This window comes from Varroa destructor, unplaced genomic scaffold (genome assembly GCF_002443255.2).
Source record: "Varroa destructor unplaced genomic scaffold, Vdes_3.0 BEIS01000002.1, whole genome shotgun sequence".
NCBI lineage: Eukaryota > Metazoa > Arthropoda > Arachnida > Mesostigmata > Varroidae > Varroa > Varroa destructor.
The window spans coordinates 25,768,156-25,839,454 of NW_019211455.1; the positions used below are offsets into that span (position 1 = coordinate 25,768,156).

The window sequence follows — 71,299 nt, forward strand, 5'->3', positions numbered from 1 at the left end:
TTGTCTACTATGAAGCAAACAAATAGCGAAATGCCCCTTATTACTCGCAATGACTACGACCAGTTTCTATTCCAGCTTTTCACCTTCCGCGACTCGTTCGTAGGCAGTTAGGCGGGCGTTTAGCCCCAGGCAATCGTGGAGTGATTTTACCAATTAAACTGGCTCGTAGGGGAATAGTCCTCGCATGGTGATAGGCGCCTGCTCTCTGGAGCCACTCGGGGACAAGGGCAGGCCAGGGTAACACTGCAGACAAGTGATCGCGTGCAGCTTCCCCCGAATCTTGTCTGCGTGACGGTCGAACTAATTGGCCGGAGCTTCCATTGCTAAGCGTGGAAAGGCAAAGGCTGCCAATACGGCCTGTCTGCTCAGAGCAAGGCAAAGCTTATAAGAAAAAAGAAGATATTCCAAACCAAAAGACTTGTCTCAATGAATTGCAACAACGTGTTCCGCTTGACCTAGGAAGCTTACCAATTACCTTGGCACTTTGCAGAAGATGGTATACACACAGTGTACACAATTCACTGATTGTTAGGTATCATAATCGACTCATACAGGTTTTAGCTTACAAACAATTGTCCGTGTGCCCTGTCCATGCATATATTTACAGTCGCAACAGCGTATTGTGCAGCTCAGTAAGCCAAGAGTTGAGCCACCACCGTTAGGTGTTCTGTATTATTATTTTTTTCCGTTATTACGGACGCTATTTCTCATGTGCTCAGATATGATGTTTGACGCTGTGCAAACAAATATTCATGCATGTCAATCTGGAAATTTACATTGCACTTAAAGTTTCTTATCGACTTTCTGCCTGCGTTTACTTGCGATTGTCAGACTGGAGAGCTGACTAAGATCCGGAAGGGTAAGAGAAGAAAATGCCACACACGTTTATAAATACATGTGACAACATGGCTGCCGGATAGATATACTTTATTCAATTACTATTTTTACATTATTCGATGATATCCACTGGTGTCGCTGCTGCGATCCGCGTATATACCCCCCCCCCCCCCCGTAATCTGCTCTGATCACAAAATTTGCCCAGTCATTGACTGATCTTAAGTAGCACTCAATGTTGTATAAGCCCGAATCTATATGCACTTAGCTCTCCTAAGCATTCATTTTTGGACTATTACTTCTACATGCTATAAAGGATGTGAGCCATTTTGCTAATGCTACAAAGGTTTTATATTTTTTTTCGTCTCGAGAATGCCCCTCATATCTGTGTTGGTTCTTCAGGCCTATGTTTATGCTGAGGTTCTATCTTCTATTTGACAGTGTGCTATGAACTGACCTAGCTTCCACGGGACTGCTCTTCGAACCGGTACGGATCGCACTGGTCGTGCGGCGTCCAACGTATGTTGACCTTCATATCGGGTACTTATGATCGTCAGCATCGACGGCAATGTGACAGGCCGTTGGTTGATTCAAGCAAGTAAAGCCGTCAGAGAAGAACGAGGGATGAGAAGGTGGACTGGCGAGGAAAGTATCTTCAGTGCCTTCACACCATCATCAACATCATCAAGCGTCAAGCTGGCTTCGATGATCTGACTAGAGAGCGAGAGCCAGAGAGAGAGAGAGAGGGATGCGAATAAGCGTTTGCTCGCGTGTGTGTCTGTGTGCGTATATCAGACTGTGTGTCTTTATGTGTGTATTTAGTGAAGGCGTGATCTTCAACTGGTCTGGTCTGGCCTGGCCTGGCCTGGCCTGCCTGCCTGCAGAGTTCGTCAATAGCATCAAAAGTTGCAGCCACAGCTCGACAAAGGTCTATCCGAATGTCGACGAGCGGCATAGATGAGCCCCATGAGTAGCCAAGTGCATCGCAAACATTAGAAAGATATCTTCATTCATACACCGCATCATCTCCAATCGGTGGGTCTTTCTTCAGCATATCCTCGTTCTTTTTCTGCTTCTATTCATACTGCCAGAATTTCGTTGTATACTGCGGCATAAAATGGGAGACGCTTACATGAGAAGATTCGCCTACACTACTGGCACCTGCGAGCGAAGAGATTGGTCCCATTATTTTCGTTGGAACAGCAGCACCCAAATCAACAACGATATCTTCACCACCGTAGGCATGCTCATCATCATCATCGGTGGGCGCGGGGCCTGTTGACAGACAGGTAGCTCACTAACACCTGGGCCTAAACGAGGATGGGCGGACGGAGGGGGAAAGGTGAAGCCAGAGAGAAACAGACCGAGATAGAGGGCAAGGTACAAGTAAGTGCCGACGTACTACGCGAACGCCAATCGAAGAGAACAGCCATGATCGAAAAGGCACATTGTCCTGCTGCGACTGGACAGACTTACTGGCCCTTGCACGCGTGCTACACGATATACTCATGCTTGGCCACTTCACTGCTACTCAGACTTCACCGAGTTGAGAAGTTGAGCATTGAACTGTGTTGAACTGAGCTATTCGAACTTAAGTGCACGGTCACTTAAGATCTAATGTATGGCTGTTACACTTAAACACGATATAATGTTTGGCCATGTACTCGAAAAGTACTTCAGTACATAATGTCAGAGGCGTCTAGAAGCGATTTACGAAAGATGATCAAGTGATTGTGCCACTTTAATTGTTACGCTTACCGTCTTAAACAATTTTAGTCGGTAACGATTTGTAAAGACTTTTTAAGGTATCTACAAGTGATTAGTGAACTATTACAGACGAATGAGGTGAGCAGTAGGCAATCGGACATTTAAAGAACTATTTTGCCGGCACTAGATAGAACTTTCTAGGGCGTCGTTAGGTGTTGCCTTTACATTTTACTACTTTTTTAATACTGTAACGCCAGCTATAAATCAATTTCCTCTAAGAAACCAACAGCTTACTGTGCACTCTCACGGGCAACGTGATCGCCGTTTCTGAACTTGTCCATCAAAGACATAGCTATCGCAGTAATTGTGTCCAGGTCTCCTATATGCATTTAAGGATACGCGAACGTGTCGCACACCCTCTTTACAGTGTCCTCAATTAGGAGAGGTTAACAGGTCAGGTGGTTCAGCGATAATCCGACTGAGGAATGTACGCAATGCAAAGGTGTTCCCGGTGTGAAGGCTCAAGTCCCTCTGCCTGTCCTACGGGAGAGAGAGTAGCAGGCTTTGCTACTGGTTTAAGGTCGGACCGCATTGTAGTCTGGTCCTGACGACGAATAGCTCAGGTCAGGTTAAGGTGGGCGAAAACCACTTGGTGTACTGACACCACTGTTATGGCTATTGCTGCTAAGATCCATCGCTAAAGAGGAGGAGGAGGAGGAGGAGGAGGAGGAACGCATTCTTAGCTGGATGGTTGGTAGGCAAATGCTCATACAATCGGTGTTACGCCTACTTGTGTGACAAAACAAGCCCTGACTCGATGCAAAACGTTGCCTTCTCAGTGCAGAGGTACTATAGAGAACGTGTCACCAAATACATACTTGAATTATGACGCGAATCGCTGATGTTGTCGTGACAACAAACAGTCTGAACGTTTTCAGTTGACTGATCAAAGAATCTGCGCGCAACTATGATAGCTTTTCACTTGATGACAGTGACAATGATCGATGAAGATAACGTAGCGATAAACGATACGTGATAGCAAAGGGGCAAATGCACTCTAGAGTGTTTTTGAATGCCTGAACAGTTCTGAACAACGCGAAGATGGCCAGGTACGATAATTAATTAATCGGCTCTAAATACGTACGCATTACGGTAAAGGTAAAGAATGGAAGAAACGTTTGCACGAACCTAACATCCAACTCACGATCAAGTGTTCATGTCAATGTCGCCACCGTGGTGCCTCATGGCTCCGTTATTTTGCTACATATTATTGATGTGAAAGTATGGGCACTATTTACTTTTTCGGAAACGGCCATAGTAATAAATTACATCTACACGGCATATCCGCCAGGCGCTTGGACCCATTCAGTGTCGCAGGAATAGCGAATCGGGTGGTTGTCGGAGTAGTTCCTTAAAGAAATCGAGGGAACGAGGACGTCCGAGAGACTATTAGCTATTGCCAAACTGTACCGCTTTCATATGAACCAACTCATCGACGAGAGCAGTGAGACACTTGAGGCCTGACCGAAATGCTGATAGAGGAACACGTGCGCTGCTAAGATTTCTCCCAGTGTCTACAAAACGTGAGGGCTTCAAACAACGTAATGGACAATTCTTGCATCAGCAATCCGAAGACGACATAAAAAATGGAGTGTATAACTCTCATAAAAATATGAATATGATCCAAATCCACTAATATCGATAATTTGCCTTAAACCTATCATTGCTACATTATATTTAAATAATTTGAAGTACCCTAAAAAGCCTATAAGTGAATGATAGTTATTGTTGTTAGCTACGGAACTTTGAGCACAGCTTAGATCGAAAGTACGTGATTCTACCAGAAGTTATTAAAAACTAGAGTAGAGAAAAAGAGAGTTCAACAGCTTGTGATTACTGACTGAAACTAGGTGGGGATCAAATGCGGTGGAAGTAGCGTAGCTGCTGCTCCCACGCTTTGGTAATGTCCCATGACGCTCTTCGGTTTTACCGATAAACGTTTTTGAAAATAGGTAAATATTACGTATTCATACATATCTTAGACGCTATTCTGCTGCCCCCAGCTTTGACCCAAGTTTTTAACAAGGTATTTTCTTAGGATTCTTCTGTATTAGTAATGACACGACGAGCACGTATACTTCGTTTGTTTGTTTGTTTTTTTAAAAGATAATACTCTTAATAGCAATTTTTACTAAAAACAAAGGGTGTCATATCTTTTCTACAGTCTTTACGGCTTAGTCGTTACAGGACGGCGTCTACCGGGATGCGTAATTTCTGTTGATGTGTTTGTGGTGTCGTTATTCGAAAGTTTGCTACACAGCAATTTCAGCAACGGTAAACAGTGGAACGTAACATATTTATAATAGTTACCTAAATTAAGTTCAGACTATCGTTTAATTTAGCCGAAGGTCCTCATCCGGACACCAACCTAAGCCCAGGTGTGGCATTTTAGTTTGTCAAAGGGATCGTTTGAGCTTCGAGGGAGAAATTTGGTTGTTTCCCAGGGCCCGCTGGGTGCAACCGAGCGAAATCCCCTCTCTTTCGTTTGTATTCAAGTGCGATTTACACCACTCAGTCAGCAGACCACTACGAGCGACCAATTTGTAGGCTCAATAGGGCGCTTTCCCTTGCCTATATCTACAGGTCGCCTCGCCATAACCGCAATCTCTGTTCGCCTATCTGAAATCAGACAGTGGCTGTAGAGGAGCTTCAGCGACAACGTTGTTTGGGGAAACCCCACTGGGCACGATCCGCCAGGAGCAGCAGGGAGAACTCGATGACTGTTTAAACACGACGTCTTTTTAATTGTAACTTCAAATCGTCCATTATTGCTAACTGATTTCGCAGACAAAATACATAGAGAGGGAATGAGACAAACGCCTGTGAGAGATTAATTGAACAGTGAATTTGTTTATAATAATATGATGATCAGCTGGAACAGTAAATATGAAATCAAAAGAGAAAGGGCTGAAGACACCGGCAAAGTCCTATTTACTACTATATGGTATTCAATCCATTCCAGGAATGCCCTGTTCCATTTGTTCGACCACCTAAATATGCGCAATTTTTTTTTCAAATTTACCGCATTACCAAATTTCAAAAACCTAAAAATGCAAAATTTTTAGTCGTGCATGTCTTTCGACGGGTGCGAAGACGTCAGTGACCTATTTTGTGGCTGCTTAATGAGCGGTGGGTTGATTCATATGTTTACATTGGGGTTATGACCCGTTCAAGTACTGCGTTGAACAGGTAGCTATGTAGATCTAACATTTAAGGGAAACCAATTGCTAAGTACAGGCGGGTAAATGCCTAGAGTTGCAAAATAACGGAAAGAAACGAGATGAAGCAATAGTGACTGGATATCAGTAAAATGTATTTGAGCCACCACCTGATAAAGTTTCTCTTTTCTCAGATGTGAAAGAATTCTTCAGACACATAAGGAATGGAGCAGAAATTATGAAGCTACTAGCGACGACCAAAATGAAAGATAGAATACATTCCGTAATATCTATCTCGTATATATGTCGTTTTTTTTCTGACTATCGTCTGATGTTCTATCATAGCTGCTTAGAAAGTCTTCCTCCATTTAATCCAGCTTGTATATTTTGACCAGAAGCTAAAATAAGTCATGCTGTATTGTTACTGTTCCTTTTCACTTAATTGCCCTTTACTGCCTATTGGATATGATGAGGGGTCGTCATTTCTTTAATTACCATTGACAGAAGAGGCACCAAAATGCCGACCCTGCAACGATTTCACAGGCCTGTCACCATCAAAGTCGAACAATGAGCTCAATTGGATTTGTTAGGATTTGAGGCGGCGATCTGTTTGGGATTGATTACAAGATTACGTTGATATAAGCAATCATCTATCGCCATAAGATCTAGGCACCCAACTTGTGAGTACCTACAGGATTCTCCGACTATACCAGTGGACGCATAGTTCCCATATCAATCGACACTGATCGGGAATAACTAACCAAGAGACATTAAGATAAAAATAATGTGGGATAATTTTTTGTTACGCTCATACAAATCTCCAGAACGATAAAAGGTTGCATTAATTGTATTCGAATTTATGCAAAATACTGTTTATCTAGAGTTAGATATAGCACCAGGTACCAACAAATTCATTATCAATAGTTGAGTAACTTATGATTTCACATTTTTCGGAAACATGGGTGGGCTTGTCTACTTGTTCGTTGGAACGTTACCAGTTGTTGAAGAACATTCGGATCGATTTCAGGGGGTAGACTGCAAATGAGAAACATGGACCCAAACTTCTACCTAATCGGCGCGATAAAACAGTCCATAGGGTTATCTGTAGGACCGGTCGTGACTCGCCACGCGATCGACGGCTTTCGTTATGGTCTCTGGCTACTTTGATCTCCTATGCCGACGATATAAAGGTCCATGCCCCCGATACCTTGCTTAACTGTTGGTCCAGCAGTGTTTTGGCTCAATGACCTAACACGTTTATGGTATGGAGCGTGGTGTTATGAACGAGTCATATATTATGTTTTATAACATATTATTTTAAATAAACGACTGTTGAATTATTATATATTAAACGTGTATATGTAATTCGCAAGGGTTAAACAAGCGATAACGATGATAATTAAGTATTCAGTTCACGAAATTCAAATAGAAAATCCCCGAGTATCCTATGTAGTGCCACTATATATGCGCCGTATGCAGATATGTAGATATGCAATGTCTTTCACGGCCCCAATCAAACCTTCAAAGCACGAGCAAAACTCGAACTTCATTTCAATCACGTGAACTTGCTTTGGCCCCTCACTCGAAAGCTCTTCAGAAATCGACCGTTAGGAGTCAGTATCATTACCCAAGAAAAGCTTCAGAGGACGGAGCGGAATCATCCCCCCGTACTCAGGAATAACTTCGCGGCTGCAGACCCGGTAAAAAGGAGGAAAGATCAGTGAGCACGGATATCGTTACCGTTGTAAAGTGAGAAAAGAAGTGACGTCTTATTTCGACTTTGAATAAAAAGGAAGAAGGCTAACAGGCCGTGTCCTGCTCCTTGAAGAAGTTCCTGATCGTCTGTTACTGCTCAATCTGGGTTGTGGCCGGAGGAAATCGCACTGCATATGCACACTAGATATGAGCAATCTCCATTTTAATGCTAGGTAGGTTTGTTTTTTCGCAGTGTAGGGGAAAGTGGGCCATTTGGGTTACACCTTTGGTCTATGGTTGGCGTCTATAGACTGCTAGAATACTAAGATGCTACGGACTACTAAAAATATTAAGCTTAAGTTCACAAACAGTTTGCTATCCAACAAAAATGAAGCTTCTATATATGTACGTAGGGTAATATGCGGATTCAACCCCATTGTAGTTAACGTTGTATCCTGGTGATGTGCATATTAGCAAAAAAAAAGTGACTGAAAAGCGTACTTATGAGGCAGACTCGGCGAATTCGCGACGAGCTATCAATATTTGCTAGGAAATCGATCCTGTGAAGTGCCAGCATTTTTGACTATGTATAGAGTGCATCGGAGAACTTGACTTGGCAGCCGAATTGGTGCAAATGTGTAAGATACAGCATATAATTTTTTTTATTATCCGCATAATGTTAATAACCGTTAAAATAAACAGCACCTAGAAGTTGCGTACTATTTAATTCAAATACATACACAAAAAGTTTATGTCTCTAATGTCGTACCGTATTATATTACAACATGACATACATTCTTCAATGTCAAACGATTTGTAATACATATATGATACTATGCGACAGCTTGTAAGGTTCACCTTGGCAGTTGGCGTGTTAGATTTGAGCTGTCTATTTATATGGCTGCAAGCAGCTAACATCCAAATATTTTTAGTTTTTGCTACCTAACTTCAAATGTTAACCCAATATAATATCTCTTCCTTGTTTTCGAGTACTTCCCGCTACCGCAGGTCGACGTTTCGCAAGCTTCCACGTCGTGGAACACCCACTCGCTATACAAGCTGAGTTCACCAAGAGGTCAACGATGTGTACTGCACCCCAGATCTTCAACAAAAGGAGAGTTGGGGTGTTCATGCCTCTCATGCAAACGAAAACAAGTTCATTGTCCATAAAACGAACCGAACCTGTTGAGTTTATAAAGAAGAAAGTGAGTTTGGCTACTCCTTAAGCTTTGATCGAAGGGAAGGCCTCTCATGGCCTGCCGCTTGATACGAGAAATGAGGCAACCAGGAAGTGGAAATAGACAAAAATTAGTGAAAACCGCCTGGGCCGAACTGAGTAATTTATGCACATATATAGTTTGTCGGTCCACCATTTCAAGGGGTGGCGGGAGTACGGATGAGAACAACAACAAGCTGTTTTCTCGTTTCAACGACGCGATCGCCTCAGGGGACATATCTGTCGCTTCTTCAGAAATCTCGAAAAGAATGGTGATGATGATGTTGATTCTGAAGAAAATCCTTCACGGTGTTGCGCGCGCACACGAACATGGGCTTAGACAAGCACTTTCGCAATTACTGCAGGACCCAACGCTACCTAGCCGCGACAATACAGGGTGGGGTTTCCGTGCTTGGCAAACACCGCTGATTCGTTTGACCTTTCCAAATTGGCCAGGTTAGGTAGATGGGTTTGGGTACTTTTTAAGAGGAGCTAACCGACGGCGCGGCAAAGTTGCGGGTGTATGTGTGGATTGTTCCAGATGTTTGTAAATGTTAGATGTTTAAGGACTGCGTACCCACAAAGATATATATGTGTATCTATATGAAATATGCGTGTACTCATAAACACTAGTGCCTAATTTTAATGTCAGTTATGACTGAAACTGCCAAATAAGCAAATTGTTTCTTCCCTCTAATAAAAGCTGTATTTCGCTGTATGTAAGTCTATTGTATAGTGCGCACCACGTCCGTTCTTTGCCCTGTGTAACTTGTTATATACATAATCGGTAAACGATTTAAATAATTTTGACGAAAATCGGCCTGATCCGCAATTGCGAGGACTTGCAGCTGCTTAAATTCAAAAACGTATCAAATAAGTTATACGATCCGTAATGTGCAACGTGCTTTCATAGCAAAACAATTGCGGCGACAGATCTGCTAAACATTAGAAAGCCTTACGTTTAGGCAATGGTTGCACAGTCAGCTACAAATGAAGAAGTTGTTGGATCGATAGCTTAAAGAGTTTGGGCAATGAATAAGTACGCGGCCTTTTTTTGGTGGACTCGGAATTATTTCTACAACCTTCCCTTTTACCAGGTCGCAGCGTGACATCTATATCTTAATTTGCATCGATACCCGATATGGGGCGATTCGAACTTGACCTAATTTATCATTAGAATCTCCGTTTCGGCTTGATTTTTTCAGTTCCTTCTTCCGCAGGTCGACCTTGAGATCCGGCACACTTTTGCGCGGAACAGCTTTCTCAATCGTGATATTTATAAGTCACCCCCAGCGGGATTCTTTAAATTGCTAAATTTCTCGCTCGTTCTTTCCAAGGGTTTTCGTTCTCTATGATTAGAAAGGCTTACAGCCTAACTGGGACGGCCTCGAACTTCGTCGTCGAGTGTTTTTCACGGCAAGCAGCGAGCAACGGACAAATCATTTACGTACACCTTCGGTATTTTTTGTCTTCTATTCATTTTTTATTCATTACTTGATCAATGGATTCAAGGCATATAGCGTAGACCAGGACATACTCGTCTAAAAACTATAGCATAAACTCATCTAGAACCAAAATTGACGGACCCTTTTCCTCTATTAAGTACCCTTCGCAAGTCCCATTACGCGCAGTATTCCAGTCGATATATACAGAGTTTATCTTTGCGTACACCGACACCACGGCGCGTCATTGGATTGAGTTGAACGGAGAAACTGGCGCGGGATTGGTCTCTTGATAATCAGAGCGCATCTTTACACGCGGAAAAAATCAATCTTCCTTCACATACTAATCGCCAAAAGCATTGAACGAACTTCGCTGATGTGATTCGCTTCCTGTGGGCCTCTAAAGCGATGAACTCTAGCTTACACCTGCTCGCTCTTCAAGAAGAAATTTGTTTGAACAAATTTGTCAGAGGATGTTGCGTGTACTCGAGTTTGTGCCTATGTGTAAATACCCATCTCTGGTCATCCCCGTGAATGCTAAAGCTAACACACAAATGCAGTTTGTTAAGCCTGACTGTATCGATCTTTTCCTCTCACTATGGCGACAAAAGCCAAAGCGAACCAGCAGCATACGGAAGATGAGCACAATATTATTGTATATGCCTGAACGTTAACCGACAAATTTGATGAATTTACAAGTATCTTTCCATAGACGACCTCTCTCTCTCTCTCTCCTTTTCTGTCTGCTACCGTCGTTGGCGGGCAGTTTTGAAATACGAAGAAGGCGAAAGAAGAGGAGACAAATAAAGACAGAACGAATCAGTGCAGGGATCCTCACCATGAGTGACTCTAGCCTATGTGCTCGCGGCTGCATGTGTGTCTTGATGTAAATGCAAGTGAGACGACAATAATAACTGGAGTCCTGCTGCGAGGGTTCCGTTAGGGCTGTGACGGGCCTGCCGAAGATGCAGACAAGTGCCGCGCTATCCGTTAATAGAAACGATCTTGTTAGCGAAAAGAAAGAAAGAAAGACTAGGAAGCCCCTTTCAATAAAGTGGGCAAATTGAAAAGAAGAGAGTGATTGCAACTGCTTGCTCATTGACTTCGGGCCTATGTTTTTTGTTTGCTACAGGGTCGCCTGTAACGTATACGATGATAGATTACAAATTTATTTTAAATGCTTTACCAAATGCTCATATTCAAGAAGAAAAAGATACTTGGAAGAGGTGAACTGAAATGTTTGTTAAAAAAATGATTTTTGGATCATGAGTTATATGTGTCGGTGCTGGTAAGGGTTCGGGAAATTAATTTATTTCTACCCTATAGGTAAGTTGTGTGCGTCTAATATTAAATTAACTGAAGTTGCGTAATTAACGTATATATATTCTAATATTTACCCACACTTTAAAGATTTTTGCCATTTGAAGATTTGAAACCCCTTGCTAAGCTTCCACTTAAGGTAGATACATTTCCATGTGCATCTTTACCTTATATTTACTTATAAGAATTTACCTTATATATAGAGTCATCGCGTTGCTGTGCAACTGGTTTAGGGGTAGTAAATAAAAAATTTATGTTCGCTTTTACTTCTGTTATCTCTATCGTATGCTTCTGTGGCCCTCAGGTCTCTTTCAAAGAAAGTTATTGGGGTGCACGCGCTGAAGCAATGGCCAACTAAAGAATGTGTGAAATAAGTTTAAGATTCAAAGCTGTATGTAAGGCTTTAGCTCATACGTTGGAGAAGATACTGCACAGTTTTTATCTGATTACCCTATATGTAATTTTTTTTTACCTGAAAATACATGACACCCCTTAACAATAATTAGTATCACTCGGCAATGCGTTGCAGAAACGCCGAACGCATATACATTCTTAGAAGAATAAAAGATAGATAATCTTTTGTGTTTGAGTGTTGAGATAATCAGTTTTCTGTGAATGGAACACTCAGATGTTTTTTACACAAATCCATATTTTTGTAAGCAGCTACTACGAACGCAATGCTCAATGTTGATATTACGCACGTAAAATTGGGAAGAATCCTTCTAGCGCTATGCTCTGTGCTAGCTAAGCAGCAGTTGACTGAAAAACAGGTATTGGACATTTTGAAACCAATTCGGCGTTCAATCGTTATCTATATATAGACATTTTTCGTTTGTTCGTTTCGACATAATGACGTTTTTCATTCCCATCGTCCATTTGCGCGTCAACATTCCCACCGGGAGCGACCCGAAATTTGGGGACTCGTTGCGCTAGCTGGATGCACCGCAGGGCTTATTTTTTACATTACATATGTATATATATAATTATTTTTTTATAGGGTTTTGAAATTATATTTTATAAGGTTTTAAAATAATAACAATAGAAGTTAGCTAGAAGGTAATAGCGCAAGGCGTGTAATGGAATATTTTGCAGGGAATTTACAAGGAAAAAACTGGGTTTTAGTATGGACAGATTCACTAACAGCGAAAAAACTGGCATAAAAATTGAAAATAACAAACAATACATATAAAATATATTGAACACTTAATGAACGACATTTTGATCGTGACACTCGGCGTCCAGTTTACTTCATTGTTCTCTTGGTCCTTGACGCCGGTAAAATATCGTAGCCCAGTATTCCTATATTTATATATATCTCCTGACCGCTTACAATTGTATAACTTAAACTCGGACGTGAGTTAGTTGACTTCCCGAATAAGTTTCCATGCACTGACAAAATATAAAAAAATGGTTTAATCATCATTTTCGAATTGCAAAGTTGGTAGCCAGGACAGTGACCTATAGAGAGGTGCGTAGATGTTATTTGTTCCATGTTGCGCAGTCGTGTCTTCATCATTATATCAACATAACGTATAGGCACCGACATGAGATGATGCCTCTTAGGTCTAAAATCGATCCCAAATTAAATCGGTACTCTTTGCAGCAGTGTTTTCATACCAATCACTAACTACTTCCGCAGTTGCCATATCATCCTGTCACATATCGATGCGTCGCTTACTTTTCAACGAAGACATCGCTCGTGTTCGCCACCCAACATAAAAGTGCGTCATTCTGCACTAAACCATCATTAAATTGTCGTTCGACTATTTTTATATATGTTACACTCGTTCTCTTCCATCACTTTTCGAATTTAATCGTGTTATACAGTCTACAAGGTAAACCTCTTTTGACGTTTTTCATTCCCATCGTCCATTTGCGCGTCAACATTCCCACCGGGAGGGACCCGAAATTTGAGGACTCGTTGCGCTAGCTGGCTGCGCCGCAGGGCTCCCGTACCGAAACATCCGAGACATGCCGAGATTCAAGCGAGCCGTGCGAATACAAGTGAGATGAATCTCGCATATTGGTAGCAATTGAGGTTAGACTCCTTCTGAGCACCACACAAGCAGCAGAGATCGAATCACAAAGAGCTGGTGTCGATTTAGCACTAGGGAGATTTGAAGGCGATGTCTTCATACTCCCTTTTGTGCTATTACCATTCATTAACTAATAAACGCTGTTCCTTATATCGGGCCGATTCTGCATCATTTCAACTACAAGGCCAAATCAGATTCGGACGTGAAACTTACTAAAAAAACTTTACAAAATTTAAAAATTTGTAACTTTGAACCTTTGTTCAATTCGAACGTTGATTTGTCTGAACCTTTGCGAAGAGGTGCCGAATAGCAATTTACCTATGTATGTGATATATTAACCATAACTTCCCCCCCACACTAACCGCATAACTAAATGACATTGCTGTTTTTAATAGTAAACGAGGCTCAGTTTGACTGACACCGTCTCGTACAGATCAGAACCATTTTTACGTTCCTTTCTGAAAAAGGAAGCGATATGCATGAAAGTGTGCCTCTAGCGGACCGAAATCAATAAGAAGTTTCCTTCATGACGATACCCAAACTCATGTCGCTGCGCCGGCTGCTGCCTGCTATAGCAACCGCTCATATCTAGTGGTTTGTTAACCTCGGTACCATTGAGCTACGGGTTTCCCTCAGGGGCTTATATGTACATATATATATATATATATATCTCACACTGCGAATGGAACTAGTACGAGGCCTAGTTGGCCTGGCTAGGCGCTCTGTTGTGCACGCTGTCCTCGGATGATTCGAGGTACTTTTGAAATGTTGTCGAACGAAACGAAATTGAATAAGAATAGAACTAGCCAGATTTGCTGGTCTGTTGATGATGACATACGAGGCTAAGCTAGTCCTAGCTGTTAAGAGGCGCATGCGTCCATCGATACAGCCGCTTCATAGCAGGCCGCAAAGTTGAGGGATTCCCCTACCATACCTGTGAATTATCGCAGTGTCTAATAGCATTTGCAAAAGGGACAAAAAAAGTCCCTGTTAACGGTATCACAACCGCGGCCGAAAAGGTGAGTGACGTTCTGAAATAATCGCTGCCCTGCTGAGACCTGCTCGCCTTCGTTAAAGCCATATCGATACTGACTTAGAAGAGTCGTAGACAATGAACGCCTTAAAAAGTCACGTAAACTAACATCCTCTTGGGTTGGTACTGAAGAGCATACAATAACCATCAATAACTTCCCGAACTTGTATTTCGTTACTACGAAGCGAAGACCGATTTAAACGTATCTCTAGCCGTTGTCCAAATAAAAAAAAAAAAAAAAAACGCTTGACTCTTTGTTATTATAAACATTGATGATTCGCATTTATTGTTACTTTCGATTTTTTCAGTTACTGGTGTTCGATTATAGGGTTTTTAGCTAGCTGTCCAAAGCTCAGTCTATCTATTTCTATAGTTTATGACAACTTTTTTTATCATCATTATCATCTACGGCATTCCGCATTATTCTGTTCCAGTGGGCACCTCGAATTGCCATTTCGTGTATAGGGTTCACAGGGTTTAACGAGTCTTTGTTTGATTATAATTGGTAATCACTGTAATTACGATGTCGTTTATGGTAGCATTAGTGAGCTATTTTTTTGGTGTTAGTAGTATGCCGTTGATTATATTTGTTGTTGTCGCTGCTGCTGTTTGTGTTGTTGGCATTGTCATTGTTGGCGCGTACGGACGTAATCATCTAATTCATAAAAATTGCTTTATAAAGTTAAAATAAAGGAATTATTTACCAAGTGCCTGCTCCTTCCTTAGAATCAACTAGGGAACAAGTGTTTTGTCGAATACTTAGCACTTTTTGCTACTAGTTCAGATCTGTCAGCTGACGGTACTTTTGCGTTTCGACGACAGCGGTCGAACAACTTGCTCCTTCGTTCACTTTTTTTACTCATTACTATTTTTGTTAAATCACTAAGCTATGTATGCATCGGTCATGTAGGCCAGCTATTTGGCTAGCTGGTAATGGCCGTTTTTTTTCTCGGTCTATCGGTAGCCAGCATATTTCTACAAGTTGAATAACATCGGGATGTGCTAAGTGTTGCTTTTCGATTTAGGCAATTGTCAATAAACGGCCACATCACTAACTGTGTCCTTCTAAATTCTAGGCTACTTTTATGCGGCGCACTGGTATCTATATCGTGTAATATTTACATTATTTACAGCACGGACACGCACCCATCAGTTGGCGTGTGAATAGCTATGTACAGGAGATCGGACCACACCCTCACGTGCCACATGGCGTCTGTGTTCCCTTATTTTTTTTAAATTTTATCCTTTCTAACATTTTTAAGTTATATCCTTTCCCGCAAAACTTCGAAATTTTGCGATAAGCTTTAGGGCGTTTTTTAGGAGAAGTAAGTTGTTTATCTTTGCGACAGAATCTCCTGACCCGTTTGTCCTTTAAACTCTATTTTGTTGTCGTTGTTGCTCTGAAGATAGTCACTACTGAGCCTACACTCGATGCGTTAATATGTGTATATTTTAATGACATAGTTCGCTATTGTTGTCGATACTGCTGCTGGAGTTCTGACAGTGGGACAGAAACAGGATCGAGTAATGGTCGCGTCGTCCTTTCGATCGATTTGCTCATCCCCGCCAGGAAAACACCTAGGATAGCGGCATATCCAGCTTATCTATTTATTCCGATACGTGCAGCTAGATTATATTCATTTGTCAGCGTGTGTACTTACGTTAGGTCTTCGACGATATACATTCCTACTAAATAGTGGATATAGAAACGACGTGGTAGTTCAATATCCACTCTCTTGAGTTTGTCCGGTATTCGTCGATAATGGCTATTTTTTTTTTACAGAAGCTCATACACTCAACGTCGCGCTTGTGCACTAACTCAGTCCTCCTCCTCCTCCTCCTCCTCCTCCTCTTCTTCTACTCATCATTGAGCCTCAATGCACTCCTCATAGATAATAAAGGCTAAAATTATATTAATGTTACGGCAAAAGTGCCACTGAGCTTCGAATGAAAACGATACTGACATACGGTCGTGAGGATCCCCACAACAAAACAACCTTTAATCGTAATTAAACTAATATTGGCCAGGACAGGATTACTAATCTATGTCCTACCGGGTGATCGACATGATGTTGTCCATTGGTAGTGTCAATCGTGGTACGTTGTTTGTTCTGTTCTCAGCCTTTTGGCTAAGATTAAGCTGTAGTACTTTTTTTTGTGCTGTAGATCTTATCTTATCGCTAGAGATTTACGCAGATTTGTCATGTGTTCAGCTGTAGCTTATCTTAACACAGGGCTAATGACAGAATTCTACCACCTGCTTTGAAGGTGTAAATAAGGATGATTTGGGGGTAAGTGTCCGTGGCCTGTGTCCTGCGCCTGCGGATGTGGGTAAGGATGTGTTTGCTGATGTTGCAACAGCTGCGAATGAAGTTGAGCTTGCGTTTGTGGATCGTGGGGATAGCACGACATCACTGGAAAGACAGAAAAATGAACCTATATTAGATTTGTTGGCTTTACGAGAAAGCTGAATGTAAGCTGAAAACAACAAAGCCCATATTAGGATCAATCCTGCTTTGTCCTATATCTTAGCGCTCGGTTATAAGCGCACTACCTATACAGGGTTTTTAAAAATGGCCCCGCTGGACCATGGTCTGCTCCATGGTCTTTCAAGCTGATACTTACAAGGATTTATAAAAAAAGATTTCGGGTTTGAATCTACCTATTTCAGCACTACTATCGATGACGCAGCAATTCGTGCATTAGAGATTTATGTTATTGATAAAAATACGCAAGGGAATAGAAGAGACACACACAAAGCGGTGATCAGTTGTAATGACTAAGCACAATTCGTAAAGCAGTGACCATCAAAAGGGAACCGAGACTAAGGAGGTCAGGAACAAACAGCAATAGCATTCAATGAATGACTGGGACTTGTTTGAGCACAGGACGCAGGGCAAATGCGAGGATGGAGTGTGCAAAGGCATAACTAAACGGGCAAGCAGAGGGTACTCCTGGTTGTCGTAGCACTCAATTGGGCTCGGTGCCTGCCTTACTGCCTGCAGATCACCCTAACCTAAATTCACCCGTTTGCTCTGTTTCTCGATGCTAGAAGAACCCGACCAATAAGTTAGGACATATTAGAATAGTATTCTGCTTGAGTCGAATAAGCGGCATTTGAGCACATCGGCATCACGTTGGGGACGAATGATGTTTTTGGGGCGTGGAAAGAGATGTGGGACCCACAAAGAGAAGATGGGGGTATGACAACGCTAACAGACCTGTGCAGCACCAGCAAGCAGACCACCGAAGCGGACAAAATAGCTTTCTTGTTTGGTTTCGGAAGAAGGACTGTATATGGTGTAGTGTGCTTTAGCATGGGATACGAGGCCTAGCGAAGATGCTAAAGTAATTGGCTTGCTTGAACAATACGGCTGCTGCCGAACGTTAGTCGGATACCGCACCCACCTCTTAGGATCCTTTCTGACGCCTCACCCCATTCGCCACTGGAGTCTACCAATGTCTAGCAAAGAAAAGATGGTAAGATAAAGAACACCATTAAGCAAGCAAAGCTATCGTCTCACACAGTCGAGCAAACGCGAGCGCCATACGACTCGTTGGGGCCTCGCAAAGAAGAACGTCTCTGAGAATAGAAGAGACGTTAGACGATGAAGATGAAGAAGGCTAAGAAATGCTACTTGAGTGGGAGAGTAGTGCTTGTGACACGTCCGGAAGTTGGCCCCTGCAGGAGTGACAGACGCCCAGATGCTTGGAGGTCATGGTGGTTGATGATGAAAATGATGATGGTTCAGGCGTTGATGGCTATGGATGCAGCTCGACCGGTCGAAGCCAATGTACGGTTCCTCACCAGTATTGGCGGTTTTTGAAGCAGCAGGACGTTCAAGGCAAGAAGAAGGAAGCCGAAAACCGACCTGCCGAGGTAACATCAGCTGGCGGTGTATATTTGGTCGAGGTATACGCAAATGGAAGTTAGTCGAGGCTGTGATGCGGATGAGGAGAAATGCGGAAACCGACGCCCTAATAGAGCCTAGTTTCCTCTTCAGTGGAGAAAAAATATTTTTCCTTTTTAGCTTATGTATGCTACTTTTTACAACAGCAACAGTAGAAGATCTTACCTCTTTTCTGTGTATCTATTTGTGTGTTTGTAGGTGCGCACGTCTGGGATATACACTTTTCGAAAGTTGCTGGTAGCCGTTGGTTCCCACTTCTTAACTTCGTCTTTCCATCATATCCACAACAGCCCTTCGTGCTGGTACTGGGTCGTCAATTCTTCCCAGCAGCTGGACCAGGGCAGGGTACCCAGCCCCTCTCGTCGCCAGCAATTCCGTCCGTCGTCGAGTGGCAATATCGCATCAAAAACTCAAGTGCCTCCTACTGCCGTATCCCCCCCATTCGTTGCATCGGTCGACCTTTTCCGCTGTTTGAGCTCGGCGATACATCGTGCGAAACACCACCATCATAGCTTATGGTGCTACTAGTGTGAGGGGACCACCGCAGGCCCGGTCAATACCGAGAAACAAACAGGGACTGAAGCAGGGAAGCACCGGACAATGGCGAGTTCGAAATCGATCCGTTGCTTCACCATTGTTCCATCACTGCTATGATCGGCATCATGCGATTCAGATCGATGACAATTTTCGTGTTGGCGCAGACGTTACTTCACTGTGTTACTTTATTCGCAAGAATCTTGTTATTACCCATTAGAATAGTATCACGCTGTAGAGAGTGAATGAGACGAAAATAAATAATTGTGCAACAAAACTATGTTTTCGGTTGCTTCTTCCCGTCGGCCCCGTCTACATCGATATCTTCATTCGGCCACTTGTTCACGTGCACCGCCATTACTACAATAGGCAGAATGCTGCGAGCTGCATCGTTATCAGCGTCACCGTCACCATCATTCCAGTTCATCGTAGAGAAGAAAGCAGCAGGGTCATCGATGCTAAGATGTTTGTTCAGCTCTTTGTCAGACTGTAGCTTTACCAAGCTTGATCTGTGCTTTTTTGCTGCCTTTTAAATAACTCGAAGACAATGTTGGCTATGAAGTGTTATTGTAAAGTGAGGCGAGCTATGCAGCCGCAGCTACCGATCGGGGCCACATAGACACAGCCTCCGCGATGGGACGGACGAACGGATGTTCGTGAAAACGGTGGCGCCGCCTTCCGCACGGATCGCAACTTTGCTCTACGAGAATCGGCTACTACTTCGAACGTGAACGGTAACAATCACGCGGTCATGAACCGCGAAGCCGAAAACCAACGCGAACGGTTACAAGATAGCCAGAAAACGAACGAAGTGGTCCAAAGATTAATTTGCTTGTCGAACAACACGGATGGACAAGCGAATATACGATGACGTGCGGTCAATAATCGTCTACTGGAAGGCCACCATTGTCATTGTGGTGCGGTACGCTCAAGTGTACCGCTCTGCTGTGATTGGGCGCGAGATGTAAAACGCGAGACGGGGTTGGTCCGAGGAAACTTATTTGGCAACATGACGCCGACGATGATGTTCTTTCTTCACCAAATCAGAGATTCAAAACGTTGCTGCTGATGATGATAGCGGAGATGATAATGATAGCAGTGTTGTTCTTCAACGAAGTCCATTTGCGGTAACACAAGGGCAGACGTCTACGATCTTTGGGAACACCGTCGCGTTCGGTCGTAAGAGGCCTCAAGCTGCAAGGCACACCGACCACCGCACACATCATAGTAATACCACACATCCTTGCACATGACTGCTTGCCTCTCTGCTTTGCTCTGCCTGAACCACTCAAACAGAGATGTACAATCTGCGCGTTGTGCTGCTCTAGCTTCTATCTGATGTTGTTGCTTCTGCGGACGCAGTGGTAGTAGTAGTAGTTAGTCGAATGTGGGTCCGACTTTCCCGTTTCCGAGCTGCGTCTTCGATTCCCTTGCCTCCCTATGATTTACTGTCTTATATCGGTATTTTGACAAGCGCGCTGACAGTAGGTGCCAAGGCAGTAGGACAAGCAGAAGCAATCATCGCGCACTTATACAGAGCTTTGCCGTCGCATTATGAAAGAAACGATAGACAAGAGATGGGGAAGAGTGACTTCAGCGGAAGCGGCCAGAGCTTTCGCCGAACATCAAGGAAAAGCGGCCGTTGACATCTAAGCGCCGACGAAAAGCGGCTTAAATGTCCGCTACTGAAACGGCACCATTGATACAAGCTAGCAGCTTTCCTTCGCCAGATCTACTTCTACCTTAGCAACAACGTCTAGGCCTCCATGACACACTTGGTTCGCTTCGTTTCATTCGCCCGATTCAATCCCGATCGCAATGGGACAAGCTTGGTAAACATTGCGGATCGATTCAAATCGTAAGTCGACACAAACTGAAGGAGACTGCCAAACGTAAATTTCAACCCACTGAACCGGTGGCCGGTATACGCATGAGAAGAAAATATAAACACTCAGCTATATTTCAGATGAAGATGCAACAGTAGTATATTTGTCCTCACAGATACGAAGTCATCGGTCATAGATCTTAGGCCCAAGCGTTGCAGACGAATATAGAGTACTTTCATTCACAACAACACCTGTTATGATAGAAAAGCCCAAATGAGAGCTGATTGTACTTTAATTTTTAGCCCTGATGCCATTACCATAATCCGTATTTTAATACTATATGTAGATGCTCGTCTGTGTGTGTGTCCAGCGTCGAACACAGTCATTTGTTGGATGACTTAATTTCGCGTCGTATAACTGTAATTATAACCATGACATTAGTTGCTAAGTTATTTGCGTTTTTCAAGCGACAGTTTGTCAGCGGTACTCACTTTGTTGATGAATGTTATCTGGCGAGGACGAATCATGCATCATATCAGGTGAACAGGGCTTTCCATCTTTGACAAGCACAGGGACAGCCACTTTCCGAGGCGAGTGGTGTGATTCGGACATGGCCTTTTCTTTAGCTTGCCGTTTGCACTTGTAGCGATGATTCTGGAACCAGATCTTCACTTGTGTCGGCGTCAAATGAATGAGGCTGGCAAGGTGCTCCCGTTCAGGGGCCGATAAGTACTTCTGTTGCTTGAAGCGCCGTTCCAGCTCGTACACCTGTGCCTGCGTAAACAGGATACGTCGCTTGCGTCGTTGCTGAGTAAGAGGGAACTGAAGAGGGGCTCCGGAAGATGGCCCCGACGAAGAACTCATAAGCCGCGAAACTGCAGTTCAACAAAAGAGCAGAACAGACCAGACACATAGTTCTCATTATAGTTCTCTATTGAACTGGAAATAGAGTCGACCAGATATGGTTGATTAGACCATAGTACTTGCTCGAATATTACCCAGTTGATGCCTCTCGCACCAAATATTAAGACTTAATGTCATGCTACTTTACCACCCGCTTGAACGGAAGCCGTCATAAATTATTTGCCTTAAATATTAGTATAGTTTCAGTTTGTGGACGCTGTTCAATTTATAGAAAAATAATCTACTTTCTGTTGTCATACTGGCTCTACAAAGTGGGCCTACACCGACGGCGTTGTGGTAAAGTGACAGGAGCCGTGTCAAATATACACCCGTCTTCGTCTTCGTCTATTATTCTTGCTGATTAGGAACGCGGAGGCAACGCCGCGGTCTAAGGACTTAGACCTTAATCTTTCTGTCTTGCTCTGCCGCGTTCTATTGTTTAGCCGGACCGCGGTCGCTGAAATTTGCTACGACCTGCCGCTATTGTCCAGCTGCTGTTACTGTCAACGCGATATGTAAAATGATGAAATGATGAGACCGTCACTTCAAGGATGCTTGATGAACATGAGCTGGCCATAAATAAGCGTAAGCTAGCTAGACGCCCCTCACGAAAAGGCTACGAACTCGTTCGGCGAACGACGGAACGAAATCGATGAGAATGTCCGAGAAAAACACACAAGCAAGATGATTGCGATAGCCTTTCAGAAAATGGTACACCCGCATCGATTGCCCTAGGCGGATCCAAACCTCCCCTAGTCGATGAATTGCTAAGCCCTTATTACGATAGGTCCTTTTAGTGTTCGAGTTTATTGACTGGTTATTCTAATCTGCAGACGGACTGGGAAATGTTTTGACGATTGGTCAGGCTGGGGGGCGCAATGTATGCTTCTCATTGGTATAACCAATTGAACCGTAAACAAATAGAGTTTTCGACGATTCTCAGCGACGCGGTATTCATGCTATGGACAAATTGCTTGGCCATGTTTCCCTTGTTTTATTTAATTCTTGCCGAGTATAGTATAGCACATGTGAGAGAAATTCAGTAACGAAGTATTTGAATTGACGTTTATTTGAAGTATTGATATTGACGTTTAGGAATTAGCGTAGTAGATCTGAAGCTACGTTCGGACCTTATGCTCTGGGAAAAGTTTTTCGTGGAACGATTGTATGTTATCGATATTTGTTGATCGTGTTTATAAGATAGATCTAAGCAGGCAGGGGTAAATGACCTGGATGTATGAAAAAATGAATGGAAAAAAAAGTTTCGCGTTCTCTACTATATCGATATGTACATTTATCTAGGAAACCATCAAAAAAGATTATATTAGTTCGTTAGACTCTCATCCGTTCACTTTGGCTGACTGCGACAAATAGCGGATGAAAAGGAGACCGGTCAACAGCCGGTACTACGCAGTAGCTTTTTCCTTTGTTTAGAAGATACAATTACAATCAATTGATTCTATAACGAAAGGAGGATCAATCATCAAGGTGATAACAATCATCCTGCAAGCGTTTCGATGGCAGTGTAGTCTCCCGTGGCAGAATACAACAAACTTATGTGGGAGAAAATGACACTCTATATGGAGACATTATATTTTCTAGAGAAAATTAGGCGTACGCCTACTGATGGCGCCCTTTCGACACTGCTAGGATGACAATATAGGAAACGGATAGTGATTTTTTGAGTGATCTTTACTGACATACAGTTATTTCGAAGTCTATTAAAATACACATTGTACCTGGCATAACATCTAACGTACAGCGTGAGCATAGCCATTTTTATCAGATCTGCCAAAGCTAAAAATGAGGAATGTATATTAGCAACCAAAATCGACAGGCTCTATAAGCGTCCTAGAGACATTTCGCTCCTTAAACTACCCATTTGTCAGGATCTCTGTGAGACGACACTTCGTGGGTATGAGTACGCGCGTTGTCCTTATTTCTGTGCGAGTCCACCATACGTTGCATGCATTGCTCATCAATGTGCAAATACAGCTGATCTTATCAACGTGATCTTCTATAGTTGATGTCATAAAGACATCATCGTTCGTCGTGGTATAACTACGAAAGCGTACAGTTAAGTAAGCAAGCGATCGGCAATCAAACGCTAAGAAAGCAAACGACAGCTAGACGTCACTTTGACGGACAGATTCAAATATGTACGCGTCTTACGGGTTTATAAATATATGTATGTGTGTGTGTGTGTGTGTGTGTGAGTGTACGCATGTTTGTACGCGTGTGTGTCTGTACATATAGACTAGACATATAGGGGTGCGAAGAAGGTTTGCGAAGACATCCAACAAAAACGAATCTAGGAATATCCAAACCCCACCGTACAGATCACAGCAGAATTTGTGCTGGTGGAACGAGCAATACTCGGCCAGCGCCCGCGGATCAAATCTCGTATTTGACGATGTCTCCACGATGATTGCCGTTGCATCCCGTGAGAAAAGTTCGTGAGAGAGATATTTGGTCACTGGTTCGGGAAGTGTGCTAGAAGGGGGCGAGCGCAAGAAGTAAACAGAAGCCAAGATACCGAACGAAATAGAGGCCGACGACGACGACGAAACGACAGAGCGGAATTCAAGAATGGAAAAGTAAAGCGAGAGAGGTTAGCTTACGACGGCCGAAGAGACTCTGGCCGAACGAACTTCGGCGCTTCTCTTGTGGGCACAGGTGCGCGGATAGATGTTAGAAATGAAAGGTCGTCGGGTTTACGATGAAGGAGAGAGCAGGAGTCGAACTGCATCGTATTATAACAAACAGTACGAACAGATAAAACGAAGCGCGCTGTTGCGGAAATGGCTATGAAAAATTTCATCTTGAGGGCGTTGTTATCATTTGCCAAACCCAAGCCAACTGGCTGCTCTTCCGCTAGAGAACGAAGGCAGGCGGACGGCCGGTTCGTCATTTTAGGTGTTCACAGCCATGCTCATAACGACGTCGCCCGCATATGATACTTCACTATCAAGTACTTCGGCAATAAAGTTGAACCCAACAACTCTCGATAGCTTCATAACCGGTCGGTCATGTGTCATCATATGTAGGTACACTGTCACGCAAATATCTACATAGATACATCTGTGTTACCCGAGATGGCCTATTCACAGCACCAGCAACATATCGTCGAATTCAATAGGTGTGGCTGACCGACATTCTACAATGCAATCAATTTGTGTATAATTCGATTCATTTCAGTGAAGGCGTTTGGTGTAAACGATCCGAAGGGAAGGCGAGTGGGTTTAACCTGTGTCATCCTACACAGGCCCAATAAGTGTCCTAGTTAGAGAAAAGCGGATTCAACCGCGATCCTCTTTTCTCTTCTAGGATATATGATACATAGCTGTAGATGGAACGAACCGAGACACATAAGACAGGAAGGCTCTTTAGGACCAAATGCCAACACAGCGTACTGTACCCGTGCCACCTTTCGGTCTCGTCCGTTGGTCTTTCTAAGTCACAATATTGCTCAAAACGAGATGGATGTAATATGGCTACAGGCGCATAATAGTGTGATTATTGTTACGTTTATAGTACCGTGCCAACCGTCTTTCAATCGTGCCATTGAGAATGAAACGACAAAGTGAGGGAAGGGAGTTCGCATCTCAGATATTGCATCACCTATACCCCATCTGATCTTGCTGTAGTGACTTGTGACCGTCGCTACTTGTGGCATGGGAAATCGGAGACCAAGTGCTTATACTGACTTAGATGAAGCCAATCCGTATTGAATGAACTAGGTTGCCATGAGGGTTGTGGCAGAGGTGATGGCGGATATGAAGGTGGAAGTATGCTGGAAATACGATCCAGTGCGATCTCGGACACGCGAGGCAGAACGCGTTTCGAGTCAAAGGTGGACCGAGCCACAATTGCTATTGTGTACAGCAGACGAACCAAGATGAGGAGAAGAGTCGTGGGCGAGAGAGGCTGCGGAGAGAATGGTATCATCCACTATTAGGAGAGCCAGCGCTGACTGCAATAGGACCAATCTGAGATGCGGGACCGTGCAGAGACCTCTCGGCCAATGGTGGCTGTGGCTCAGTGCAGGAGGGATCCGAGAGGAAACGGGGAAAAACAAGGCTGAATAGTTGCGACCGTAGTAGCTCTCCTCCATCGAACGCTGCCTATATGAATGACTGCTGTCAACTGCAGAAGATGCAGGCGTTGCTTCCTCATCGCACTACGGGTGCACAGCGAGGTGGCCCCGAACAGAAACGGGACTTGGTCATGACGAGGATAAGGACACAACCGACCATCAATCGATCGAGCAAAAAGAATAACTATTTCTGGTGGTAGGGATGCGTTCGACGGACAGAGCCGCTATCGCATGGCCTGAAGGAAGGATGGATGAATGGGAAACGACGACCTTTCCACAGGACAGTACTAATGCCGTTAACACTCTACAGACAGCGACGAGTTGAGGTAAGTTCTATCTATATAGGGGCAGATGAAGCGAGTGAATTTGACGATTTCAGAATCGCCGCTAAGGTCGCTTTACATCGAGGGCTTCTTGTAAAGGTGTCGATTACATTGGATGCCACATAATAGCACACTTCTAATACGAAAAAAGTGTAAGTTTATTATCATCGAATATAATTAATGCTATTGAATACTCACTGGCGAAGCGAGGGTCGGGCGGAGGAGTTGAAGTGTACCAGGACGGATGTTGGTTAGCTGGCTGGTATAGTGCCTCAGGATTGTATCCTCCTGAAGTCCCCTGCATACTGTTCACGTTGAACGGCGGAGGTGGCTGACAATAATTGGCAGTCAAAGGAGCGGGCGCGGGAGAAGAATTCATCTCGAACGCTGTATCACCGGGTGCTTCCGAGATGAGGCCAGGCACAAGGAATGGGTTTGACTGCTGGCTTGTCGCAGTTTGGGGTTCTAGCTTCATGGACGACATCGCGTTGTCTTGCACTGTTGAACGATAGAAGCATAAGAACGGAAAAAACGTATGACCCCTATAGACGGCGACATTTTTGGCGCCAGCCTACATCTATCTTTACTTGCACATACAGCATGCAAAATACGCGAAATGCCTCAAGGTTTAAATAAATCATTGTAGCTCATGAAGGTAGATTTAGAATGGACTGCTATCATCAATATCTTCAGTTTTTTTAGATTCTACTGTGTCCGTACAAAAAGTGGATACAACGGCTGTGCTAGCGTATTACCTATAATTACTATTTTTAGCTTGCTCTCTATTGAATGCACCGGAAACCTCTATGTAGTCAAGGTCCATGTAGATCCTCCCACATGCTTATAACTCATAATATAAAGCCTAATTTCTAAAAGATATGACAATTTCACAATGTGTACCATTAGCTATTAGGTAATGAATCTGTAGTCAACTAGCAAATTACTAATTGAAACAGAACAATGTTTCTCACACACTTCTATGTAAAGCGCTGTTATTCGTACGACCAGCTCTTAATTTCATAAGATTCCCATAGCTGAACGGAGAGAAAGAACGATGACTGGGTTCGCAAAGCTCAGTGGAACTACTATTGCAAGCAACACTAATGCAAGATATGAGAAAATAAATTTGTTTCTATTTTGTTAAAGTTAATGACTGTCTAATTTTTACACATAAAAGTTCAAATTAACTGGGCCCTAAGAGTAGCATTGGGCGTTCGCATAATCATAACGGCTGGTTGGAGGATATCGATAAGAAAAGGAGGTTGCTTTTCTACGGTTGTTCGTCGAACGCCGAAAATGCTATATAACGGTTAAATTCGAAGGCACAAAGAACCGTTTAACAATATGATCATAAGCGATCAGTGAAACAAGTGCGATCCGATCTAAAATCGTCATTAGTGTACCACTTATCGTAAGTGCGGTCGTGAGAGTAAACCCGTAAGGAAACGACTACCCTTCAAGAACAACAGCAAGGCAAACGATCTTTCTGAGTGTCGCGCATATAAGAAGTCTTTGATGGCGCACCCTCCTTCCCGCTCATCTTTCCTTGTCGTTATCAGCAAGGCGGCCAGAAGGTAATAGCGCACGTCGGCTGCCATATCGTTGCCCTTCGATTAGCAACCATCGCACCACTACTAAGTTCTCCAGTTCACCCTTATCGTGCTTGTACATGCAAACAGAATAAACGTTTTTACTAACCTGCTCGTTCGGTAAACTGAAACGGTTGTTGTAGCAGTGGTAGAACTTTTTGAGACCAGAACTGTGCGTTGGGAAAATGGCGGGGGGGGGGGGGTGGTGGTGGCGGGGAGGGGGGGGTAGTAGATAATGACACTCAGATGGTAGCCAGGGTGACGGCCCAGCAATGAGGTAGGCGCTCTAGGAACGCAATAAAGTACGGCTTGAATAGTACGGAGTATATGCTGATGACCGTTGAGACACTAGTTGGGCACAGCTGGGCGTAAATACACGGTATCAGCAAATTTCTTCATTTGTCCATCACCAGCGACGCCACAAGCAGAACGGTCGGGCGACGGGAATTACCGGTGCGACACCAACGGTAGACAATGTTAGCGACAACAACGATGACGACAATGAGGAAGGCTGCAGCCGGTGCTCGCTCGAGCTTGCTTGAGCACCGCTTAGATTGGCAACTGAGACCGCGGGCGCAAAGACGCGGCCCGTTGCGCCGGGCTTTGCGGCCTGTTAGCGTCCGTAAGCGGCAACAGAAAACCCAGTCCAGCCGTCACGCGAGCAGATGACGCGCTTCAGGCGCGGCGGCTGCAGCGGCGACACCAGCACAGCAGCTGAGTGCTTATAGCACCGGCAGTTGTTGTAGTTGCAATAGTACTAGTAGTAATAGTAGCGGCCCCGCAGGGCGGCAGCCAGGGGCACTTGGCTTTGGATGGCACTTGGCTTGAGCCGATGGTGGCACTCCTTCCCGATGGCTCCTCTTCTTCTGGAGGACGACTGAGTGCTCTTCGAGCCTCTTGGCCTCGGCAGGTCGGTTACCGTCAGTCGCTGCTGCAGCGGAGGCTGCCGTCTGTGGTGGGGCAGAAAGCTGTGTTAACCCGATAACCGGGCTTGGCTCTACCGGATGTATAGTCAGGCGTATAACTCTGTCACCGCTGATGCTGCTTGCCTTCGGGGGCTGGTTCGATCAGCAGCAGCAGCAGCAGCGGTAGCAGCAGGTGCTTGGCTTGTTTTCCTGCGGATGTACGTACAGCCAAAAGAACCGAGCAATGCAGCCGGCAATGGCGACAGCATGTAAGAGTCGCTTCTTTCGTTGTTCGTAGTGGCTTGTTCGTAGCGTAGTCTCGCTCTACGGCTGGCTAACAACGTAAGATTGCTAGCGCTCGTTTCTTGCTTGGTTCGACGTCGCTCAGCGACATACAAGCCAAGCGAACCACCTCGTGAACACGAGACATGCAAGTAGCAAAAGCGCACGAAGACTCTCGACTGAAGCCTCTTCAAGTGAAGGGCTCTCCACCGCACTACACCCTACAAAGGAGCACCTCTCCGACGCGCGGCTGAGGGTACCGAGGAGGCGGGGCGGTGAAGACCCACCTTCGCCAATCGGAGCCCCGCTCACTGTATATTGGCAGAGGCTGGCGGACCAATGGCGAAGCGAGGATCGGCCGATCTAGACAGGAACCGATGGAGGAGGGCAATCGAGTTAAACAATCAGCGGGGTAATTGTTGTGGCGGGGAGGCCATGATGTCACTGACGGAACCGCCTGATGTTGATGAAGCTGCTCTTGTCGCGGCCGCTGCTGTTACCAGCAGCGGATTGAGGCCAGCTTGCCAAACAACGGGAGAGGCGCCTCGGTGATCGTCGCTTGCCGACTATTCCGTAAACGAAATGGTCGTCATCACCAGCCACCGCCAGCAGCAAGCACCACGGCCCGCCGTACCCATTCTGTCCCATGTGATGCCCGGAGCCGTCAAAGGAGTTCCCGCGCGCGTGCAAGTGACGTGTCCTCGACGCTAATACTGTATTGCTACGCGATAACCACTGCTACTGCTATTACGATTGGGCGTACGGTTGACTGCAACTGTTGCCCACGGATTGCGCTCGTATACCACCCTATCAGGCTATGCCTTGATGTTGGTACGACTAGCAGCTAGTCTACTGCCCCAACACCAAATTCTGCCGATCGAATTTCTGTCGTTTGCCACGTCCTCTGCGCCTTTAAAAAGGATAACACCATGACGCAAAGTCAACCTTAGTTTAATTGCGCTGATCGATAAGGCTTTAGTCTAATTTGCTAGAAGATTTGACTGCCTCGTCCCTTTGAAGGGCCCCTGCGCCTGGAAATTGTTGAAGCTTTGCTGCAGGACCTATAAGGACTAAGAGCGAAAGAAAGAGAGAGAGAGAGAGATAGGCAGAGGGAGCGAGAGAGCGAGAGTGATAACTTGGCGAAGAAGTGAAGGACTGTTACTTCTACCAGCCGGATTCGGTTTGAGCTTAAACTCGAATGCTAGAAAACGGATTGTGAACGTGATGAAGTCGCACAAACAAAAGCAGAAAATAGTTCGATCACTTCGAATAGAGCAGACGCTTTTGTATTTGCTGCGTAAGATAAGAGAATTAAATTATAAGGACCTTTTTCCAATGCTTGGATTTAGCATCAGTGTTCCCCTGGAAGTTGCTGTAAATCTGTAACCCTTGTATTTACCGGAATCTAACAAATGTTTTAGAATTTAAAGTGTTATTGTTTTACGCCGCAGAAGACGCATAGTTTTCAACTTTAAATCGTGTAAATTTTGTATCAAATAACATACTATATATGCATTGATCACATCCATTCATAAGGAGTAAACATGCTTTTCTAAGACTGCAGTTTCAAAATAGAAATATCTAATTTCCCAAGTCATGGGAGCAACAAATAGCATACGATCGAGCTGCTGCATTCTTAATGGAGAGAAAAAAGGATGTTTCTCCTCCTTTTTTCGTGAAAGAATCGAAACGACCAAGCATCATACACTGGTTTTTATGGCGGGTCCTGGTAAGTGTGTTTAAGCCAATACCTCAACCAATGTATTTAAGAAACGTTATTCGTGTTTCTGCTAAGAGATAATATAAAAGTGACGATCCACCTTCCTACGACACATAAGGCTGGAATTTTTCTCGCCCCGAGTTGTTCTCTCTGCATACCTACAATAGAATGCTCGGGTTATTTTTTAATGGGCGAAGACTCTAATTGTGAGCAACATTTGTTCTATGAAACCCGTGAAAAATTCGTGTGGATCTGCTTGTGTACTAGTATCTGTGCGGTAGGATGTATAGGTGACGTAAATTTTTAAAAATACATATATATTTCGCTGTACTTTTTGTCCGCTTTCATTTTACATCGAAGCAATGTCTAGAAAATAATACTAGGTGTACGAAATGTGCAATTTTTTATATTTAAGACATCGTTACCGGTTTCTACATTAGCAGTGAAAATTTGACCAGTTTAAAAACCTCCGTTTACCCTGGACAAAGATCTTCTTAGTCCAGGGTAAACGGGAAGCCCGTTCTTAGTGGCCTGCTTAATAATAATGATGCTAGGCTGCTATATATATATATATATATATATATATATATATATATATATATATATATATATATAGTAAGATTGATGGATGAAGTCCGCCACAAACGCACGAGTCCGATGGCTCGTTATTTCCTGAGAAAACGGAAAAGCTCAAATGCGATTGGCAGTAGTGTATATCGGTGAGCCTTCCCTGAAAAAAGTGTTACACAGGTGCCCAAAGAATAATGGAGAGCTTGTAGCAATGTATTAGTAGACTACAAGGGCCGCTAATCATAGTTATAATTTGGTTATATTTAAAACGGCTATAGAAACCATGCTTTTCCTCTTTCTTTTTTACGATAACTGCGCCATTATGCCTATGTGCTAGATAGACCCACACATATAGTGATGGCCTGCGATATGCCACCTATTGCTCTTCTGTGAAAAGGAAAAGGTAAAAAAACTAAGTGATTTCCCTGAAGCAACTGCAGACTTAGGTAAGCTATCTAAAAACTAATGAAGGCCCGCATTAATCTTTAACCTATCGATGCGAAATTTAGATTTTATTTTGTTCCTATGAAATTATATAACGAGATGATGACCTTTCCTCATAAACTTGGGAAAAAGGTAGACTATCAGATGACATCTTGTGAGAACATGTTGATACTTCACCAAGATGCAATTTTTTTCTAAGTGCAAGTTACGAATATCTGAAATAGATTTGGAAAAGGGAAGGTACCTAAACTCGATCAACTGATGTATGAAGAAGCGACCGTCGATCTCAGTTAGTTCATATTTCTATGGGACATTGTGCTACAATACACACCCACCCAATTGCAGATATATTTTATAAAGACAAAGAGTAGATAAAACGAGCTTGTAGCGAATGAATGCCATTTTGCTCGTTCACTTCCCACATTGTTATTATTAAACTGTGTGTAGAGCAATAAATACACTTATGCGTCTATCGATTTACAAAGATAGAAAAAATAATTGAAACATTTCTGCAAGAACCTCGACGAAGTGTGTGAAAGTCCAGCATCTATAATAGTACTGCCCTGAGAGATGTTAAAAAAACGATAACTTCGTTTGTTTTTTTTCGAAAGTGGGCAACTAACAGCCCATGTGTTTGGACTCTCCCTATATTTCGAGTTTTCCGTGCGGTATCGCCGTCAACCATCAGATGCCTGGCTCCCAGAACAAATCGAAGTGTCGCTAGACGCAAATTTGCACCTAAACCTTTCAGATTAGCAGGTCTATCGCGTATTTAGCCTACCCACATATAAGCCGCAACAGGGGGCGAGAAAGCTTTCGCGCGCATATTACTAGTAAATTGACAAACAAGATTTTCTCTGTACAGATACAGTACATTTGAGTATGTGTTTTTCTAACAAATCTATTATAACTCTTATAGATGTAAATGACGTTTTGTTAATAATCTACTGAGCCTCGATGATTCAAAACGAGTCATCTTCAAAGGTGGTGCCATCATCATAAACGCAACACTACCATGGTACTATTTAAGAACGGTTAGTCCAATCAGTTCCCTATCTCAGAGGCTCTTGGCGACGTACTGCTTCAGATTTATCTATTATTATTGTATATAGTAAAATTTCGTAAACGTTACATTATCACTGTAATATTTTCTTATGTAAGTGTTCAGCCTTCCATAGGCTTATAGTAATAAAACTTCTTCACCAAATCATGTTTAATCCGACTACGCTTACATATATATATGTAGCCCCATGAGTTTCTGGGTCACCGGATTGGTATTCTCTCAAGTTCTTAGCAGGACTTCACTGCAGGACTTCATTTCACGTTAAGATGTCCATGTGTGTCTGAGTGTATACACCCGCCGAGTATTACAAGTTCCATTTCATCTTGCACGAATTCGACTAAGATTGAAAATACATTATTTTGTGATAGTGTTCCTAGGATGATACTGATAAGCTGAAACTATTCTACATGTATTATTACCTTGCTGATATTTGCCTTTAGCGGTAAAAAGCTGAGTGATACGGAAATGCTGCGAAAGTGCTTAACGATCAATAGGACCTATGATGCTTTTCACCACGTCAAGAAAACGATATTGACGCGTAAGATGAAGATAAATGACGACAGCGGAATCCGTGTTAAATCGAGAAGTGATATAATTAATGATGGTATCTGACATGGTTAAGCTTTCTAATTGTAGCAAGCGTGAACGCTGTATGGCACGCAAGTATCTGTCATAACATGAACTTCAACCTTTAACGGATTCGTAAACTTACCTTCTTTGCATATCTTGCGTGGTACATGTATGTGAATGGCAGGGCTTAATCCAATGAATTCTAGTTTTTCCATTCAGAGGTTTCGCTGCCCAAGCCCATTAGTTCAGTGAAGCATTGCTTCGAAAGGCCCGACGAAACCAAACTGGGCATTGAAACTGATTGTTGAAAATACTATTAGCGACCTAGCTAAACCCTATACAAGTAGCAGAAGAGCTGATTTTTCATTTACAAGTAAGTGTGTAGTTGATTCAGCTACCTACATCAATTTATCCGACTCTAATCGTACAATGGTTTTATATACATATATTTATCTTTATTAAGATAAATATATGTATATAAAACTCCCATGTATACATTTATCTTAAATAGACGACTGGGAAAAATCGCGTTCAGTGATTCATGCTAACGCCAGTATCTCGATGATTGAGTAGGTAATTATGCTTTGGCAGCTACATACGATCGAATATAATGCACGCACTTCACGATGGTATTCTGGCCAAGCTCCTTCAAAACGCAGCCATTCTCATACTCATTCAAGAGTCTAAAAGCTACACGGTTCGCCTGACGCGCGAAGCGCTGCATGGGTCTGGATGGTTTCTACTGTCAATGCTACCACGTTGCACTCCAGGTGCGGATAATCCTCTGTCGTACCTTCTGCCGGCCGCATGGAAATCTTATCGAGAAAGCCAGGGAGAGTAAGAGGGCGCGAGAGAAATATAGTTCAGGTCGTCATCATCATCATCGTTCTAATTCTAGCTCTATCAACCTCACCAACGAGGTAACTAACAACGCCAACGAACGAATCGAGTGCAGATCCATCGGATCCGCAGCTGTGTTCAAGAGGCGGACACTGGATGGCGGGAATCGAGAAGCAAACGAACGAGATTCAGACCAAAAGCTAGACGCATGTAGGGTGACGGTGTAATTCGGTGGGACGGTCGCTGCAGACCGATGTTGCTACCACACATTCGCGTACTGTATACCATAGTTCTTATATATGCCTATAGCTAGTCTAACCTAGAATAACCTAAACTAAGCGAAACTGCAGTTATGTATGCGCATCAGTAGCAGGCGATTCTGTGTTGTCCTGTTCTGAGCGCCGTTTCGAGAGCGGCTGAAGTGGTTTCGAGTACTTTCGAGTACCACGGAGAAGACGCAACGCACAGCCGATCAAACTCTGGCAGTGACAGTCCAGCCAGTCACACAGCCAACAAACCAATGGCGACGACCAATGGACGGCTGCGTTGTGAGACTGCCGAAGAAGGCATGAAGCTGAAGTACCTAGCTGGCTGTTGCCTGCCTGCCCGCCTGCCTGCTCGCTGGTCCAGCCCAGCCGCTACGTGCTAGCTCAATTGCCTGAGGTAGGCACGCAGTTGTGGATCACTGGTCGGTCTTTGCAAGCAACGGGTAGCCATGACGTAGTATTGGCAATAGCAGCAAACAAGCGCCCTATGTAATAGCATTCATCCCAGTGAAGCGGCAGTAAGGAGATACTTGAGGAGGTTAGTTGCGCCGAGCGAAGCAACTAAGTAAGTTGCAATGACAGAATAACATACGGTCTGGAGTATCGATCGATTGTTGATGATGAGACACTCTGTATTCGCCACAAGCATGGCAGGATATGATGGAACAGTATCTGGACGGAGAGCGTCGGACCCTCATAGAAGATCTAGTTGATTCAACGCAATCCCTGAACATTAGTACAACTAGGGCGTCAAACTATATATTGTCCCTTCTCCTCAACTTTCATGGAACAACAGGCGAACAGTTTACAAGTGTCGACCTGTAAGTACAGGATACAATTACTATCGGCAATTACACCTTAATAACAAGAAAAAAAAAAGACGGGTTCAAGAGACGACATTGGTGCAATTAGAAATTACAATTATGACCATGGCAATGTTTTTCATCGTTTTATTGCTGTCAGATGACTTAAAATCTCGTGAACTATGTTAAGCCCTACCTCAATCCCGTATCCTCTTTAGCAATGCCATAGACAGATGCGATAGATGACTTGATACTTCACTTCGGTTCGGTCATTTTTATTTCTATTTTTTTTCCCGCCAAGCAAAGCTTTGAAAAATTTGGTACTAAATATATATATACTAAATTTTTGTCTATCGCGATAATTCTTGTAACTGTAATTAGCTAATTAAAACGACAATGTTACGGATAAGGCTCTTCGAGTTATTAATTCAAATTGGGAAAATCGAACATTTAGAGTACTTCGATGGAATAAAATTGTCATAATAAGTTCAAAGCGTTTTTTTCTATTTGTTTAATTCGCTTATGGTTCGAGGAAAAAGAATAGTATATTTGTTAGCATATCCTTCTTATGTACGATTTATACGCCTTTTTTCAAAAAAAAAAAAAGGTATATTTTTGCCTGTTTTTTTTTGTAGTGCCCATTAAAAAATAGATAACCAAAACATAAATGATACCTGAATAGAGCTAGCTGAGTACCCTGTGCCTAATGCACCCGCTCTCGCTGCGTATGAGAGCTGCGAGATCGTCTGATCGATTTTTTCCTGCTTTTATTGTGTCTCCGAAAGGTCTTGACTTCAAGAAAACCAAAGTTCATTAATTGAAGTAGCTTTTAGTCTACTTTGAGAAAAATTTAATGAATGCTTTTTTCTAATCAGTATTTCTTAGCTAGTAAGGTAATTTTCGCCCCGCAAATGGTGCAGGGGGCACACCAAGAGCTCTATTGTTTAAAAGGTTAGAGTTGAAATTCGCGTATAGTCAACATAAATAAGCACCCTTATTACATATATAAACGACATGTGTAGAAATACAGGAACCGCTAGAACCGCACAGGGAAAGACACACCTAAAACCTTAGGCATTTAAATTTCCCGGATATGACACGGGTTAAACACCGACAGAGACCCATTGTGTAGCCATACGGCAACCTATTTATAAGACTCGTAAAATGCTTCCAAAACAACGTAACAGGGCAGTGTGACATGATATTATAGATTATACCTTATACATCTTTGCGCCGAAAAACATTGATAGTCAAAAAGAAAATTAGGAACTCAATGCCCTGCGAAGTGTTTATAGTTGTTTATTCCTATATCTGCTAATCACACAAATGTATATAGCCTGGGTGAGCTAAAAAGTGACGAATTTACGGTGTATAGATCGGAGAGGAGCAGCAATGTTTTTCGCAGCGTTGCGACCGTAACGTGTATGATCTATACCTGTGTAATGGAATTACTTCGAACGAGATCGACGGAATAGTGTGATATCTGAATGGCGAGAGTCGACCATCCTAGCAATGTTCCCAGAGTTGTCAATAGACTCAACGGAGAAATGAACAATTTACCCAACGATCCTGTATCGTAGATATTGACGTTGTTGATTGTACGCTCTGGTGCCGTTCAGCGTGCCCAAAAAGGAACGTCTCTTACCACGGGTAAATCTTTAGGAAAAAATCGTAGGATATGGTGTTAGAGTATCGTTTCGCTTGATGTACGTTATGATATGTTCTGTACTATTCAGACGAGAGGGTGGCTTACTAATGGTATACCATTTCCGGCGGTCGATACAACGCTGGCTAGAAAATAAAATGATAAAAGCCTCATGAATTTTTTAAATTGATGAGGCTTATCATTTCGTTTAGAGATTATTTAAATAAATTTTATTACCTGGATTAGTAATCTAAACTAATGGTAGCCAAAATACCATGCTACTGAAGCGAGGGGAAGAAATTATTGAAAAAAGTAAATCGGTAAATGTATGGTATGTCTCCGGTACGAGTAAAGCGAAACCGCTGTTTGTACATAGCATATTGATAATGGCCGTATTTTTAAGATACGTTTACTAGAGAAGATGAAATTATTTTAAAAAAATAGGTAATGATGTATACTTTTTTTTCAACAAATACAATACAATATGGATATATATTAACGAATATTATTTATTTACTATAGCATGAAATTTTGCTCACCTGTCAATAATATGGTATCTTATTTTGCTCTGGTCTCTTTTCTATGCATTCTTTTCCTATATTTTCATTATTTAGCGCATTGTTCTGAGTTTCGCTACTTGTATCGGCCGGTAGTTGCATTGTTGATAGCAGCCAGACCGTAGCGAAACTCACTGTCCTCTAACACGTCCCCAAGTTCGGTAAGCTATGACCCCCGTTTACCCATTTTCAAAATAAAGATGCATAGGGCGTAGGGAGTTAGGAGCACTTCGATGTCTTGATGTCGCATATCTTTTCCGTACAAACCCTAAAGAAAAACGTCAATGCAATGCTTAGCTACAGCGAACCTCTCTCGAGCATTTACCCTGGCTTAAAAGGACCCTAGATTAACCGACCGCCCGCTGACACCTGATGAATGATCGATTAAAAAACAAGACATTGATTTAGGTTCACACAGTCATATTGGGCAGGATGTGATGTTCGACTTTTAGAATGCCCTCGTGTATATTGGTGGGTATCTCTTCTCCGCTTATTGCTTTTGTTGCCCTTAGCGGACTCTGGCTGTTCGTTACTGTCCTGCTGCTGCGGTTGATTTACGCCGTCTGTAAAAGATTCATTTTGTTTTTCCCTCTCGCGCTCTATTGAAGCCGTCTGTTTTTCTTCGATTTTATCACTCTTAGGATACTTCGAGTGATGGCTTTTAGGGCCAGTTCGAGAAATGGCATTAGGACCGACCGTTAATTTTCCTTCTCTGCGTGGTGCCAAGCTATCCAAGGTCCCTACATCGTTTAAGGCTCTTTGTTTACTTCTCTTGTTACACAGCCTTGTATTTTTAGCGCCCTTAGTCAATGCCTATAAAATAAAATAATTATCTTACTCAAAATATAAAAACTTGTTACCACATTAATCCATTGACAGCCTGCACTCCAGCCAAAGCGTTCAATGCTCGTAAAATGTATTGGCTAAATTATTTCACATATTATCCCAATTCATAAGTAAAAAAGTTCGTATCAAAGAAATAAGAGTGTGTAGAGTAAACTGACCACATCCACAACTGTCGGTAAACTAGATCCACAACGTCTTTTTGACATAAACTCATTAGTCGTTACGTCAGAATCCTCTGTTAGTTCCTAACATATGAGCCAAGGTACAGAAATTAAAAAGCTGATTCTGTGTGTAATTTTTGAGGTTTGACATCTTTGACAGTAGAAGGTTCGATTTTTCTTTCGAAGCAGTTTGGCTTTTTCTAGTGTTAACCGCATTGACCAGGTGAAACAAATTTGTAGTGTCACAATTTACAAGTACGCCTACCTGGGCAATAACCCAGAATTTAAATGGCTGAAAAACACGAAACAATTTACGCGCTACTCATATGTCCAGCTGTTTCCAACCTCACTGATTGACTGGGATAAAGGCAATTCACTAATATGGAGTACGCCCCCTGGTTAAATCTGGTCCTGTTACTATATCAGATGTAATTAGCATTGCCAAACGCAGCGCGGCAGGCGGGCCGGGGGGAGAAGAGAACGGGCTTCATCCCCTGAAACATATATCTAGTATATTCAGCTCAATTATGGAGCTCTTTTTTCGTTAACTAAACAACTTCACAATGTATATTTTGAGAAAAGTTGAAATAAACCATTATCAATGTTTTCATTGTCACCTTTTTTGAGCGGGCGCGGTAAGCTAAATGTCGAAGCTTCTTCTGTCGATTCCGCGTCTTGGGCTTCTTGTACGAACCACGGCCCTGGGTACCTGGACTGCAACTGATTATTCTTGTTATGTTCTGCGATAAACGGAACTGCAGCGTCTGTAAAGTAATTGGCACAAAGAGACACACGAATAAATGGGTTAGTGCTTTACAAAAAAGAAGCCTATAGTTTGTAATTCATATAATAGGAAACTGGGTATATTAGCCCCTTCTGCTGTAGTCTAGCAACGAAATGCCCGTGTAGATAACTGAATAAGATTTCAGAATTTTTCGGGATAGTCTCTGACGCAAAAGGAACAAAATATGATAGGGGCAATCTTTATAAGGCCAAACATAGGTCACATTTGTGTTTTGTCTTTTTTCTTTTTTAACCTGAAAATGACGTCGAATGAGACACTATTGACTGCTACGGTCATTGTCTAAATATTATATTTAATCAGGCTCTTGCCTTAGAGACGCCGATATAGAACGCCCTTAGAAACAAAGAACATCGTAAACCGGAGCCTCATTGGCGACTACTAGTTACTATAGAAGACCGACACTAAATTGCCTTGCAATACGGGCCACTAACTTAAGTTAGGATAAACTATAGCTTATGTTAATTCTACATTAAATGTCTTTTGAAAGCGTTGGATCGCCATGGTATCGTGAGAAACAAAAATCAGAATCCATAGGAAACCAGGAAGGTATGGCGACAGCTTTGCGCATTTATTCTTTCGTATAACATCTTTGAAACCAAATGTGGGCCGAAATTCCGCCGACTTTCTGTCAACTATTATGTCAACAATTTATTCTATATATTATTATAGTATTTCTGTCAACAAAAATGATTATGAACAAAAGTGCTTATCTTTCTTCGTTTATCAATAAAATTTATTACTTTCTCTTTTAGTCTTTTAGATCGCACTCTTGTTTAGCTACTGAACAGAAGTCAAAAGAATAAATAAAGACATTCTACAAAAACTATTTGGTACTGTACATTTTGTTTAATGAGGTTAAAGCAAGATTTGTGAGTTTGAATACCCGAGAAAGCCGAGGCAGATGGTTGATGACGGTCGTGAAGTTGTTCGTATCGCAGCTAATAGCATTTGAAATAGCCGGCGTCTGTAACTTCTTTGCCTTAGACGATGCTCGACGTCTTTGAACAAGAATAGGATGGATCCCAGCGGCCGCTAGAGATTGTTGGTGAGCAGTTGGGACTAGCCCTCTAACGTCCTTGGAAACGACATCTCGGGGGCTTTCCACTGATGAAGTGGAATAAACTTGTGATGCGCTGCAACTGGAAGGAGGGCTTTGAGGTGACTCGGTAGTGGAGACCGGAGGTGGTGAGTCACCAATATCAATCTTCGATCGAACCAAACGATCAGGCCGATAAAGGTGCTGCTCGTTAGTCGCCTTTGCAGCGGAACCACCGCTAATGATGAGACGGCGCACTGTAGATGTTTGGCCACTAGTTTCGCAGTCACGTGACAGGTTATCAGAGCTCACTGAATCGGGACGAGTCGTGGCAGCTTCGGGCAATGACAGTGAGTGTACGATATGCGTATCATTGCAATTATAATGCCTATTATAGAACGTAACTTGACATGAGGAGGGCAGAACGATCGGCGGCAAATGTCGATTTAACAACAGAACACAACTGGGATAGTGCAGTATAGCAGTGATGCTTATCGGATTTATTATATAAGATTGGCCGATCGAGTTTGCCAGAACTGGTGAAACGGCGCACGTGTAGCCTCGAGCATTAGTCAGTAGTGTAACTGTGTGAACATACATATCTTGGTCCCCCACAGCGTTAAAGTCTTACTCGCAGCCCTTTTCGGGCGCCTCCAATGTCGGACGAACAGTATTTAGCCCTAATTTTCACAAAAACCCGGCGACAATACAAGATCTAACTGGTTTATAGGGTTTTACTGAGAGTAACATTTGCAAGCAGAAAGTTTCGTCGCCGCTGCGTTGTTTACAGATAACGGCGGGAATTGCCCAAACATAACACTCATCTAGATGAATGTGGACACTGGGTTAAAATACACTACGGCATAATACTCTCACAGGCGAATCACGAGTCTTCGTTCTTCTAGAACAGTATACGACATTCATGTAGACGAATAGGTATAGTAGTAATCGTGCTTTTTCTACATAAAGTCTTCCGAAGCTTTGTTTGCATGATACGTAAAAAGGCAACGTACACGCACACTGCGTTCCATAGGCCCAAGGCGTGAACAACTTCCCTAGGAAAGAACGGGAAAATAAAGGCGATTCGTTTTATTCGACTAGCCCGTTAACGAACCCCCCAGTCCCTGTAGGCATAAGAGTAGGTATAATGTAATAGGGCACCATGACACCTACGACCATAATTAGCGAGCAGTTTTAAGACATTTAGAAACTTTACTTAAGAATGGTTGGGACATACTAAACGCCACATTGATAAGGGAACAAGTGAAGTCCAAATGCTCCAAAACTTTTTTAAATAAATTATTTATTCATTATTTATACATTACGAACAACGCTTGAGATGACTATACGCTGGCACGAAGTGCATTTGTACACCCTCGGGCATTGCATTAATCTAGAAGATAAGTTCTCTAACACCGCGCTCACTCAAGTTTCTCCTTACGTTCAACTCTATCTGGGTGGGACTATACCAGGTACTAATTTGTCTCCCACCGAAGTGAGACTGAAAAGAAAAAATTATTTTCATAGAACTAATAGTGGATACCCTGTTTATGAGAGCGGCATATTATACAAAGTACAAATCACCAAACACGCAGCACGTATGCACAGTGGAACAAACTATACGCGTGTATCAACACACATACGTAGAGTTCAAAACTACTTCGGCTAGAAACCGCAGTTTATCTTTTTATACATGTTTATTATTACCGAATTTGTTAATAAACATTATAAAAAATCGACTTCGCATAAGGTTTTGTATCTCTTAGTCAGCTGAACGGCGACAGGTGGAATAGTTAGTTACCTCCGTCCAGTTGTCTATTTATAGTCGACACACTCGGACGTGCTAGTGTTTAGACTAAACAAACAACTTACCGAAAAGCCCGATCTAGATTTTACCAATGTTCAATCAATCCCTGAGCCCGTCGACGGTACTAAAGCGTCTTCTGTTTCGACCGGCTACTCCTTTTCAGACGTCAGACAAGCTAGCTAGTCACTAAAATTATTTATTTGCAAATCATTGTCGTAGGCAAAAGCGTTTGCACTCAAGGAACTCATCGGGGTATCAACGGACGTGAGTGATATGGACTTACAAAGCTCGGAAAGATCTGATTCGTAGGTGGTCTGGAATGACTGGAAGTTTGCTATAACACTACTGTTGCATAGGTTTTCTTTGTTGATATCGCAATGGTCATCCAAATTGCTATCAGCTAAAGAATGACTTCCTTTCTGTAGAAAGTTTCAACGATCATCCTCTATCTGTGCCGGTCCTAATGCCGCAGGAATCTCCCTTCCAAAGACGCGGCCCTGTTTTCAGTTATAGTCATTCGGGTATCTTTTTGCTGAGCCTAGGAAATACTGATTTGAATTTTCAAGACAGCGACTCAGACGCTAAGCCAGAATCTACTCACACAAGTCCTTGTGTGCGACGTACCTTTGTGACATCGCAATTCATTAACGTATTCTTTACACGCTTCTATAGGAGATTTAAAAAACGTACTTTTTGCATATGTTCCAGTTAGTACACATGACTGATTGTACCCTTGCGGTAGCAGCTGGGTAGGTGCTTGTTTTATCAGCGTCCTGCTGCGTAGAACGGTCATATGTTGTATGCCAACAAAAATAAAAATCAAGCTTTAGGCATCTGGACCATAACAACTATATAACTCGAAAGCTGTATGGGCTCTGGTTACTGATGCGCGGAGCGCATCAGTAACCAGAGCCCATACAGAAGAAGCCCGAGAATTGAATGAGGGAAGTTGGTCGACGTGCCTGCTACAAACATTAAAGTTTCAAGTATCTTTTTTTAAAGGGGACCACGTTTCGATGGCAATCGTCGGATGTCATAATTTTAGATTTGCTAAATCATCAGTGGGTGTGATACATTCTAGCCCTGTGAATGGCATCAGTCTTGTGTCGATGTCTAGGATGCTGACACGTCTGTCAAACAGTCTCATAGATAATAAGAAAATGCTTATTTTAAACATAGAAGCGAGAGAACGTGTAGGCAGACATTGCTGTCCATCGTAGGATAATCTTTGCGTTGACACAGAATACGCTATAAGAATGCTCAGTATGGGTGGCTCATTCACTTGGCCAAATCTTCGAGCTTCGATACTACGTGATCGCGTATTTTGTACACCTCTTTTTATGTTACGTTATATTAAAGATAGAGACGGTCTAAGTCATTCGAATAGGAAAGGATTGACGTTTAGGGTATTTCCGGTCAACTACGCAGGTTAGAATTATCGTTGCAATCTTACCTTCGAAGTGAACGTTTATCTATGCTCATCATCGGCTGCTACTGGCTTTTTCCTATACAACGAGTTTTGTTCTACAGCACGAATTTTCCATTGCCTTAACAACATCTTACACAGTTTATCCAAAATCGTCTTAAGAAAAACGAGTAAAAGCGACCGCTGACTCACAACTATTTGAATAGAGGCTGATCGGACTGATTGTCTCTATGGTCTATTGTATCTTGGCCGAATATAAGAGATTTTGCTCCCTAAAAAGAGCTAAAAAGACCTAGGGGCTAAAAGGACCTTACTGTACCGTTCACTTCCCAATAACAAGAGATCAGATTCTACATATATATCACTTCTGTATGTATATAATCACAGAAATGAGAGCAGTCGTGAATTTGATCAAAAATAAGCTATGGCGTGATTTAAAACTACAAGGAATAGTTTGAAATAGAAGCATGACATATGTCTATATTTTCTGTTTGCATACTCATAAGATTATTAGCATCACGGGGCATGTCCGAAGCTCTAGATTACATAGAATAAAGGTAGGAGACTTGTTCCTCGACACGGTCAACAATAGTCTATTGGATAATCGACTCGAATACGCTTTACAAGATCTAAGGAGCTAATCTTTCTAATCGCTAATAGGACACGATGTTAAGTGGAAAAATTAACTCCTAGGTGTCTAATCAACGTATTTCTGCCCGTGTTCCTTATAAATCATGCCTCCTGTACTAGTAGAGACAAAAAAGAACGAACCAACTGAAGGTCTTTTTCATTATGTGACGCTTCATAACACTTCATTATTGATTGTGTATTGATACATATACATATTGTGTGAATGAGAAAACTATTTTCTATCTATGTAACAATAAAATTCGACAGCTGAACGCGCAGTTTGTGCGAGACACGCACAAATGATTGCGACTTCCATTGGTGCTATGACAGAAGCAAGTGGACTGTTCCCCTACTGAGACGCTCGGCTAACTATTGAAGTATTGACATAAACGCCTTCGGAAGAAATTCAAAACTTTGAAAAGCTAAAATCTTTGGGATTTTTATCAACCCTGCGGTCTAATATATATATGTATATATATAATAGCTATATGAAGAAATCATCCCTTGAACCAGGTTCATTAGACATGGTCAATTTAGCTACATAGCTGTAAGCGATTCCCTTCCGAAGGCTTTTTATTCTGTTTGTATTTACAATCCTGTCTTCAAAGGTGGGAAGAAAAGACAGATGCAAGGCGATATATATTGCACGCATATTCAGTTTTTGTTCTTGAGGACTAACCGGCCTCGTAACGTAAAGCATGAGTCATTTTTGCCTAGTCTAACGTCTAGTCTGGCGTGAGTAAGCTTGTGCCTAGTGAATCAAAGAGTTCCAACTCGTTGTTTGCTCGACGCCTAAAGGTGTTTCGACTCGCATGTCCGATACCGCCATTAAGGACTTGGTCGACAATTACACATCTGTCACAATTTCGAATCTAGTGACATCGATGCATTTCTTTTATCCACCTTATTCTACAGCATTTCGAAGCAAGTGGCCATTATGATTATTATTCGAGGCGATTTTGGCTGATTCAGCGGTGGAACTAGATGACATATTCGTGAAATAGGGAAGCGCGGGCAGCAGAATAGAAAATCTACAGTGCAGATACGCGTGGGATTAAAAAGGGTTCACTCGAATTTACGCTACACTTGTTTGTTAAGCTTTCTGTATCTATCGATGTCGTCATTAATCTCTGTTTCTCATCGTTCTAGAAATGACTCTTGTAACGAACTGTTTGATGCCTGTGTGCTGGTCGTTTTCAACAGGGGTATATGCATTTGTGAAGTCCAAAGCGGACGTGCGTCGTGCTCGGTTTTCGACATACCTGTTTTTTTAGTAGTCGACCACTTCGGAGATAGACCGGCGATGTTTCACTTAATAGTCGCCATTTACGTTACTGTTACAGGAATTATATAGGACGTACGTCGTTATAAGGTTCGCGAGAGAATCTCTGTGAAAACCGAGAAATCAAATTGCCGGAATTTCCCTCTCGTGACGAAACCTAATTTGGTAGCTATTGACATAGATTTCGTGTTTAAATGCGGGTTTGTATGCGCCAACTCGCATATAGACACAACACGTGCGTCAATAAAGATTTGATGTTCTTGCTAGTTACTGAGAAAGCTAACTAAAGCTTAAAGAAACTTATCTAGAAATCGCCAGTTTCATTGCATAAGCGATTTTAAAATGTCTGTGAAGTAAACCAGCCATATCATTGGTGAGCTGTTACCTAATTATGTATGGAAATCAGCTTCGCCGCAAGGTAAAATCTCTATTTTAGATTATATTTAAGCTTAAAGTCATAGGTCTTTAATCATCCATCTTAAAAATCTAGATATTGTGCTGCGTTTTAGCTCACGGAACAAATGCACGCTTTTCAATATAGATTGTCTTAGATGGGCAGCGTGCTATATTTCCTACAGCTGTGTTTCAATTCAAAGTGCACTTTGATACGGTCTACAAGGTACTTTCAATATAGCTCTTTGCTAAAGTTAATGTCAGGTTTATTGAAATCAATGCATGAATAATGTATTTGCTTTTCGTTAAAGGAAGTTTTTTACTATTTTTCGCTGAGCTATTTTTGCTACCGATTTATTTATTTTTCTGACTAAAATATTTTAGGTGTGGCATTTAAGAAGTTGTCCGGCCTTTAAGGACCTCTGCACTATCAAGTGTACGGTTTCCATGTGCCAGTGATAGGAGCAAAGTCTGGAATATAGGGCATATGCAAACAGAACTTCCATTTGATCTCTTCCAAGACGACATTCACAATGTTTGTTTTGTCTGTCTATTATTTTCTGCTTAGTAGCCTTGCTGACTGAATACAACTGGACCGTATACAGATCGGCCTGTTGGCCGTCTTGTTCCTATTAAGCATTTCCAAGTATAAAGGTCCAACAGTATAAGCTTACTATACGCGGCGCTAATCTAATTCACAACGGACAGCCGGTTGAAATTCAGGACTCAAACACTGAGCGTCAGCTTGACGTTACCATAGTGTACCTTGTCTGCACCGGTTCAACAGGACGTGTACAACAGTCCCGTGCTAGCAGTCACTAATTATATTACTGTGGGACACTCTATTGAAATATTAACCTATTAGCTGATATGAACCTATCCAATTGATGGATTTAATAAAGCAATGGTAACATCGGTATAGAACAAACACGTAGAATGTATCCTTTCGGAAAGGATAATAAAATGATCGATGCATGTTCAACTCTCGATTTCAGACATGAGCATTGTAGTAACATCGTAAGAGGATGCACCCATTTGCACTTTTTTTTGCCATTTGGGCAGCTTCTGGTCGCGCAGAGGAAGTCGGTGCGGCCATTAACGCAAAATGCAGAGGTATTATGGTGAAGCCAACGCTTGCTACATTATGTCTTCGTTTATAGTGGAGTTTGCCTTCGAAGATAGAAGCCTGTATATCTGGGCCCTGTTACATAGAACTATTGTTCCTTACGTGTAAAAAGACCAAATGCCTTCGCGCAAATACGCAGTATGAATTTTATAAATACGATAAGATAACAACATGACTAAGGCTTTGGACGTTCCGACTTTACATCAAGTATATGTATATGCAATGCAATAATGTCGATTTTCTTGGTATTGAATTTACCATGTTATCTAACTTGTTCGCAGAATTAGGGCCTTATCATAGTTTTTTCTCAAAGCCCGTGGTGACTCTGTTCGTGAACAAGACGGCTGAATGCTTTAAATGTCCGGGTAACTCGAAAGCCTTGCCACAAATTGCGTGTAAGGGCAACCAGGAACTGTGCCAGAAGCCAAGCAATTCGATACTCAAAACCACCTGTATCTTAAAAGGTAACAAAGTTAATATTAAATAAATACCGATGATGCATGATATGTAGCATGGCATATTTATAGAATTTACTAAACTAACCCAGGGGCTTCGTCTCGCGCTTATTTCGTCTTCGGTGGAATTAGCTTATCTGATTCATTAATGCCCATACTGGATCGATAATAAATTATAGCTCATGAACAGCACCAGTAATTGCCCCTGTACAATTAATTGTACAGGTCTACCGCTTTCATTGGGTAGTTAACATTGCTTGGGCACAATAATGACCCTATTCTAATATCAACGTCTCCAATTGGTGTTACATTCAATGTAGCATCGATTTGGGACGTACACGATTACAGTTATGAGATTACTTCTCTGTTTCAGTGATTTCGTTACGTTGGAACGGTTGCTACCCTATTTTATTGATTGGTTACATCCAATAACTCTAGTTAGCGCACCATACCAATGCCGTTACCCCATTTGCCATTCCTTATTACAGCGTTCTAATAACCTTCCTACTGCATGTGTCTAGCTTGCAGAAATAACAACTTTAAAATTGTAAGCTAAAGCAAATCTTTCGTTCCTTGCATATGTACAGATAACGTCCGCTCTCGCATGTGGATCTTAATTACCCAAACGCTAGGTCAGGCGCGGCCCTATTAAGTAGCCATCATCCTGTAATTGTCTCTTGCAGTCATTTACCCTCCCTTGTTGAGCCGATTTCGTACTTTCGATACTCGGTTGTACTTATCTTATTCTCCCATTGTAATTATTCTGTTTTCCAAGTTTCTTAATAACTTAATAAGCTAGATATTTTTAACCGTGTTTTTAAAAGTTACCATTTTACACCTCAATGGCAACAATATGAAAATCTTTATTTCGAAAATTCATTTTTGCGCCCCCTCCGGGTAGTCTAACTCTCCAAGACAAAGCTTTCCGTAACATCCTCCCAAGTCTACCCAACAAATCGCCCAGAATAGTAAAAAAAATTAAACGTAATTAGTAAAGCAAGAAGTTACGACTTGAAGGAAATATCCAACCTAGTAGCAAAATCTAAAGCGTAATAGTGAAACCCAGGTTGTCCCAGAATCGAACTCAACCTGCCCGCAAAGATCAGATCAAGACAACCACCTTAAAGGAGCAGATCAATATAAAACTAAACAGACACAGACTTCCACTGGTATGTACATACATTGATAGAAGTACATTTTGCAAGTTGTAATTATATCGTATTAATACCCAAAACTCTAAATTTAACATATTAGGTTTTGAAGGCATCGGAATAAAATAAATAAGTCTAGTAAAAGTTTTCCAGAAAGTATAATGGCAATGAAAGCGAAGTAGATAGGCAGATAGCACTAACTTGTTAGGACAACCACCGATGCAGGCCCAGGGAAGGAACGACGTATGAATTTAGTAAATGAAAAATGCTGACTGACATCCCACGGTGCCATGTCGAATACCTAAATGTAAATCTTTCTTTAAAAAAATAGATACCGTAATAATAATAGTAATGATAAAAGATTAAGACCGTAAAGATAATGGTAATTCCCCATGCTTACTATGCTTACAGAGATTCTGCCAATACCTCACTTCGATTGCGCGTTTGAAAACCAGTATGGATACGTGAAAACAGCAGGCTACGAACTCAAATTCGAGCGGTTCGAGAACAATACCCGCTGCATTCTTAATGGTACGCATCAAGCGTGTATCACCTGTAACATTACGTCTAGTCGACGCAAACGCATTTTACGTCACCGTTTTTGCCTTCGTTTTGCAAACTTTTAGTTATAACAACAAATAGTATTAAGTGTAGCAAGTGAAACGTTCAAAAACAAATTAGGTCTTGGTCTAATCTAGATACTACGTGACGGTGTACTTATCTTGTTTAAGAAATAATCACTAGAAATTCTAACGATTTATTACTAGAAACCTATCTGTTGAGTATTAGTAAACAAAAGAAACTGAATGGTAAGAGACGCATAGATTAAGCAATAATATTTTGAAAACGAAAGCTAGGGTATTACCCTGGATTCAAAGGCTAATTCCAACGAATTTTAGAAGTCAGCTGAGTGAGACAGTTTTATATCGCACCTTTGTACTTAAATTACTAGACATCATCTTAGCAGCAGTAAAAAAGTTCATTAAATAGATCCTTGGTTATTTCTAATAAGACAGGAATCATTCTTAGTCTATTATATAATATAGTATAAAAATAACTGGTGCAATGTCTACCATATTGTGAAGCGTGCTGTAAATAGCCCAAAGCAACGGTTTCAAGGCTGTCTTTAATACATTTAAGACTTGGATATAGATTGAAAGCTGTTGAATACACCGGAAGCATTCTATTTACCTAAGACTTGTAAGCATCCTTTGACGAGCCTTAGGAATAGCAAATGAGATAAAAATGGTCATTTATATAGTAACAACAACGACAGTAATTGGGTTAATGCTCAAGAAGTTAACCATTCTGAAGACTGCTTATTACAGCGGAATGGTCCGATAGTGACTGGAAAACCTGACAGCCAAGTATTTACCTACAGGATCATACCTTTGAAAAACCTATTTCATTAATCAAAATATAAACAGCTGACTTTCATGTGCAATGAGGTAACATTCTTTTGCATATATGTATTCAATATAGATTCATACTACGTGTGGTACACGATGGACTTTGGCAGACACGACTATTGGCTCATCCTAAAAAGTGTAAACCTTGGCCTAACTGCAACGGCCTTCACCATTCTTCTTGCGCTATGCTGCTATCTGCACTGGAATCGTAGAAAACCGAGGGAAGAACGCCTTATGTACACGCCTTCTCCTAGGGGACCCTACTAGATAGAATTTAAGCTAAAGCGAATCTGAATACGAGGCAATCGGCAATGCTTCAGTGAGAATCGTTACCTTATGATGACGCAATCGTAAACAATTATACTGGTTGGACGCGATCAGCTCATTCTATCGACCGGGTAGCGCGTCCACAATTTGTGCCTACAATAATTATGTTATTCTCAGGTCTACTATATAACAATATAATAAAATATTTTCAAAATATCCGTTGAACTGTTACTTTGCCGGGCGTTTTTTCGTGTAGGTATCAGGCTTTAGTAGCTCACAATTAGCTACAAAATATTCCAACATCCTACTGTTTGATTTGTATTTAGCCAGCGTTTCACTCAACGACCCTTTCTTTATGAATAGGTTAGTTAGCGTCGACCGCCCTCGAGTACGTTGGGTGCTCCATTTTCTATCCAAACTGAATCAAGAATATTAACGGCTGTCGATACTAGTACCGCAACTGCTGGAAATAGTAGAAGCAATAAGGCATATGTTATTGGAGCAAACCATTTAGCGTAAAATGGTTGAAACGCCCATGATCCGAGAAACAAAACAAAATGTTATACGTTTCTTTCGTATAATTTTTCTTTTTTCAGTAACTAATTTGTATACACATATATACATAAATGTGTGCGTACATTGTTTCTTCGCAAGCCGTTTCAAATGGAGAACTCGGCGGAACTGAGCTAAGTGAAGCAATGTGGTTGTAAGATCCAAAAGGACTCTGTCAAAGCTCACAGATGCATCTGGCCAAAAGATTAGGCTAAAGCACTGAAACTTTTATTTATGTAAAGGCTAAAAACTATTGCTGTAAAGCATCTTATAATGTTTAATTAGTCCGCTCTTGTTTTTAGGTCATGGGTTTTTTGTTGAAAATAACGTCGTATTAGACTTAAATAGTCTTTCTGTTCAAGCTATATATATTACATAGGCTTGGTTCTGTTATCTTAGGCGAGCCAAAATGAAGTCGCCCGTTTCCTTCGGAAGACACTCTGCAAATTTGTAAGGTGCTCACGGAAAAGTTCTAAATCGTCAAAACGCTAAATCTTGGGAAGCTTCTGTTTTCGTCTCACAACAGAAATATCCGTTGATACTAGCCAAGGTCGTTATATATGAGCAATTTATGCGTAATTCCCCGACAAATTTAGAACCCTGTTCCCAACTGTGGTAAAAAACCACATCATTGTCATAACATAACAGTGATGTGGTCTTTTTTCTTAAATGTTATTTTCCAGAACCATGAAACTGCGGATCCAAATCTTATTCTTATTAAATGGAACTGTCGTTAATGGATTGACCTTGCGTGAGGCAAGACATGAAAACAACGAAAGCTGAGCAAAAGTGGACAACATCATAAATGGCCTGTGGGATTTTTTTAAATTGAAAACTTCACCTATTTTTCGACGATTTTAACTCATTAGGGTCACATCAAAGAGTAACGCCTCCCTTGAGGGTAGACAGAACAAAGTATACCCTCAATGGAACTAACGCTCCAGCAAGTGTGGCGATACCGAATAGAGAATCCTTGGGGAGAACGTTATTAAGAAATAAAAGTGTCGCACGGTGTTTGTTCATTCGGAATCGGAGGAGTGGGAATCTTGCAAAACTATAGAAATGAAAATATGAAAAACATAGAATTTACTGCAGCTATTTATGTATAGATACTTAACAAGCTTTTGTCACGTTTGTAGTAGGCTAATCGATATGAAGGCAGCGAAAGAGCTGCGTGACCTTTCAGTGACGAATTCAGCTATTTCTGTCTATATGTAAATGTTCTTCTTTCTAATTAAATTTCATTAGTTAATAATTCAATTTCTAATTACTGGTGACTGAAATTGAAAACAAGTCGGTTACTAACAGGTTACTGTGTACATTTGATTGATTTGACCAGGGGTGTACATTGGCATGTTCCTAAGTATGGTAGAGACTAGTGCTTAAAAGAGGAAATATCAACCCAAGTGCCTACGTGGTGGCGAATTCCCTATGGGAAACGCGAGCTAAAGTATACTTTTTACATTAACATGTGCAAACGCTTAAAATGACCGCCGAAGTTTTTCTATAACCGTGTAGCTTCAAGCAGTTAAAACGTTTTGTTGATCGATCATTGAAAGTGTGAGTTTTCGAGGCCTGAAAGTGATATCCGGCAGAGCTTCAAATTTGAATAACGGTTTCCTACAATTATAGGTATCACACCTGACAAAAATAGATTAGTGACCACCCATAGCCTAAATGGAGTTATTGTCATTACGCAGCTATTCTCATTAGATCTCATCGATGTTGCCCGAAATAAAATTTCTTTTGTCCACGTTATTTTACGGTATCCCCTCAATGCAATAACACGCTTAGCTTAGAAACCTTGTCATGGGGCAAGTGAATATTATTATTGCAAGATATTTTTGATGGTTCAGCTCTGGAACTGTGTGATACACCTTTGACAATGAGGAAATGAGGTAGCAGGGTAAAAAACAAATGAGTGAGCGTTTGCGTTGGGGTTAAAGATGGTTCACTTGCACAGACGTAGTGCTGGCTTGTTGAGCGTTCTAAATTAACCGGCGTCCTTCATTAGTTTTTTACACTCGTGGTGAACGGCTCGTGGGGACTTTTCACCTATAACGAAATTCTGTTCGGCAGTTTGCGCACCCCGAAAACCGTCATTTGAGTGCATTAGTGCACATATAAGCCGAATGCGAGTCAATAATGGAAGATTTTATATTGTTACAAATTATTTCCTTTAGATCAGGCAGGCACATTACCTACTTTACGACTCCCATACTCAGAGCCTCAAGGGCGGAAACAGTTGATGATTTTTAACCGAGGTTTAGGTGAAGGAAAAATTTTTGTTCCGTTGCATAGGCGGTCCTAAATTTGCTGCGAAAGCTACAGATTGTACCTATAACGTAACCTCTTATTCTAACTATAGATGGAATTTCGTTTCGCCAAAAGGCAGAATCTTAGATCAGATCAGAAAATTGAATCATAAACATTTCTGAAATTTACCTGAAAACTCTATACACTATGGTCCTTACAAACACGGAGAAATAGATATACTTTTTTAAACTTGAATTACCTTAGCTAGGAAGTGTGTGATCCTTTATTTAAAGTTTACGTGAGCTCATTTCTTAAATATAGCTTTTTAACGAACATGAATGCAAATGCTAAATTTGAATGAAGTAAATGCAGCAGTTTAGATTTAGTGCAGATTTCAGATCTTATTATAGAAATGAAAATACAATATAACATATATAAATTATATATAAATAGTTTTGATCACAGTATGTCACGATGATCACCTAGAATTAAAAACTTTTAAAACAACATTTGTAAACAATGACTGATCGGGGCGATAAATTTAAAGGCAGTTCATGCATAAGCAGCATATTTGCTTTTCTCTAAAAGTGGATCTTGAATTATTTTCTATTGATTCGGCTAAAATTTGTAAAAGTAACAACAATTTTTATGGAGATTATTAACTTATTTATATTTAATTTTTTGGAATTTGTGGCACTTATATACTTTAGTTTTACATAACAGGGGGTTTTCAATAGACAAAAGCCATTCGCACAGCTAGCCAACATGGCTGTGCTAGGACTGCATCTTTGTGCAGTGTGTGTGTTTGGTGCAGAGATAATACGCACCTTTTCTCAAAGAGCCTGTTTACCCTTTACCTATTCTCTGTTTACTTCCATATGCCATTCAAAAGCGTCCTCTCTACAAGCCCACCATAAGTTCTTTCTATGCTGAACGGTACATTATTTTGAGTTTATTTATCCTCGAAGGAAAACGACCAGCACCTTATGAATGAAGAAGATGACCTGTAATGGTATTGTTATCATCAAGCGTCTTGAATCTATGTAGTTTTATGAAACTTTAAAAGTCTAGGTGCCTTACAATCTACACAAAAGGCCGAAGAAAATACGGACTCCCCAATGTGTTTCGACATGTCTCCAGGCACTGGAAAATTCCAGGTCACTATAAAAGATTCTTTCACCGGAAGATTTCGAACGAAAACAAAATAACTTAGAAGAAAATATGTATGACTCAATTACTTTGAATCAACGCGGCCATGCAACGGAAAAAACTTCACACAGAACTCCAGACCATTATTTTCCACAGTGATGCCAGACAACACGTTACAAAGGCCGTCCTGCACAAATTTGAGTAAGAAGTTCTTTTGCGACTACCATGTTTCAGAAATCTCGCGCCATGAATTACTACCTTCCCAGATCGCTGGAAAATAAAATTAGAGCAACGCATTGAGCAATGAAGAAGATCTCAAGAACTAACAGAATAAATTCTACAATACCAAACCTGAACACATTTAGTATGTCGGGATCAAAATGGGTTGAAGGATGAAAGAAGGTCGTAGAAAGTGACAGCGACTAAATAATAAATTAGTTTATTATTACAACGTGATGAAAATGCTCTGCCTTTTTAATTATTTAAAAAACTGACGTTATAATGTTATAATACAGCATAATATTATACATCACGTATACAGCAGTTGATAGAACTAATTTATTGCGCAACGAATTAAAGTTATCCTTCCAACAATAAGCACAGCTTTAACAAAAACTGGCGTTATCATCCATCAATTAAACAGGATGTATCGCAATCGGGATCATTGATTACTCCATGGAAACACTAGACACTGGACATGGAAACTCCATGGAGCATTAAAATGCTAATACAATAAAACTTTAACTTAACAGGTATTTTTGTAGCCGACGATAAACGTGGGAATCTAAATTAGTTGGCCCCCTATCGACATCACTATAGGATTGGCGCAGGAAGTGCCTCCTCGCGCAGAGCCTAGCAAAATAGTCCATGCACCTTTAACCCTTGATTTCAAACCAACACGCTTCCATAATATCGTAAAAGAATTGGCTCCCATGCTTTTTTAGCCTGGGCAGCCCGCTTGGAGAAAAACGGTTAATCACTTATGCAAAATACACAAGTGCTGCAATGAAGTCAACGGTGTGCTATGCCTTCGTTTGTAATAGAATGTGAGTTTGTCTAAAAAACAACTTCTGTATTTAAAAGAATCTTTTCTTATATGTAATCAGCCGAATGCAGTGAACATTTTCACACTACATGATGACTCTGCCTTTCCTCATATACGCAGTACAAATTCTATAAATACGACAAAGCCACAACATAAGTAAGACTGTCATCGGGGACGTTCGGGACATCGGGGGAGGTATATTTATACGCAAGAGAAAATAACAATATAATGGATGTGAATTTCATATGTCATGTGTCTTTTTTAATGATCCTTGCCATCACGTTTCCTCCAAACTGGAAGTGATTTCGTTCGAGACAACTGCACGTACCAGATGTCCAAGCGATTTAAAAAACTTATCAGAAATTGCTTGCACAGGCAACAAGAAATGACGCTAGAAGGTAAGCAATTCGATACCTAGCGCTGTATTTTACAAAGTAACAAAATTCATACCCAATTGGTACCAGTGATACAATTATTATATAGTATATATTAAACTAACCCACGAGTTTCATCCCGCACGTTCACGTTTAACTAATCTGATTTACAGAATCTTACATTCAGCCCAAAATCAGCTGTAACTCATATACATGCAAACACGTAACAACGCATTTCCCTGGTTCAACCTGGAAGCTTAGTAACTGCAGAATAAGATTCTACTCACAAAAGTTAGGTTAAGGCGATTACTCTACATAGACTGTGTTAGAGGATCAGACAGCACGTAGAAAAAGACGGACTTTTATTAGGACATGGATTGATATAAAAAGATCGACATACATTTCATTGCTACTACTACTACTACTACGTCTATTTACTATTATCTCGTAATTTAATCTTACCGAAGCTTACGGTTCTTAAATTTAACATGCGAACCTTTTTTTCATAACAAGAGAGTTAAGCGAAGTCAAAATTCTTTACAAGAAGATACGGTGATAATAACAAAGTAGACAATGGATACAAATAATAATTGCTTGCATTTGCTACAATTATAGGTCTTGAGTCAAAGGCAACGCTCGATTGGATATTCACAAACCAGTATGGACCTAAGTACACAGCAAAGTACGAAAAAAACCGCTGGCGAAGGACCAACAGACTAAACTTTAATGCCTCAAAGCCCGAAGCTATGGCATCGTCCCAAAGTCAGAGGTAAAAAAAAAAAGATTTTTATTTAGATTGCATCTAGATTCCTGCACTAATTTTTGGTAAAATACTAGAAATTCTGTTATTCTTACCCTGTTGCATAAGATACATCATAATAATAATTGACACATGGTCCACTACACTGTCAAGTAGACTACAAATAGATTAAAAAAAAAAAGGCTTAGATGTTATTCTTAGCGATAGAAAAAATATGTGCATTTGAAATGCACATTTAAATTCAAAATTGTGAAATATAACATTAATGCTGGGATAGAAGAACTGTGCCGGCCATTTTGTAATGGGCACCTATTTACAATGTCAACAGAAGTATAACCCATACGCCGTGAGTGCCTCTATACACAATATATGAATATCGAAAGCTGTCTACAGACTTAAGAGTTGCGAGAAAAAATTGATTTATACTTAAAATACTAACGATTCTGAAAGCAACTTCTTACAGAGATAAGAAAATATAAAAGCCAAATTTTAGCGTCTACGTTGTAAAGATATCTTTGCACAGTAAAGATACGTAAGCCATTGTAAGTAACACTTCGGTGATGGAAAATGAACGCCCCGCCATAGACATGTTCCTAATGGACGTGTTTCATGGATTCGCGGGTTTTAATTTGTGTGTACACTTATTTTTGCAATGAGCTAACGCATTCCTTTTTCTATATGTATTCAATACGGGTTCATACCACGTACGGTACACGATGGTATTTATCAGGCAGGCTATTGACTAATCTTGTTGAACATCAGCGGCTTAAATGGGTTGGTTTAATTATCCTTTCAATACTAAGCTACTATCTATGCTAGGATCATGGAAAGCCGAGCGAGAAACGCCTGAAATATATGCTTTTGCCTGAAGAACTTCGGCCGAAAAATTTAAAGATCTTTTAAGTTAAGGCGAATTTGAATACGAGGTAATCGGTAGTTAAAACTGCCGCATTTTTATGAAATTTCTTTAAGCAACAGTAATACTTGTTACATGCAATGAGCTTACGTTATGGAATTAATAGCTCACTCACAGATTATGCCCGTGATAATTATGCTATTGTCAAGTTTGCTATAAAACGATGTTGTTCTACTAAAAAAATATATTTACCGTAAGCTGTAAAAAATAACCGTTGAAGTTTTACGTTGTCGAAGTCACCTGACTTATCATTTTACTATAGGTTAGCTTCCATACTTTTTCCACAAACGGAATGATAGGACAGTATCTGATTAGCATATAAGCTGAGCAAGCACAAGATAGTCTCGTGCTTCCAGATACTTCCGAGACTTCTAATGTAAGAAAGTATCATAGTTCTTAAATTTAGCTAAATTCAATAACTCATCTGTTTGAAAAATTTCTATTCAGAAGTACGCTGCGAAATAACTTTTAAATAATAATAATATCCTATTCTTATCTTATTCTTAATAAAATCTTAATAAAAAAAAATTAGGTGTTTATTTAATATTAAGATTCAAACAACTTTAATCGGCAGAAATATTTATTGGCAAACGCAACCTCACTTACAATAATAGGCAGCCAACTATGCTCATTCACAACAAATTGATTTTTCCCAATATATTTGTGGGGCCTTAAAAATAGAGCTAATACTACATCGAAGAGTGAGAATTCTTCTAACAATAAAAACTCAACGAACAGATTCATGCAGAGATACAGAATTGACAATTAAATATGTATTCCCTGGGCAATTTAAATGTTCTTAACAAAATGTGGCTTCTTAGGATTACGATGTTAACATAGAATGTTTGAAGGCAACCTAGAAGTCCATGTATAAGGCCTACATTAATATCTTGAACTGAAATCTAGCGGTTCTCAAATGACTCCAATTAAAATTTATGACTGTATTCACTGACTTCAACTTATTTTGGCAACGTAATAACGTGTTTACCTAAACTAAGGAACATATGGCGCTCTAGGTTCGAATTCGCATGAAGAAATCGCGTTTCGTTCTGGGAGCCAACTGTTCGAAGCACTGCCTAACCAACTTAAGTAACGGATGTAAAACTCGAATGTAGAGCGGACTCCAGTCTCGACAACAATATTAACAGTATAAGCAACAAGCCACCTATCATATTCATTATGCATATAAACCTTCTAAGACAAAACACAGTTTCCATTCAGCAACAATAATCAATCTCATCGTTCTTAGTTACTGTATGTATTATTTTTTTCATTCCATATATAAATTTATATATAGACATGTTACACGCAGCCTTTTCACACAGACCTCAGACAATATTCGTAAAGTAAAAGGACAGCACCTTCCAGATTTTTTCTCACCTTGTTTTATGTGCTTCTCAGTTATTCATTACTCAGTCTCATCGCTGTCATCTTCGTCGCTACTGTCCTCCTGAAGCCATTCGATAAATGACTTCACATGCTTTTTTATCACCTCGTCGGATAGGTCGTCATACCAATCTAAAATCGTGTTCTCGCAAAGGATATCTGTCTGGTAAAGAAAGTTAATGATATTCTGTGACGTTTTTTGTAGACTCTCATCACAGGATGGTCGTAAACGAACGTAGAAACGACCGATTTCATCGATACAAATACGTTGCGAGTCATCTTTTTTCAGATAGTTGCGGAGGATGCCAGTGACCTGGCTTGTAGACTTTTTGAACGTAGTCATAAAGGCTTTGCCGGTTTTCTAAAAATAAATGGCCAACGTCACAATACCATAATAAATTTAATACATATTTAGTTTCATTTTCGGCATTTGTTATAGGAAATATAAACATGGCTACTTAAAACAACAATCTTTGGATTACCCTCTACTTGGATCATAAATCATTATAGATTTGAATAATAGTGTAACACATATCACGCAAGTCGTATACGAATAAAAAACTTATAGCCGACTGTAAAACTTGCGAATAATTACAAACCTCTTGTCCCAAACAAACTGATAGCAAAGCACGCGTGGTAGTTTCGATGACCTCCGATATGGTGACATTGTACGCGTGCTTTGAAGAGTTTATTTCGAGGATTAAATTCTCTGGTTTAATGTTTTCTTCGATGCCTCTTTGAAGACTTTCCATAACCTCTTTAAAAAATAGATTTGAGTATTCGATGCCTTCAACAGGATCTACGCCTGAAATACGTAGAGATTATTACAAAGAGTAAGCGTTAGCAACTTCACTGACTTAGCAGGAGAAACATACTCCCAAATTAACTCAATCTGTAAGAGTTTCCATTCACTTCGAAACTGAAAAAGCCCAACGGACTGCTCTTAGGCGGCTAAATGTTGGAAAATAAATGTACTGCTATAATAAAACCACAACGTTAACTCTGCGTCTTTTTACGATTATGCTACCACACTTATGTATATAAGAGTCCGCTTATATATATATATATATATATATATATATATATATGTATATGTATATATATATCTATTCAACGGAAGTCTCACCTCCATCAATTTCGTCGCCGTCTCCAACACTGTTGGTCTCAGACTCGCCATCGTCCTCCTCCTCTGACACAAACCCGTCGCTGAACATCCCATCGTCTTGAATTCCCCATTTCTCGTACAAAAGGTCATTCGGCTCATCTTCATTATCGCTGTCGTCATCTCCTTCTTCAAATTCGAAAGCAACAGCCTTTGCGCCAAACTTCGCTTTATCGCATGTGGTATCCACACTAACATTATCGTTACCTGCGTCAGTCTTATCTCCAAATCCGTCATCAAAGGGGACGCTCTGCAGTTGCTGGTCCTCTAGCTTCACTGAGGGACCTACCTGTACACGAGGAGCTAGGATGCTGCGCACAAGTATCGTATCTACAATTGTGTGGAAAAGATCAAGCGTCACACTATGTATCTAAGTGTCAATCAGGTAATTTCAATGATAACGAAAAAAACGTTTATTAGCACACACGAGAAATACGAGAGTATATATTCATTCAACCTTCAAAAATCATAATAATTTAAACTTTAGTCCTAATGCATTACTTCTAAGGCATAAGTTTGCCTAAACTGGGCATACTTAGCACTTATATTATCGGTAAAGCGCAACAGAACATCATTATTTTCTGGGAACTGGTTCAATAAACGTTTTTTAATTGCTAATTAGAAAAGACATTTGAGTGTACAAAGTACATGTAAGGGACATCAATATACTGCACACTGTTCTCAACAGGCAAGGAACACATACCTTTGTGGACGATGCAGTCGTCTCCGACAAGACAATGACTGAGAACGCAGTTTTCTTCAACAATGACGTTTTTGCCTAGAGTAACCTCGTTTAGGCGAGCTGACGCAGCTACTGAACTACCTTCACCGACATACGATCGCGTGATTTGTGCTCCTTCGGAAATCGAACCTAACACCACTGAGAACTGGCTAACGACGGCTGATGGCGCGATTCGACCCTTCTTAGCAATATAATAACCACCCCGTTGCAAATGGCAGTCGTGAATGTGCATGTCCACCGTGTATGGATGTGTCTGCAAATGAATAGTAAGTTAAGCCGATCACCCTGATAAGATAAAAGCAACCTTTTATACAACATGTGAATGTGAGATTGTCTAAAACAGAAATTTGTTGTAAGCACACTAAAAACCTTCTGGAGAAAACGCAAGGAATAAAGAAGGTAATATCGTAATTTCCATTTCTGCTCAGTACCTCTTAAAAAATCTTGTCGAGCCCCTACCCTAACAAATAGGTGAAGTAATGTTACATAGCCTTATCGTAAAAGAATAAGTTGAGAATCAGACCTGCTTAACATGTTTTCATAATTTATAATAAATAATAAATAGTATTATTATTCCGGATCTTTATTCGGACCATTTACCGGAATTCGGGCATTTTTTAGAGCATGGTCTAATACTTTTTAGATGCGTTCTGGATCAAGATCGCTCATTAGAGTTTAAATAATAAAACATCGCAATAGGTTGCAATATAATTTCATAATTGTTCAACGTATTGCTACGGTGATTTTTTAATTCATATTCGAAAAGGAGCTGAGTTAGCACCAGGCAAGCTTATTATATCCAAAGGACAACATCAAATTGTTGTTCTTAGAAATAGAGCTACTTACCCATCTTTTCGCTATATCAATGGCGATCCTTAAATACATTGAAACATTCGTAACGCACGAACAGTATGCGTCGTGCACTTCGTAGAGGTGGATCGAGTTGCCCATGATTTCTTCGTGTTCGATAATACCTATTGTTGCAATAACAAGCATGGCTAACATTGTTAATATGCACTTAAAGATATTCGCCTTCTACGCTACGAATCTACGCTAATGATAGCGGTTGTTTTAAAAATAACCAATGATATAAGCGCAAGCAAAATTACAACAGCCACAAGGTATTTTAGAAGAAAACAATGATTTATAAATGATTATTAAAACAATCTTTTCGAAACCTTACCCTTAACGAAGTCATTAGTGTCCTGATAGTCGAAGTTATCAGAGAAAATGGCAGGGACATGTTGATTACAGAAGACAACCTCTGTCTGTGCAAGGTCGGCGCGTACCGATACCGACCCCCCAGAAATCAATACCTACTCAAGAAGAGTAGAATTTACTATACATACAGATCACTACCACTAGGGCTAACCTCAAAAAGAATAACTATATGTTCATACAGAGAAAAGATATATATGTAATAGCAATCTTAAGAAATACTTGAAAACTAGAAGGCCCATAAAATATAAGTGAAACTACTATGGACCCACACACGGAGGAAAAGCAGCAATAAACAATACAGCACACTAAATTTTCGCAGACTGTTGGATGTAGTATGGTCTCGTATATTCTCTCTCATTGAAGGTATATCTAGCAAATATTGTTCCCGTCGATCCTCCAAGCTTGTGCGCTGTGCTATGGCATTCTATCCGTCTACCAAGACGTGAACTTGTACGAGCTGTTTATAGAAAAAGGATCACGAGGATTTATTCGCATTGCCGTATTGCTGAATGCAATTAACGTTCTAAATTATATATATATATATATATAAGGGTAAAAAATAAAGAACAAAAGCTCGTTATAAAAAGGTAGTCATAAAAAAATGTGCCATGCAAATAATTTGTCTCCATGAAAGAAAAAAAGAAACGTGGCCGAACTAAAAGCACGTTCACTATTGTAGTGAGTAAAGTCTTTGTAGGATGCATAATGAAGACGTGTCAGTATGTTGTGATGCAGACAAAATGCCAATGCACGTATTCGATACCAAACGTTAAACACAAGCGTATGGTTTGTTAGAGCAGAACGGTGCAACCTAGTAACACAGAGATGTTTGACGACATAGTTTCTAATCCGTGTGTTTAGAAAATTAGACTTAGACAAGTGCCATATGCTGTAATTACTGAGAATTACTACTGAGCTAAAAAGTTTCGTGATGAAGCAGCACTTGGTTTCTATTTGATCGAGTCATTCTCAGCCGTAATAATTATACAATTAACTTATAATTCGTGAAATAAAAGCTTTGGCGATAGAATATTTACGATTCGTGTTACAGTGCAATGCATGGTACTGGACCGAAGTGACGAGCAGAAATGAATTCGCGCAAAGGTTAGTGTAACTACTGTTAGTAAACTAGGAAAAGTATATATTCTGTATCAGTGACAGGCTACGAAAAGCTCTTTTGCTTCACTGCGAACTGACAACGTTATCTCATATAGATCTACTCGCATCATGTTGCTGTAACTACAACCGAGTGGAATAATATCCACTGCAAATCAGTTATTATTATTAACAGCCTTTGTTCGTTTTTTACGCTGTGAATGTGTACTGGAAACCAATAACTAAGAGTCTCCATTGCTGAACATATTTTCCTTAAATGCCGACAGTCGCAAGGTGACTGGTTTCGCCTAACCTTATACGGCAGTCGGGTAATTATAGTTTGTTTAGAACCTAATTATAGTTTGTTTAGAACCTATCTCAAAATCGGCAATCTGCACGACAGACAAGTTCGTTTCTACAACAAAACTACAAGTATGTAGTAATTTGAACTTGTTGGGTTTGCTGTATAAAAAACAAAATCTAGAAAATCTTACATTCTATAAAACTTACTTCTAAAGGCGCGTCAATGTACTTCGTCTTTTTCTGATTAAAGTGTGCATAGAGAATTTTGTTGTTAGCATCAAGGAATACTACAAAATGCTCGTTTCTTGAACGAGTACGATGCCTTGGGTTCAATCGACGTACAGCGACCGTCATTAAACTTTTCGCGTTCGAAGCCGTTTGGTTCTGCCGATGTGCCTATCGCAACAAAAAATACCTTACTTATTGACTTGACAGCAAACACGAAACATCTTCGTTTTTTATAACGGTATAAAAGAGTCTAAAGATACCTCATATACACTTCCTGTTATCCAAATTTTATATCACGTACACATTGAATTTTATAAATCTACTGATAACGGCGATAATGACTAACCTTAAGAAGTTGTCGCATGTCGATGTTTGACACCACGCCAGTTTGCATCAACAGGAAGTCCGATCTGATGTAAGCCTTGCCATCGAGGTCACGCATCATATCTCCAAAGGACATATAGTTATCGGCCGAATTCACCTTCACTGAGAACCGTTGCGTCTCGAACGATTTCCATTTTGATGCGCTGGACAAAAAGCGAGCAAAGATTAAATTGTCACAAAAGAACTAATTTGGCCAAAACTCGAGGCTGCATTTTAGACAGAAATAATCGCAAATAAAATGCCATATTTTCTTGTATATATGTATAAAAATGAAAAAGTAATGATTTACAATTTAAGTTTATGGCAAGAGATTCGCAGCATACCGACATCGTAGTGAGTTTCTTACGGTTAAAAACACGCTCCCCAGATTTTTCCATACGCTCCACATTTGTATTAAATTTCTAGGCGTCTCGCAAACTACTCAAATCTACAAAAAAATTAAATAAAAATAGACCATACCTAAGATAATTTTTGATACGTTCAGCATTATGTCCATGGCAGAAGATGTGGACTTCTTGGAATCCATTAGAATGCAGAAGTTCTAAATTGTAGTCCAGAAGCGGCCGACCTTGCAATGGCAGCAGAGCCTGTAGCAAGACAAAAATATAAATGAATAATTATCTGCCTTTATACTATCGCGGTAGCTGACCCAATACGTATACCCTTCGCGCTAATAAAATCAATGTACTGTGCGGTTAATCTTTGCCAGCCAAAGCTAAACGGAAATTAAGTAGCTGAGCGTGACCAACCTCCATTGCTAAACTCTACCGTTCCATTATATCAATTACGTTATTCTCTTGTCCAGTTCACCGGCCACATACTCATAGATATTAATGAATATGGCACTAATAGGCAGACTTCGCCATGAAGTGCTATCCAGTATTTGGTATTATGTTCTAGGTACTATTGTGAGCAAAATCGATTTATAGTGTCAAGTAAATATTAGTGCTTTGGTAAAAATCGATGGTCTTATATGGAAAGTAGGAAAAACCGATTAATAGTTCTCCGCGCCCTTACAGTCGTCGCCATGTATACTATACCTAGCCAGACGGTTTTCGTCAGTACGCAAGCCCCATTTCATCATTCAACGAACATCCATAAAAGCAAATATTAACAACAATAACAATGACATTAATACTTGGAAATAATCAACCACATTATTTCTACATTTTTAAAATACAGTTCCCATAATTAAGTGAGTACAATGTACTAAATTGTAATAAATATTTATAGAAATATAAATTGTAAAAAATAAAAAAAAAAGGCTGGAAACTACATAAACCGAAAACGTTTGCAACAGTTCTTCGGCATTTCATTCTAAGTAGTAAAGAGTGCCTACTATGAAGTCGTCAGTATCCTAGTTATAAATGACGCTATAAAGTATCCAGAGCTTCTTTTAGATTAGAACGTGCATTCGCAGTTAGTTAGGCACAACGAGCTTTTTGCCACTCTGTCAACTTTAGCTAGATATAGTGGCAGAAGCAACAAGCGTTTGAAAGTTGCTTATAGTCAGATAAGAGTTATCGAACTACCTATAACGAGCCTGATAGGTGCGCTTGCTTAACTTATCTCGTAATATTGTAGCTTGAATTGCGTTTGCTACAGAGAATTTTGTTAAAAGTATTTCGATGTATTTTTGTGCAATAGGGGATATAAATGACACAGAGAACTTTATTCATATATATAATTAATATTATATATATAGTATGTCCTGCTGTAACCGGCAAAACTCCACATTTTACACCTCCCCCGAGTGGCGTCCATACGATACTGACAAGCTGGATAATTGCATCAGTTACATGCTATCGCTATCGAACTATATTGTTCAAGCAGTACGGCGTTGTTCCGGGCGGACTCTCTCATACATCCGCAAAATTTTCAATTTCCAAATAAACACTTACAAATGGCACGCTCTCGGTAAGTGGTTGAAATTCCGTGCAGAATGTCTCGGCTAGAATGACGGCCTGAAGAACGTCTTCACGCTTGAGGTCTGACCGATCGGCAACACCCATGTCCCGATGTGTCTTTTTTCCTCAAATTAATACAGACGGGCACTAATCAGTGTCTACACACCTACTGTACTCAACCTGCGCTGAAAATGCAGTTACAGAACACTCGTCGACGGAGTACATACATTGGTTAGGAGAAACATAACATTCACCTAAGCATCGAACACACAATCTTATGTCATAATGAAAACATAGTTCACAATACGTGAAGTTCTGCCAAAAATAGAACGAGCGCGGCTGCTAAGGCTTTGTATATATCAACCTACGGATTAAGTTATAGTAAACACTGCATACATGCCCTAGCAGACGAACTTCTTTGTATGCTAGAAAGAATTATAGACTACTATGGATTTTTGCTTGAAGCTGTTATTAGTCATATTTGTTGTGACGCTTAACAGGAAATATTTAATCAGACGAATGGCTGACTCGCTATATCAACGACAGCCCCTATATACACAGATGACATGTGTAATTATCTAGGCAAGACGGAACTAGCTGGAATGTTTGGTTAATGTTGGCAATAGTACATTACGGCTAATCGAAGAGTCGTTTGAGTTGTGCGCCTACGTTGAAGTTTACCAGCGGCAGTATCGAATGTTTACACGTTTGAAGTATAGAATGTGGCGCATATCAGTTAACTGGCGTAAAAGCACTATTTGTGTTAAATTAGAAGAGATCTAATTGGTCACACGTGCCCTTGTATAAGAGCTTATATATAGATAGTGATATCGTTGTATCTATCTGATGCGTGTTTTGTCAATGTCCTGTGTATATACGTCCCCTTGCTAGAAGAGTAATATTCTGACCCGAAAGTTCAAGAGATCCAGCGAAATGTTCGGGTCGATCACTGGAGGTATTAACGCTTTTGTTCGCTATTTGTGATATTTACTATGATCAAAACAAGAACTAATTAAGTGCAAGGTAGGCCGCATTTAATCTGTATATTAGTCTATGACGATGTGCTGGCTGCGAACGTTTCAGTCACGCATCGTTTATAGGCTAAAGATAAACCCGTCTAAATTTGACAGTATAAATGTTCCAAATTGACTAATAGTCATATAGGAACATAGCCTTGATAAACATGTTTGGCGATTCATCGGTCTAAAGACGGCTAGAACCTTTTATTATCTAATTTTAGAAAATGAGTAGGACAAAGTGGTGACAATATGCTGCTCCATTTTTATCGTCATCGTGGAACGAAGAGAATAAACGAATATATTATTTCGTATATAAAACAGATATGTGACTGTAAGCAAAACGTTTTTCGTATGAAACCCATTTTCAACTGATACCCTTTATTTCGGCCTGCATTCACCAGCGTTCCAGAACACAATAATCGATACGGCTTTTTTCACTCAAAGTACCCTGTTCCGTTTTTCGTTCTGTTGAAAGGAGCACCGAGTGTTGTCGAATAGGCCTCACAAAAACAATAACCTCAGCTAGGATCAGTTATGACTCAGCTAAACTGTATAATAATCGCACGCAGAGATATCAGAATGACAAACGTTAATATTATTCAAAAATATTCCAAAATATTATTCAAAGAAATGTTAGAAAAATTTGTCAGTTTTTATTTACAATACATATTCACTAATCCTTTCTATGTTTAAACTTTTTTGTGTAGTCTATATAGACAATCTCTATTCACTGCTTTGCCGAAATGTTTTATATTTCTATATATAAGAATTGGTTTGAATTTTATATCCGGTACACCGTTACTGGTTTGCTCACAATAGGAGTACACACCACTAATTTTTTTTCTTTGAGCGATTTCGGTTGTGTGTCCTTAAAGAAAAATAACGAAGCACGTTCTTCAGCAAGGGACATAACTTCCCCCTTGCAGCTGGCTAGAATGTTTTCGCGTGGAAACCGGCCGCGAGGTATCCAGCTTCTCCCCATTTGATGTGATGTATAGTATTTACTTACCTTGAATCTCTAAAGAGACGGATGTGTTGCCATCGATTCACTTGAGTTGATGTGTTCTCATGGGTAAAATAATTGCCGATGCCAACAGTTGATGACACATGCGATAATTGATTGGTTCAAACGAGGCTATGGTATGCGTTTAGAGTGGCGGAAGCTGCTAATAGCCCATTGGACTATAATATCGATTTGTACAAATCCAGTCTACCAAACACAACGTCCTATTCTTATATCCTTTCACTACAATTTCACAATAGATACACACACACATATATATATATATATGATTTGATTTCCGTGAGTTCTACAAATTCAGCTATTCAATTGCTTTAAGATGTGATATATATATAGAAATTCAACTATTCAACTGCTTTAAGATGTGATATATATATATATCACATCTTAAAGCAGTTGAATAGCTGAATTTGTAGAACTCACGGAAATCAAAGAATAGTGCTCTTTAAAATAACGCTCTTAAAGATTACTTAAACTACGTGGTGAAATTACATTCAATAAAAAACTTACACACAGGTTTTGGTAACACCTCCACATTTGGAACCGGCTTCGGTACATCGACTCCGGCGACTTCAACGGGCATCACTGCGTTCGGCAGTACCCAATCCGGATTCGGAGCGCCTCGGCCAGCTGCACCCTTCGGCAATGTATCGAATGTGTTTGGTACTCCAACTCAAACGCCAGGAACAACTGGTTTCGGCATGGCGGCGGGGATACCGGCCACAACGACTTCCAGTGGGTTCGGCGTGTTTGGTCAAGGTGAATTTTTTCACATAAAACAATCGCATATTTATTATCATACTAGCAGTGCTTTTCGATACTAGCAATTCACGATGTGTCAGTCAACCGAATAGTGCACTGTTGTGGATTTCAGATGTTTCTATTCCTTTATCTGTTTCCATCGAATTCCCTAATCGAACTCGTTCATTTGCCTTTTCCATTCAGGCGCCCCGTCTCTTTTCAGTGGCGGAAATCCCACTCCATTTAGCGGCGGTGCTGTACCTGGTATAGCTGGCTTCAATACCAGCGGAACGGCAACAAATCAGACCAGTGGATTCTCATTCACAGCACCCAACCCGAATGCGTTCCAGGTCACAACACCGAGTGGCAACTACGGAGCAGGATTTGGACAAAGTGGCTTCGGTCTACAACAGACTCCCCAAAGCAGTGGGTACCACATGTATACGCGCATACACAAATCCAAAACAAAGATACATTATCTTTAATAACATTAATTAACAAAAAATCTCCATTAATTTTCATTAGATTATATACGAAAGTTGATAGGGGATGGGTAAGCGAAGGGGCAAAGTGGTGGTTTTCAGCATGTTCATTGGCCGCTATTGCTGCGCCCATTACTAGCACTAATATAGTAGTCTAATCTAAGGTATAAAATTAATTCGAAATATTTCAGTTGTTACTTATTGCTATTAAGAACCCTTTCAGGTTACAGAACTAGTTCGAGTAAAAAGTTACTATTCTGCTAAATAAAACTATGAGCGGACCTTGCGTTAATTCCACTGAGTCACATGTCGATTAATAAGTAATCGATTTATAACTGTAAAATTGAAGTCATTTTGTCTTACATCAGCGCGATCATCGTGGAATATTTACGCGAATGTTCTTTTAATGTATTAGACGGAGCTATCTAGTGGGTCGAAAATCAGAATAATCTTTAAACCCTATAAAGTTAACTATTTTAGTACATGTTTAAATATACTTTTTTGGAGTGTCTACACGCCAATGCTTTAGAAGTCTCACAAAAGCTGTGCACCCGTAAATTGATATTCTCATTATTGACGACCTGTTTGCGAGAACTGATGGCAAAATACAGTACTTCAGTTGGCGTCTTTTTCAAGGTATGGAAACAAATCGAAATAATAGGACCTAAATCTGAAAAATATGGGAGCTTGCCTAAAGCCACCTGTCGATTCTGTTTTTTATAGAGCATGGAGATGAAGTTGTGCGTTATCGCCGAGTAACTACACCGTATTTTGTCGATTGTCACGCCGGAAATGAGGCCCTTCCGGATATATATGGCAGCATTTATCGTTTCTTTAATAAAGGATACCCGTGATATATATTGTGAGAACCATGTACCCCAAAATCGATTTGAAAGCGCCACTGAAATCGCTTGCTCTCTCTCGACGCTCTTCCCTTCGCCAGATCCTTCTCTCACAAGCGACATGGATTAACCAAACTTGAGTCGGTGTGCCTCAGGAATTCCTTTTCTTGTAACAGTTATCCAAGCTGTGTATAGAATACGTCACGTGTTTAACTTACTCTGGGCTTAGTGTGTATGCAACCAATGTTTTTCTTCACCTTTGTTTGTGTTTGTTACAATCTTATAACGCGTGCTTCAAGGATTCCCATATTGGACTGCTTGTGAACACATTCTATGATCTTCGATAGAATTCGCGAAGCTCTTTTTCGAGAAGGAAGTTTGATCACTGAGCGCAAATTAATCAAATGATGTCTTTGCTTCTAAGCTCATCTTTTCATGCTTCTAATGGCATTCAACAGCTTGTATTATTAGATAGCTAACGGTATAGATATCTATCAATCTGTTAATATCACATAGTCAAAATTAGTCAAAAATTTAAAGTAAATTTAGTCAAAAATTTTCGACCTCTACATAGCTCCGGATTAATACATGAATTGGCTCTTGGTGTGCTCTCCCTAAAACACGGGTCTTAGGCAACGGCATTTTTTCGAGTTATATATCTGGTCGTCAAGCACTACTTCACACTGCTGGCTTTCAGCACGAAACGAAGTATCTACTTTTACTTTCGAACTTAAGAACCTCATCAAAAGTGTACTGGCATGTGTACATTTCAATTTCAGTAAGTTGAAAAAGACTGTTTGGCTAAAACTGCTTGAAATAGAATAATATTGGGGGCCTTAATGTGTGAATAATCGATATATAGTAGAACATTTTGACCTTAAGTGATTAAGACATGAAAGTGAAAAAAGAATTGTCGAAGATAGGAATCATTTAAACTCCAATTTAATTTAAAACGTGATGGTAATTTTGGAAACTCCTTCGTTTTGCCAAGTACTGTATACTCACGTGAATGAATCGAATTTATATTTATTCTACCCTTGCAAGCAAAATTAAACGCTACAACTGGTCACTCGTATCGTTTCGGTATTGCTTATCCATCGAAGCCTTTTCGAATACAAGTAAATTTTAAAGTGTAAGGTATCACCTGTTTCTCATTGCTACAATTGGAGTTCTTTTGCAGATACTTTCGGTATTAATGCCGGTGTTCCTTTGCCCACACCCCAACAAACTGCCCAAATGGCGGCCCAAGCAGAAGCCCAGAAAATTTGCCTTGCAGTTTCGAACCCCGGTATCTACAATGATGAACGCGACAAGGTAAAAATTTTCCTCTATTTGATTTTTTTTTCCTGATTAATACATAAATCCCGTGTTTTTCTTTATTGCAGTCGCCTTCAATAAGGCTACGTACTTAATTTATTTGTTCATTTCAGATATTGGCGAAGTTCAATACAATTCAGTCTAAATGGGGTGTTGGAAAAGGGTTTATCGCGCAATCTGGCCCCCCCATCGACTTTACACCGAATAATCCGTTTTGCAAATTCAAGGTACAGTTTTTATTTAAATTCACTCAAA

General features: G+C 40.8%; 5 protein-coding genes across 14 annotated transcripts in view; 2 read left to right on the forward strand and 3 right to left on the reverse strand.

Moving 5' to 3' along the window:
- Positions 1-14,770: 14,770 nt before the first annotated feature.
- LOC111244563 (homeobox protein Nkx-2.5-like) lies at positions 14,771-29,022 on the reverse strand. 2 transcript variants are annotated; one of them, XM_022791793.2, is made up of 4 exons: positions 27,793-29,022; positions 26,293-26,592; positions 21,264-21,647; positions 14,771-16,915 (listed from the first exon to the last, which is right to left on the reverse strand). In XM_022791793.2, exons 2-4 carry the CDS (start codon positions 26,576-26,578, stop codon positions 16,752-16,754), a joined length of 834 nt encoding a protein of 277 aa, XP_022647528.1. In that variant the 5' UTR covers positions 26,579-26,592; positions 27,793-29,022; the 3' UTR covers positions 14,771-16,751. The 2 variants fall into 2 exon arrangements, with proteins under 2 accessions (XP_022647528.1, XP_086836129.1); XM_086980003.1 differs by lacking the exon at positions 27,793-29,022 and having other exon boundaries at positions 26,293-26,768.
- An 8,258-nt stretch (positions 29,023-37,280) lies between these two features.
- LOC111245246 (uncharacterized) lies at positions 37,281-43,617 on the reverse strand. 3 transcript variants are annotated; one of them, XM_022793350.2, is made up of 5 exons: positions 43,457-43,617; positions 42,694-42,776; positions 40,044-41,251; positions 38,973-39,119; positions 37,281-38,161 (listed from the first exon to the last, which is right to left on the reverse strand). In XM_022793350.2, the coding sequence occupies exons 3-5, from the start codon at positions 40,794-40,796 to the stop codon at positions 37,733-37,735; spliced, it is 1,329 nt and encodes a 442-aa protein (XP_022649085.1). In that variant the 5' UTR covers positions 40,797-41,251; positions 42,694-42,776; positions 43,457-43,617; the 3' UTR covers positions 37,281-37,732. The 3 variants fall into 3 exon arrangements, with proteins under 3 accessions (XP_022649085.1, XP_086836140.1, XP_022649084.1); XM_086980014.1 differs by lacking the exon at positions 42,694-42,776 and having other exon boundaries at positions 37,281-37,616; XM_022793349.2 differs by lacking the exon at positions 42,694-42,776.
- Positions 43,618-45,189: 1,572 nt separating this feature from the next.
- On the forward strand, positions 45,190-50,373 carry LOC111245247 (uncharacterized). Of its 4 annotated transcripts, none has more exons than XM_022793354.2 (5): positions 45,190-45,759; positions 46,730-46,847; positions 47,174-47,324; positions 48,878-48,997; positions 49,949-50,373. In XM_022793354.2, the coding sequence occupies exons 1-5, from the start codon at positions 45,737-45,739 to the stop codon at positions 50,140-50,142; spliced, it is 606 nt and encodes a 201-aa protein (XP_022649089.1). In that variant the 5' UTR covers positions 45,190-45,736; the 3' UTR covers positions 50,143-50,373. The 4 variants fall into 4 exon arrangements, with proteins under 4 accessions (XP_022649089.1, XP_022649091.1, XP_022649092.1 ...); XM_022793356.2 differs by having other exon boundaries at positions 45,196-45,506; positions 47,142-47,324; XM_022793357.2 differs by having other exon boundaries at positions 45,196-45,431; positions 47,142-47,324.
- A 7,383-nt stretch (positions 50,374-57,756) lies between these two features.
- Positions 57,757-65,960, reverse strand: eIF2Bepsilon (eukaryotic translation initiation factor 2B subunit epsilon). Of its 2 annotated transcripts, XM_022792179.2 has the most exons (10): positions 65,617-65,959; positions 64,175-64,302; positions 63,678-63,858; positions 63,311-63,499; positions 61,668-61,800; positions 61,331-61,458; positions 60,446-60,737; positions 59,707-60,072; positions 59,180-59,385; positions 57,757-58,941 (listed from the first exon to the last, which is right to left on the reverse strand). In XM_022792179.2, exons 1-10 carry the CDS (start codon positions 65,725-65,727, stop codon positions 58,603-58,605), a joined length of 2,073 nt encoding a protein of 690 aa, XP_022647914.1. In that variant the 5' UTR covers positions 65,728-65,959; the 3' UTR covers positions 57,757-58,602. The 2 variants fall into 2 exon arrangements, with proteins under 2 accessions (XP_022647914.1, XP_086836137.1); XM_086980011.1 differs by lacking the exon at positions 63,311-63,499 and having other exon boundaries at positions 65,617-65,960.
- The window catches only part of Nup54 (nuclear pore complex protein Nup54), a 13,458-nt gene continuing 4,644 nt past the window's right edge, over positions 62,486-71,299 (forward strand). The window contains exons 1-5 of one of the 3 annotated variants that reach the window (XM_086980012.1): positions 62,486-62,809; positions 68,179-68,421; positions 68,608-68,829; positions 70,908-71,041; positions 71,158-71,271. In XM_086980012.1, the coding sequence (XP_086836138.1) occupies positions 62,794-62,809; positions 68,179-68,421; positions 68,608-68,829; positions 70,908-71,041; positions 71,158-71,271 (729 nt within the window). In that variant the 5' untranslated portion in view covers positions 62,486-62,793. Of the gene's footprint in view, positions 62,810-66,106; positions 66,578-67,561; positions 67,605-68,178; positions 68,422-68,607; positions 68,830-70,907; positions 71,042-71,157; positions 71,272-71,299 lie in introns of those variants that run through there. The other 2 variants (XM_022792181.2, XM_022792180.2) reach the window with 2 other exon arrangements.

Excerpts from the sequence above, each read along its gene's own strand:
- LOC111244563 (XM_022791793.2), bottom strand. The coding sequence starts at position 26,578 with ATGTCGTCCATGAAGCTAGAACCCCAAACTGCGACAAGCCAGCAGTCA. Across the intron at positions 21,648-26,292 it reads GCCCGACCCTCGCTTCGCCA|TTTCGCGGCTTATGAGTTCT; the intron begins GTGAGTATTCAA and ends GTTGAACTGCAG. Across the intron at positions 16,916-21,263 it reads AGATAACATTCATCAACAAA|TGATGTCGTGCTATCCCCAC; the intron begins GTGAGTACCGCT and ends CTGTCTTTCCAG.
- LOC111245246 (XM_022793349.2), bottom strand. The coding sequence starts at position 40,796 with ATGTATGTTCACACAGTTACACTACTGACTAATGCTCGAGGCTACACG. Across the intron at positions 39,120-40,043 it reads ATCTGCCTCGGCTTTCTCGG|ACGCTGCAGTTCCGTTTATC; the intron begins GTATTCAAACTC and ends ATTACTTTACAG. Across the intron at positions 38,162-38,972 it reads ACCGCGCCCGCTCAAAAAAG|GCATTGACTAAGGGCGCTAA; the intron begins GTGACAATGAAA and ends TTTATTTTATAG.
- LOC111245247 (XM_022793354.2), top strand. The coding sequence starts at position 45,737 with ATGGAAATCAGCTTCGCCGCAAG. Across the intron at positions 47,325-48,877 it reads AACCACCTGTATCTTAAAAG|AGATTCTGCCAATACCTCAC; the intron begins GTAACAAAGTTA and ends CTATGCTTACAG. Across the intron at positions 48,998-49,948 it reads TACCCGCTGCATTCTTAATG|ATTCATACTACGTGTGGTAC; the intron begins GTACGCATCAAG and ends TATTCAATATAG.
- eIF2Bepsilon (XM_022792179.2), bottom strand. The coding sequence starts at position 65,727 with ATGGGTGTTGCCGATCGGTCAGACCTCAAGCGTGAAGACGTTCTTCAG. Across the intron at positions 61,459-61,667 it reads CACTAATGACTTCGTTAAGG|GTATTATCGAACACGAAGAA; the intron begins GTAAGGTTTCGA and ends TTGCAACAATAG. Across the intron at positions 60,738-61,330 it reads TTGATATAGCGAAAAGATGG|ACACATCCATACACGGTGGA; the intron begins GTAAGTAGCTCT and ends ATTCATTTGCAG.